General features: G+C 35.2%; 4 protein-coding genes across 9 annotated transcripts; all 4 read left to right on the top strand.

Annotated features, from left to right (window-relative positions):
- The first annotated feature begins 13,739 nt into the window (after positions 1-13,739).
- Positions 13,740-19,744, top strand: LOC105174171 (glucosamine inositolphosphorylceramide transferase 1). Of its 3 annotated transcripts, XM_011096181.3 has the most exons (4): positions 13,742-14,524; positions 15,285-15,407; positions 17,578-17,745; positions 17,867-19,744. In XM_011096181.3, exons 1-4 carry the CDS (start codon positions 14,180-14,182, stop codon positions 19,544-19,546), a joined length of 2,316 nt encoding a protein of 771 aa, XP_011094483.1. In that variant the 5' UTR covers positions 13,742-14,179; the 3' UTR covers positions 19,547-19,744. The 3 variants fall into 3 exon arrangements, with proteins under 3 accessions (XP_088735969.1, XP_011094483.1, XP_088735970.1); XM_088879843.1 differs by lacking the exon at positions 17,578-17,745 and having other exon boundaries at positions 13,740-14,524; XM_088879844.1 differs by lacking the exon at positions 13,742-14,524 and having other exon boundaries at positions 17,564-17,745.
- Positions 19,745-29,821: 10,077 nt separating this feature from the next.
- On the top strand, positions 29,822-37,246 carry LOC105174172 (3-phosphoinositide-dependent protein kinase 2). 3 transcript variants are annotated; one of them, XM_088879858.1, is made up of 12 exons: positions 30,590-30,708; positions 31,451-31,621; positions 32,420-32,600; positions 32,701-32,753; positions 33,185-33,286; positions 33,356-33,464; positions 33,552-33,630; positions 33,828-33,993; positions 35,048-35,182; positions 35,621-35,781; positions 35,969-36,191; positions 36,703-37,246. In XM_088879858.1, exons 3-12 carry the CDS (start codon positions 32,462-32,464, stop codon positions 36,784-36,786), a joined length of 1,251 nt encoding a protein of 416 aa, XP_088735984.1. In that variant the 5' UTR covers positions 30,590-30,708; positions 31,451-31,621; positions 32,420-32,461; the 3' UTR covers positions 36,787-37,246. The 3 variants fall into 3 exon arrangements, with proteins under 3 accessions (XP_011094484.1, XP_088735985.1, XP_088735984.1); XM_011096182.3 differs by lacking the exon at positions 31,451-31,621 and having other exon boundaries at positions 29,822-30,708; XM_088879859.1 differs by lacking the exon at positions 31,451-31,621 and having other exon boundaries at positions 30,576-30,708; positions 32,378-32,600.
- Positions 37,247-41,614: 4,368 nt separating this feature from the next.
- Positions 41,615-45,506, top strand: LOC105174174 (V-type proton ATPase subunit G 1). 2 transcript variants are annotated; one of them, XM_011096183.3, is made up of 4 exons: positions 41,615-41,774; positions 43,662-43,771; positions 44,481-44,581; positions 45,189-45,506. In XM_011096183.3, exons 2-4 carry the CDS (start codon positions 43,684-43,686, stop codon positions 45,330-45,332), a joined length of 333 nt encoding a protein of 110 aa, XP_011094485.1. In that variant the 5' UTR covers positions 41,615-41,774; positions 43,662-43,683; the 3' UTR covers positions 45,333-45,506. The 2 variants fall into 2 exon arrangements, with proteins under 2 accessions (XP_011094485.1, XP_011094486.1); XM_011096184.3 differs by having other exon boundaries at positions 41,627-41,774; positions 43,657-43,771.
- Positions 45,507-50,172: 4,666 nt separating this feature from the next.
- LOC105174176 (uncharacterized) lies at positions 50,173-67,668 on the top strand. The gene is made up of 23 exons (XM_011096185.3): positions 50,173-50,494; positions 52,558-52,671; positions 52,795-52,838; positions 52,928-52,991; positions 54,025-54,139; positions 54,220-54,287; positions 54,524-54,621; positions 55,952-56,123; positions 56,661-56,880; positions 57,323-57,449; positions 60,090-60,199; positions 60,338-60,430; positions 60,884-61,015; positions 61,136-61,269; positions 62,030-62,116; positions 62,191-62,261; positions 63,380-63,455; positions 63,573-63,644; positions 64,280-64,319; positions 65,488-65,765; positions 66,571-66,748; positions 66,832-67,043; positions 67,301-67,668. Exons 2-23 carry the CDS (start codon positions 52,612-52,614, stop codon positions 67,511-67,513), a joined length of 2,664 nt encoding a protein of 887 aa, XP_011094487.1. The 5' UTR covers positions 50,173-50,494; positions 52,558-52,611; the 3' UTR covers positions 67,514-67,668.
- The last annotated feature ends 4,094 nt before the right edge of the window (positions 67,669-71,762 follow it).

Raw genomic sequence — 71,762 nt, 5'->3', positions numbered from 1 at the left:
GGCTGAGAGGTAAGATCAAACGAACCCATCTTTATTGCTATAACAATATTTTCCTACAATTATAAGAGAATCAAGCGATCCAAAGAAGAGGAAGAAGCATAGTAGTGACTCCTACCCTAGGAGTTCTAGAAGAACCTCTTTCAGATGGAGATCATGGTGGTCCAAAACAAAAGTCAGACCATATAAATCTTGACAGAGAACAGGACCAACAAGGGCTTCATCCCAAGGATCTAGAAGAACAGATGTAAGATCCACAGGAAGAATTCCTACAAAAAGAACTTTCAGGTGGGTCCATACCCGAGCCAATGAAAGTTTCAAGGACTGCAACTGCTAGACTTGCAGAGCAAAAGGTCATATCTCTCCAGACTGCCTACAGAAACATGGAGAATTGCGCAAATTTGAAGCCACGGATGACATCATAGATGCAATCTACTATGGCGATTTGTTACCTATTTACCACTTCGGAGACCTTTCTTCAGATGAAAGCGTTTATGAGGAAGAAATAGAAACTGACTCGGATGGATTTACAATCGAGTCAGAATAACTACAACGAGGGAGATAGACTTCAAACCACTGAAAGCCTATAAGGATTCTTTTCAATGATGATGGTATCAAACAAATAAAATAGGGTTGTGATGTTTGTTGGTAAAGGAGCCAAGCGCCTGCGAATCATCTGCTGCGGTAGTATGGTTGGAGGAAGTCCGTAATATTGAGGACTTGAAATACCCAAAAACAAGGCGGTCAAAAAAATATGCATCATTATGTTTGGTTTTGTTTTTAACTTGTTTTTAGGTATTTTGTGGAGATAGAGAGAGAAAAACAAAGATAAATAAAAATAAGTTAGAGATAGTGTGTATGTTTGGATTTGTTTTTGGAGATAATATAAAATAAGTATGTTATGTTTGATGTTGGGTAGTGGGGAGACAAAAAATACTGTTCATTGTCAAATCATGTCTTTTATATATATATTTATAGATATATGTATAAAAATATATATAATTTATTTAGTTGTGAGTGGATTAAAATAAATATTATTTCCTAATTATATATGTATGGAAATGAAAAAAAATAATTTATGTAAATACACTTTTAAAAATAATTAAATGCACTCTAATAATGGATTAACAATATTTTTTGTTAGTTGTTCTATTCGAGGTGATAAATTTAAATACATTATTTAAATAATGTAATATATGAATTAACCGTGTAGAATAATTATATTATTTTATATTTTTTAAAACTTTTAATTATTCCAATGATGTAGAAAATATTACGTATAAAATATTAAGTGGTTAAAATAAAATATATTTGTATTTAAAAATCAAATACTTATAAACAAGACAAAATACTTAGAAACAAGACAAAAACATGGCAAAACAAGCAATGGCAAACATTGCTTCTGTTTTGGGCCATCTCTGAGATGGCCCAAAACCGGAAACAAACATAAGGATGGAGTTTATGAGGATTTAATTTATTTTGAAAGAATGCTGGGCCTAATTCTGAGCATTAGGGGTAGATTATTAAAGAAAAGCAAAAGGATTTAATTAAAGGACCAATACTGATAAAATTTTGAAAACTTTGCGACTATAAGTGTCAACCAAGTAAAGCAAGGGACTAAAAGTGATAATTGCCCTATCTAATAGGACCAAAAAATGCATTAAACCTTTTTTTTTTTATCCCATCTTGGACCCAATACTAACTTGGGCGTTGAAATGCTAATTGTTATTTTGCAAGTCTCTTTTCTCAAGATCATAAGTGCTCCAGTCCAATTCTAAACGATAGTTCAAGCCCATAGGACCCATGTTATTTTTGCAGGCATCAATTGCCGTTCGTTTGTGGGAAACACAGAGTTAAAGACGTGAGTAACAATGGAAACGCCTACTAACGCACCAAACAAGCAGAAAGTTGTGGATGCAGTTGGTAATATCGAGGCCCTGCAGGTCTTGAAAAGGACATCCCTCACTCTCTCCGGTGGAGCACCCATTCCAGCACCCCTCAGACCTACTAATCTATTGGCTAAGCTTCCACACAGCAGCACCTCCTCAGAAACTTCCTCTGGGAAATTATCTCCGGTACTTTAGGGACCATCCAACAAATGTTTACGGTGGCTATCAGGGAACAAATGGTGACACTGGACCCAGCTCGTATAGCAAAGCCTCTGCGTGGTTTCCCCAAAAGAATAAGGCGAGAGGGAACTCCCAATTCCTGTGCTTCCAGCGATGGAAGTTCGAGGACCCCCCTCACAAGTCAAACAGGAGGTACAACCTCAATGATTAGCCTGTATGGAGTGTTTGCAAAAAATCCTCCAAGACGTCCAATACCAGATTGTAGAAACCCCCTCAAAGGAAAAGCAGGGTGTCACCTTCATAGAGGCAGTGATGGCGGACAAACTCCTGGTGAACTATCGTACCCCAGCTATTGTTAAATATGATGGTACTATTGACTCCCAAGAGCATCTCTCACGCTTTGAGAATGAAGCCCTCCTACATCAATACACAGACGGGATCAAATGTCGTGTCTTTGTCATCACCTTTGCCAAGACGACTTAAAAATGGTTCAATCGGCTACCCATAGGGGTGATAGGAAACTTTCAGGAGTTTGGATCCCTTTTTCTGCACCAGTTTGCAAGTAACAGAAAGCTTTGAAAGATTGAATTGAGTCTCTTTATTGTACGTCAGAAGGAAGGCGAGCTTTTGAAGGAATACCTGCAGAGATTCAACTTAGTCGCATTGGAGGTGCCCTCCGCTACTCAGGAGGTTAAAGCTAATGCCTTTTTCCCAAGGACTCTTGGATGGGGATTTCTTCAAGTTCTTGGCCGAGAAGCCCGTTCCTAAGTTCAACGCTATCTTAGCTCGTGCCACAAATATAATAACATGGAGGATGCTCAAGCCTCTGAGAGGAAAATCCATGGAGAGAAGAGGAAGAAGACAAAGGAGGAGGCCCCGCTAAAAAACTCTGAACTGATTTTTGAGATAAAAAATCATCTTTCTAGAAAATAAACATTGTGTACACCCCATTGACTGTCCCCGTCACTCAAGCCTCATGGAAGTGGAAGAAAAAGGCTTGTTGGCGTCCCAAATCATCCAGGGATGTCCCTATCGTCCTAAGTCCAATAAATTCTATCATTTTCATAACGATCACAGTCACACTACGGAAGAATGTTGGTACCTAAAGAAGAGAAGGAATGACTTATTGAAAACGAATATTTGCAAGAGTAAATGTATTGGGACAAGGCTCGAGGGACGGGGCAGTATCAAAAGTAAGAAACAGATAAGTCGAAAACCACGAAGGAACCAGTCCGAAGCCCCTCCCAAAGGAGCCACCCGAGACCATGACTACAGGAGGGGCTGAAACCAGTGACCCCCCGTGCAAGAGAGTTATACAGATGATCGCTGGAGGACCCATTTGAAGCGATTCGCACCATGCTAGAAAAGCACAAGGGAGGCATATGACATAACTATGAAAGAAGTCCTAGATGTGGAAGCAAATGGAGGACAACTCTCTGATTCAATTTGGGTGAGTAAAAAGATCTGGGCCTAAGCCATCTCATAATAATGCTTGGCCATCAAGGCACTATTGGCCAATTATGAAGTGGGACGAATCTTCATAAATTCAGGTAGCTCAGCAGATATACTATTTGGTGAAGCTTATGACCAAATGCAGTTTGGGAACATCCCACTAGAAAAGGTGAATACCTCCCTATACGGTTTCACAAGCAAAGTGGTGCACCCACGTGGCATGATCTCATTTCCTTTAACCCTAGGGACTAGATCCACTCAAAAAACTTGTTTATTGAAATTTATGGGGGTAGATATACCTTTAGCCTACAATGTCATCTTCGGAAGGGCTACCCCCAACGCTTTCCAAGCTGTGAGATCTACTTATTACATGAAGATTAAATTTTCTACACCTGGGGTGTGGGAGAGTTGCAGGGAGATCCCTTGGAGTCGTGCAAGTGTTACATAGAGGTTGTTCGAAAAAGGAGAAAGAGGAGTACGGATGAGGTACCTATGGAGGAGTCCCCAAACAAACGAGGGAAAGACCTGGCGTTGGCGAAAAAGACTAAGAAAGGGGGACGGACACCCAGCAAAGTCTAACCAGTCGAAGAGTTATTGACCATAGAGCTTATACCTAGGAATTTAGAGAAAATTACCCGAATCGGTTCTCAAATGGAAGACACGGTTCGAGAAGAAATAATCCAATGCCTGAGACGTAATATAAATATCTTCGTTTGGACCCCTTAAGATTTGGAGGGGATTGACCCAAGCGTTATTACTCATCACCTCAACATAAACCCCAGTATCAAGCCGCTGAAGTAAAAAACAAGACATTTTGGACCTAAGAAGGACAAAATGATTCAAGCTGAGGTAGACAAATTAGTAACAGCAGGATACATCAGGGAGATACAGTTCTCTGTATGGTTGTCCAACGTGGTCCTGGTACCCAAGCCAGGGGGAACATGGAGGATATGTATTAATTTTAGGGATCTTAACAAAGCATGTACAAAGGACTTTTACTCTTTGCCTCGAATTGATCAACTAGTTGATTCCACATTCGGTTAATCATGATGGACGCCTTGCAAGGATACCACCAAATTATGCAAGCTCCTTATGACCGAAAATGAGTTAGTTTCATCACCTCTGCCAGCACATTAGCCATGCCATTTGGCTTAGGAAACACAAGAGCTACCTATCAATGTCTTGTAAATAAGATATTTCGACCACAATTGAGGAGAAACGTCTGAAGAGTAAAAAGGCTGAAGACCATATTATAGATTTGGAAGAAACATTCTCAGTCTTAAGAAAATATATGCTGAAGCTCTATCCAGAAAAATGCACATTTGGAGTACAGGGAGGGCATTTCTGGAATTTATGGTGACTCAAAGAGACATTAAGGCTAACCCCCTTAAGATCAGGGCTATTCTGGATATGAAGGCACCAGCCAATATTAATGAAGTATAGTGGTTGACAGGAAAGATAGCCGCACTCAGTTGCTTTATCTTTAAAGCTGCAAAGAAAAATTTATCTTTCTTCAAAATATTGAGGAAAGCAAAGAACTTTGAGGGTGATGCTGGTTGTCAACAGGCATTTGAGGAACTCAAGGAGTATCTGGTAGGGCTCTCCTTATTGGTAAAACCTTCACCGAGGGACACCCTCTACCTTTATCTTGCTTCTACTCCTCAAGCAATTAGTTTTATCCTCATTCTGGAGGACAGGAGAAGTAAATGCCTATCTATTATGTAAGAAAAGTACTCAATGCAGAGGGAAGCTATACCCCCATAAAAAAAATGGCCCTGGCATTAGTAATCACAACTAGGAGGCTACGCCCCTACTTCCTCTCATACCCTATCGGGTTAAGGATGAACCTAACATCAAAACAAATTTTAGGTAAGCCAGATACATCAGGATGATTGGTGAAATGGGAGGTGGAATTGAGCGAATACAATATTTCGTACCTAACACGAATGACTATCAAAGCATAGGCTTTGGCGGATTTTGTCTCCAGAATGAGGGGGACACCCCTGGATGGAACTGCCAAGAAAAAGGTATGGCTACTCCATGTGGTCGAAGAAAGTTTACATAGTGGCCATTGACTACTTTACATAGTGGGTGGAGGTGGAACCGCTTCCTCACATTACGAAAGGGGAAGTGATGAAGTTTGTATGGAAGAATATCATATGCCGCTTCGGGCTCCCCAAGAAATAATCTCAAACAACGGTCAACAATTTCAAGGATGAAAAATACAATAGTGGTGCAAAGACTTACATATCAAACAAAGATTCACGTCGGTGGCACACCTCCAGTCCAACGGGTAGGTAGCGGTCACCAACTGTATATTGGTACAAGGAACTAAGAGGATGCTAGAATGAGTTGGCAAAAATTGGGCGGAAGAGCTGACCAGCGTTCTATGGGCTTACAGAGCAGTTCCCTAAGGATCTATAGAGGAGAGTCCTTTCACCCTGGTCTATGGGACAGAAGCCATCATCCCTGTTGAATTAGGGATGCCTTCTCACAGAAACCTGCACTTTTTTGAAGAAACTAATACAAAACTTCTTAAGGAAAATCTGGACCTCATAAAGGAACTGAGGGAGAAGGCTTTTCTCCGCAACGGTACAAGAACACTATGATCGATGCTCACAATAAGAGAGTAAAACTCAGAGTTTTCAGGTTGCAGATTTGGTGTTACGGAGGGTCGACACCCTGAAACTAGTAGGAAAACTAGATACCAATTTGGAGGAACCCTATAAAGTCATAGGGAAGCAAGAATTTAGTGAATTCAGTAAAATTTTGACTAATTAAGGGATTTATTTGTTAGATGAAAACAATTCTCAAGAGTGCTAAATGTTATTTCCCAAACTACAATAAATCTACGTGTAATTACATTAAATCTCAAAGGAGGAGAATGTAATTATCCCTATATTTTATTTAATGAAAATCACTTTTAAGGCACTTTTATTTTTGTGTTTTAATAATTATTAATTTATAGATTCTAGATGATTGACAAGTTGGGAATAATTCAAGAATTGAATGTCACCCCAAGTTCAACCTTTCCCAGGTACAATGTGTATCGCAACTGACATATTCTCATTAATTCGTTTCTGACAACTTGTGGTTATAAATTACATGAAAATACATCAAATCCCTGAGTTGTCAGCCCATCTCCAACTAATTTATTTAATTGTTAATTAGCAATTAGGATAAACTAATTTAGTCTTTTATTTGAATATAATATGCAGGTAATCAAGTGATTACACATAATTAAGATTAATATAATATATGAGATTCCAACACAAAACCTATGTGGATTAAACAGTTTTTAAACTCTATCAACATTCAGACAAGAACCGACTTTGCACTTCAATTTCTTAATTAAATCAAATAAAAACCGTAGCAAGATAATTTCTTCAATTTTAAGGATTTCAAATTCATAATAACAAATTCTGCAACCTTGTTTGGATAAATTCGTATCGTAAAAAATTCTTAAATTTTGTGGTATTAGAATGAATTTCAAATCCATTTAATATTGAGTCATATGAATCCGTACTTTAAATCCATCTCAAGTCCAAAACCTTCCATCCGCATCCTTATATTATATTTCTGAGTAAATTACAATATGTTTGCAAAAGTTTGCATAATTATTAATACTCATCTGTCATTTGAAAAATTACCAATACCTCCTTAATGTTTGATTAAATAATACAACTCTTTCATGGTAATTTTTCTTACTGTATTCTTTTCTTCTTTTGAAAAAAATTAAAAAATAAAAAAATCAAACGAGGTGGATGAAAAAAATTAAAAAAGTAAAAAAAAATTACTTAGTCCATAAAAAATCTAAAAATTATTTAAAAATAAATAACTTTATAATGTATAGTCCAGAAAGGTGTTTTTGTCTGTTTACTACAAAAAAATAATAAAACATAATGGAGACTAACGGTTTGGCCTAGCTAGTTACTGGACAATCTTTAAAATAAAAAATATTGATAATTTTTCAAATAACGAAAAGTATTTGTAATTGATGGGGGAACCCCAATTTTACAGGTGAAATGACAGAAATACCCTTAATGAAGGGTATTTCTGTCCTTTTAGAAGGTAGGATCCGCGCCTTTGAGAAATGGGTCAGGTGGACCGAACCCCAGACCCGATTGGAGAATGAAGATCCCAAAACATGAGGACCGTCCGATTCTCAGATAAGGGCACGTGGCCCTAACAATAATGCCCACCTGGACCCTATAAATACCCCGATACAATTTCATTTGAGGTAATTAGTACTATGTTATCTTCGATCTACTTAATTTTGATCGTACATTTCTTATTCGATTCAACATTTCTAACTAGAACGTCGGAGGGTCGAAGCCGGGGACGAACCCGACGAGCCTCACGTGCTTTCTTATCCTCATGATCCAACACTATCTTGATAGGGTAAGCGGCAACACCCGGTCGCTGTGGGAGGTCGCTGATTCCGATCAAGATCAGTAATTATATCAAAACTCATAAAAGCTCGTTGTAATTTACTCTATTTCTTATATACATTTTCGACATAAGAAGTATGTTTTTAAAAAAATTAATATACATAATCTGTTGTATATAAAATGTAATAGAGTAAATAGTTAGACACATATACTTATTGTCTCGATTACAATTTGAAAAATTAAATTATTACAAAACAAAAACTTCTGTCACTTAATAGATATATCTATATATTATTAACCAGAATTAAATATTATCGTTTAATATTTTATCAATAATATTATTTTTTTCTTGTAGCATCTATGTAGTAGCCTATTATAGGAGGGGCATGTGTTTAAATAAGAAAAAAGCAAAATGTTTTTTAATTTTTCCTGAAATTAAAACAAGTGGCAATCAAAGTTTATTAATTACTATTTATAATATAAAATTAAAATGTGCATGTATATTTAAGTAGCTAGTGTCTATTTCATCTGCCTATTTATATTTGCTTTTTGAAAAATTAAAGTTTATTAATTGCTATTCATCTACAACTCCTCTTTTTCAAAAAATATATATATATATTGGTAATACTTAAATTTAAACACTTATCTTAAAAATTTTAACGAACACCTTCAATTTTAGTCATATTAATTATAATATTATAATCACTAATATTTATAAATTTTATTATTTTATTTTATTTGAAGACTTCAATATAGAGTTTTAAAATAAGATTTTGCATTTTATAAATTCAGAAAATATTATATATATATATATATATAATATGGACTTTTAGATTCTGTCTAAAATAATTTTTTTTTTTTTAATTGAAACCACCCGGAGGTGGGGGGAGCTTTTCAGAGTCCCCGATCATTCTTTATTAAGATTAAAAGGTGAGCAAATTTACAGTAGGGAGTGCTGACTTCCTATCATTTCTAAAAAAGCCGTAAAATCAGGAGTACTATTCTCTTACAAATATTCACTCAAAGTATAAACGAAAAGTATTACTCCCTTACAATAACTCATAAAAGCATAAATAAAGAGTACTACTCCCTTACAAAAGTAAGACTTACTTAGGTGATAGACAAAGTTGGAGATAATAATTCAGTGTGTCAAAAAATTTCTGTCACTACACTCCAATCATCGATACCAAACCACCTACAAATCAAGCTATACAAATAATCCAACTAAAAATAAACTTACAACACCACTTTGGTCCAAACTATACTAAAATATTTTGTAAGGTTTTATGCCAACAATTTGAATTAAAATATTTGAAAATAATTTGAAGTAAGTGGAGGTTTGCACTGAAATATATAATCATATAATGCACATATGACTTTTACATATAATAATGCTTGTCAGCCAAAATTTCAAACCTTGCACCTTGAGTGGATTTACATATAATAATGCTATATTATATTTTATAGGATGTTTAGAGAAAAATTATATTTTCGTCCTATAATTTAAGGATAATATTTTTTTTAGCTTTCATTTGTGTATAGAATTTTCAAAAATAGTTTAATAATTTACAAAAAGTCTTATTTTCTGTTCTCCTATCAATTTTTATTAGAAAATTAACAAAATTTAAAACTACGTGCAAATTATATAGCAGTTATTTTTTCAAAATGGAAGAAAACTATCATATATGACTTGCATAGATAGATTAAAATTTCGTTTCTAGTGCATCTTTCGAGTTAATAAATATTAGAAATATTTTGAAAATATTACATAAAAATTAATGTAAAACTATAAAAAAAACATACATAATAATCGTAAAAATAAAATTTAAAAATATTACCTTTCTATTTTTAATTCAAGGATGTCTGTTTTAATTTTGAAGTATTTATGCCTACCAAATAATTTCTTTACTTGTACATATTAACTATATGTTAGAAAATGTCTTTATTTATTGATATATGCACATCTAACATTACTAATTTAGCGTAATATATTAGATCAATTATCATTAAATAAAGCATTTATGTGAGACACAAGAATTAATATATTTGAGCTAAAAGTATGAAATAAATATTCCACTGATAAAATTAGAAAAAGTAAAAAGTTTCCTAAGAAACTCAAAGACTTCCTAGGAAAATTAAGAAAATAGGAATGTTTTCGAAAGAAAATAGATAATTTTGAAACTATCATCTATTTATGTTTCCATAAATCAAAAATAATTTTTTTTTTCATAGTTTCGATGAAACGTATGAAAATTTTAAGTCATGCTGCATATGAATTTTTCGTCATCAATTTCCTAACATAAGTTGTGTAGGAGGACTGAAAATGAGATTTTTTAAAATTTATGGAATGATTTTCGAGAATATCTTAAATAATAAAACTAAAAATATACAAAATCTAAATTTATTGGACAAAAAACATAATTTTCCCCATTTGTTGTTTTTAAATTTGCTATCTATCTATCTATCTGTATATATAGATGAATAGCAATTTACCCCCATGTGATATTGAAAATGAGCACATTACCCCCTATTAAAAAATATAGCAATTTACCCCCTGTATTTTTTAGAATGAAGCAATTTATCTCCTTATACAGGGAGGTAAATTGCTTCATTTTAAAAATCATAGGGGGTTAAATGTTGTATTTTAAATAATACAGGAAGGTAAATCGCTATTTATTTTTTCATAATAGGGTACTTTGCTCATTTGTAATATCACAAGGGGGCTGCTTGCATTTTTCCCTGTATATATATGTAATCTTATTTTTCCACATTATTAATTAGAATCTAACCTTTAGGCAAATGCAAATTCATCATATAGTATAGTTTGAAAATAAATTACATTAATTCATAATTATGGCACCTAAGGAATAGAGGAGGCATACACAAACCTAAAATGTAATTTTGTGATGGAGAAATTGGTGGTTTGAAGGGGGCTCATTAATTCCTATTTTTATTTTAGGTACTCTGTCTAGATGCTAAATAACAATTAATAATTAATGAAATATTTTTCAATTTATTATTTAAGAAGTATCGAGAACTGCAAAGTATTTATTAGCAAATAGTCCGTTTGGGAGTTTTGATTTTTGATAAACTTATAATGTAGTGCCTCGATGAATATGCTAGAAGAATGAAGGGGTGTTTGTAATAGTTTCTACTCTGTCTCCAGAAATATGCTGTAGAGTAAACTGTAAGATTAATTGTAGTAAAAGTCGGGGGTGTTTGAAAAAATAAAGATGAAAAGTGGAGAAAACGGAGCGTTTCGAAAAAAGTTAATATATACAATTTTCCTAATAAGTTGTAGAAGTTGGTAGAAAAAAACTTATAATTTCTGCCTTAAATGAGCATCTGCCTTTGGAAATTCAAAACTCTCTTTTTTCAACTTATCTGCAGCAAATCATCCTAATTAAACTACTGCAGACACCCTTTAACAAAGTTATTCCTGACGAGATTACGGGTACCGCCATTAACTTTTCATTCTCGTACCCAGAAAAAGAAAAACAAAATTCGTGATACTACCAGTCTACAAAATTATATATACTGCATATATCTATGTAATACTGGTCGAGGAGATTTTAGCCTAATTTTTAAGTTCGATATATCAAAATATTCCGAATGTAAAATTTTAAATTCAAATCCCATCAAATACATAGATATATATCCCCACTCCATCACAAAATTAATTACTAATTGATAAATAAATATTATTTTTCTACTATTGAGGTAAAAACTTTGGAGGGCATAAACAATTTGATGTGTAAAAGATTGTAACCATATATATATTGTTGAAGAAAATGACATCCACATCCAGTGGCATAAAATGGTTGGGTCTGTTACCCATTGTTTTCTTTGCTTTTTTGGGCCAAAATGTCATTATTGAAATGCCCTTTTTGGGTAAAATATGAAGTTCAACAAATTCATGTGTAGTTGGAATTTTCTATGTGTGTTTGCATACCAAAATTTTTTGACTACCCACCACAAATATAATTTTTCTTAAAGAGCTAGTATTTATTTCTTATAAGATCTCTTATCTTTTATGGGAAAAAATGGGTGGTATATTACTATCGATGTGGTAGTTTAAGTAAAATTAATTATATATATATATAATATGAAATTAATTTAAATGAAAATTTATTAGTAATTTTAAAGTCGTGATTCGATTATCAGAAGTGATATTTGTCTGTATTTTGTATTTTTTGTAGTAATGTTGTGATCATTTGATAGAATGTTCTGTAAAAGTGGGTGCGGAGGATTGCTGGTTAAATTCGTGCTACACTTGGTTTTTTTGTGTGTGTGTGTGTGTGTATCGAGACGTAATTTGGTTTGACGGCTGCATAATTGATTATGAGATAATTAATTTCATGATAGAAGCTGATTTTGATGTTCGGATTCATATTTCGTACTTGGTTATGCAAATATTCGTAGATGAATTTCAAACTGACATCGTTCTTGAGGTTAGTGAGGAACTTAAAAAATAATTTAATAGGCGTAATGAATAATTAGATGAAAAAATAATTACGGTGGGATTAAAAGCGAAAATTATAGCTTTTATAATAATGTGATTTTAGTAGAATTCAATATAAAAAGTGATTATTAAAAATGGGGCCAAAAGACACCAAAAAACGCTGGTTTGAGTTTTTCAATCGAAGGATCAAATTTGCATCCAATGTATGAATATTAGACAAATACATTTTATCTTTATAGAATAGGGGTTAATTATCTTTTTATTAATAAAAAATAAATAAATTATATCAATATAATTTATTTAAATAGTATACTAATAATATAAAGAGTCGTGTTTCGGAATAAAAAATAATTGTTTTTTTCAAAAAAAAGCCCAAATTATGTTTTGGAAACACGACTTGGTCATTTTTTATTTTTTAAATTCGTTTAATATAAATGCAGACTCCAGTGGCCACACTTATGTTTCATTTTTTAATAAATTACAATGAGCTCTTCTGTAGTTTAGTATAATTATAAATATTTTTTCATTATTTGAAAAATTTGTAAATATACTTCCTAGATGCTTGATTTAATTATATAATTTTTGGATTGAGGTCTAGAATTATCAACTCTGCTTTTGGTATATATTATTAAAAATATTAAAAAATTAAAAAAAAATCAGATGAGGTGGATGAAAAAATACAAAAGATTATATAAAAAAAAGAATACCCACTTAGTCCATTAAAAAGTTTCAGAAAATAAGTAAAACTATAATTCATAGTTTACGAGGGCATTTTGATCAATTTACCACAAAAATAGGTGAAAACCTGATGGATTGCGCGTTGTTAGACGATCGTTAAAATTAGAGGAATATTGATAATTTTTCAAATAATAAAAAAAATTGTATATATGTTAAATCTAACTCGTTGTAATTCACCCTATTATTTTGACAAATTAAATTCATATTATCATTAAAAATAACTTAAAAAATACATAACTTGGTTTCTCTGATTATTTTTTTTAAATAAATAATAATAAAAACTCGAAACTGATTTCTCAATTTCCACTTTAGAACTCGAACTCATAATCCATCTTTAATTTAGAAATTAAAATTTGATTTCTTCATCAACGTTATCACTTATATTGTTTTCTTTTTTCCTTAAAAAAAACAATTTCCAGTTAATTAAAAAATTAAATGAACCACTTCCTTAATGGAAATCAACCAAACCAAAAATAAAAAATAAAAAAAAATAAAATATTGGAAAAAAGGTATAATAGTGAAGTCAGCAGAGTGGCCCGTATTGTACTAGCTGTATACTATACGTATATATATGTATGCAAAGGCCGTATCTGTGTATATTGGCAAACAGATGTGCACGAAATTGATTACATAGAGAAAGTGCCATCCATTCCCCTACCCTTTTCTACCCCCACCCCACCCACCCCACCCCTTGAACTCGTCCGCGGTTTTCTTGTCAGCTTTCGTCTCTGTGTGTCGCATTACAATTTCAAGAATCCCCAACTTTATACAGGAAAACAAACAGAAACCAGAACGATCCGACAACAACAAAAGAAAACAAACAGGGAAAAAAAGGAAAAAAATAAGGCCCAGAATTTAGATATCTAATTAACGAAACACTCTCTGCCGTTACAACATCTCCTATCTGTTCCCCATTTTGGAAGAGGAAAAGTTATGCAGGGATTTCTAGCTTTTTCGTTACATGCAAGACCGCCACCGCCGCAGCGGCGGTGAGAATTTTCCGTGGCGGAAACCTCCATCTACCGTGCGGCAGCTGCGGAGTAGTTTGATTTGTTTTGTTATTTGAGGAAATGGGTTCGAGCCCGGTCGTGGGCTCTGGGACGTCCGCTGGCTGCGGAGGTGGTGGGTGGCGGTGGCACAGCAGCAATGGTGGTGGGAAGAGCAGTGGCGTTATTAACAAGAATGGGAATGGAAATCTGAACAATGAGTCGTGTGTGTTGTCGTCAACTTTCGCTTATTTCTTGTTTTCGTTTGTTGTTTTGGGTTTGATTGGGAGTTTGTACGGGAGGTACATGCTCACGCCTAAAGTGCTCGCGGGGATCACGGCGCTCGGGTGTCAAGAGGACAATGAGGGTTCCTGGGCTGTGGGCGTTTTCTATGGGGATTCGCCCTTTTCTCTCAAACCCATTGAAGCTGTAAGTTTCTGTCCTTTGGGAAAACATAAATAAAATTCAATAAATTTTTTTGTGTGTGTGCATGTGTGCATGTTAATGAAATTCATTTATGTAATTAAATAAATTTTTGATTTCTTTGAAGTTCTTATTGGTTCTGGGTTTTTCTGGTTTATCTGGTTTCTGAAACATGGGCGATTTCAGGCGAAAAAATAATTTTTTTTGATGGTTTTCAAGAACTAGAGTGATGAACATCACTGTTTGTCACCCTTTCATCTTTGTGTTTAGTTGGTGGAAGATGAGGAGATTAAGAGTTATAGTTTTCTATCTGACCCTCCCAAGATTAGCTTGTGTATTTCAGTCTTTTCTGGGCTGACTTTGAATTTGAAGAGGAGATTGAAGTTTTAATTTTTTCTTTTTCGATGTTTCCAAGATCAGGTTACTTTTGCCTTCATTATGGTGTTACCTGTACTAATTCGACTTTCCTGGGCTGACTGTGAATTTCAAAAACATGTTTCAGCTTTCTAGTTTTCTTTTTATTTCTTAATTATTCTTTTTAGTTTTCCTTTTCCTTTTCTTTTCTTTTAATGATGATTTGACATCGAAAGGTGTTTTACTTACAGATAGTATTGTAAATGCACATGAAGATGGCCAACTGTAAATAACTTTTTGGAGATGTTTGGTGTAGTTTTTAACTTTAGAGGGGGAATTGAAATTCTGTTTTTCTTTGTTTTTTTCTTGGCAAATTTTATAATATTACAACTTCTTGAAAATTGGTTGGCAGATGAATGTATGGAAGGATAAGAGTTCAGCATGGCCCGTAGCCAACCCAGTGATCACTTGTGCCTCTCTTTCTGATGCTGGCTTCGCTAGTAATTTTGTTGCCGACCCTTTTCTTTATGTGCAGGTATTTCTAATCATTCTTTCGCTTTTGTTTTCTATCTAGTTTCTTGTTAGCTTGTTCAATTATCTGTTAAAAAAGCTGTGTTTTATGGATTTTAATCTGTATTTTTATGTATGCATTTGGGTTTTTTTTTTTTTTCTGTTAAACTATTTTTGCAGTTTAATAGGTTGCTGTATGAATAGGTGGTGGAATAGTAATTGGAAGTGATGTCACATTGATCGCTATAATTTCAGTTTCTGATTCTCTAACTCGTGATACTTCCATCGTTTAATCCTTGGAGTGACTTAATGGGACATGTCACCTCCAACAAATGAGATCAAATAGTGATTGGAAATAAGTGATTCATATCATATATTATTGTATTGCTATTGCTATTGCTATTATATTATTAGCTGATGGGGTCATGGGATCTGCTAATAATATGTCCAGCTGGGAAGGAACATCAGAGGGATAAAGCACAGTACTTTTTTAGATTGGGGCAGGTGGATTGAGTTGTAAATTGGATGCGGAGGGAAAATTCAAAGATTCCAGTTTTTAATAGAAAGAGTGTTCTGGTTTTTATTGATAAGTTGCTCTACGTTTCATATATGCTTGCTTTTTGGACGGCACGTAACATCTATGGTAAGTGAAGAAGATGTGGATTCTCATGGGAAAACTTGATGGAAACTAAAACATCCAAATCAAGTCGTTCTTTGGCTGGGAGGGGGTAAGAGAATTTTGTTTCTTTTCGTTTTCTATTATTGGGAGTTGGATAGGGATTCTTTAATATGAGGTAAACACATATCCTCAAGAATTTTAGAACCAAGGCTTTTATAGATTCTAAGAAAATCCGATTTTCTTTTTGGTGGGAGTGGTTTTAATGTAGGATCCTGAGTTTGTTGGTTAAAAACGTGCTCTTTCTGAAATATAAGTAGCCCAAGGCAAAGCTAAGCCGGTTCTGGATTCAAGCTTTAATAACCGCTGGTGCTTGGTACGGAGTCATTGGCTTGTATGCACAACAGACGTGTTGACAATTGAAGTTTTTGTTTAGTCAATCCAGAAACTTTTGTGGAGATCTTTTAACTGATGAACAACTAAAAACATGAACTGTGACATTTCCTGACAGGTTGTATATGGAAATCAGTCTATGTCATTCACGATTCTTAATGTCTGACTGCTTTATTGTTTTGAGGAAGTGAAAAAGAACAAGAAGAATGAGTATCAAACTGTTAAAACTTGCCAGACAGTTGTAATCATCAACCTGTTTATAGGGGCTAGGTTCCGCGGTGTTTGTTATGAGTATCGATTCTGAGCTATTATCAAGCTATTGACCACTTTTTGAAAAAGAGAGTCAACACTTTTAAGCGAGTTAAACTCGTTATACTCTATGCAGTTAGTTTTACATTTTCACTCATGGAACCATGTTTAGAAGGAATTTTTAGGAGCCCATAATCATGGTTACTACTTTCTAGGAAATGGATTCCAGTTGCGCAGATCTTATTCCTAGTTTTTGGCGGTTGCCATACCTCTAATTGGTAGGATCTCATGTGCTTATCAAGCAAGCGACTGCCAAACCCTGCCCCTCCTTTATGATATGCTTCCTGCCTCTTCCTTTTTGCCTGCCTTGTTCTTGTTTATGCATGCTCTCTATGCAGCAGTTCAACTCCCATTTCATGATGCTTTTAAATTCTATGATATTTGCCTTTGCCATACTAATGGGGAAGATTAAAATGCCCCTGATACTTTGAAGGGATGGGAGGGACAAAAAGAATTCCGCAGAGACATGGTAGTGAATCTTAAGTATGATCTAGTCCAAACTGGAAACAATGTATGCATGGAGCTTTAAATTGGTTCCTTCGTGTTGGTTATTACTTAAAGAAACCAGTGTCTCTGTCAGCTGCTAATTTGCTCTCCCAATCTTCTGGTTTCTCAGCTGTAGCTGCTTTTCCATATGTGCACCTCTTTCGTGCCCATGCACCTGTGTGTGTTTATTTCTTGGTTGACGAATTAACAACATACTGAATGGCAATAGTATTAGTAGTGCAGATATAATTGTATTGGATGGTTCTTTCTCGAATAAATACGCAACCTCTGTGTTGAAGAATTACACCAATCACAGTAGCATCTTAGAAGTTGCGTGTTTATTGTCTTTGACTGGGCACATAACTTGATCGTGTTAGCTTCCATGATTCAGGGAGATGTCCTTTACATGTTCTTTGAAACGAAAAATTCAATTACAATGCAAGGAGATATTGCAGTCGCGCAAAGTATAGACAAGGGAGCAACGTGGCAGCAGTTGGGTATTGCTCTTGATGAAGATTGGCATCTTTCCTATCCGTATGTCTTTGACTACAACGGAAATGTAGGACCTCAACTTCCTAGTTGACTACATGCATACTATGTTTCTTTTGCATGGATGTTTACCTAAATAATGTACTCTGTCTATTATGTCACTGATGTATGATTGTCATTGTTTCTTGAAGATATATATGCTGCCGGAGGGCAGTGAGAAAGGCGAGGTTCGTCTTTACCGTGCAGTTGACTTCCCTTTAAAATGGACACTGGATAAGATTATTATGAAAAGGTCGCTTGTTGATTCTTTTATAATTCCTCATGAGGGGAAGTTCTGGCTTTTTGGTTCGGACAACAGTGGGATCGGCGGCAAGAGAAACCGACAGCTAGAGATTTGGCATAGCTCCTCGCCCCTTGGTCCTTGGAAACCTCATAAAAAGAACCCTGTATATAACACTAACGAGAGCATGGGAGCCCGGAATGGAGGCCGGCCGTTTGTGTATAACGGAAATCTTTATCGTATTGGTCAAGACTCTGGCGAGACCTATGGTCGTAGGACACGTATCTTCAAAGTCGAAGTTCTGACCACGGATGAATTCAAAGAAGTTGAGGTTCCCTTCGATGTCGAAGAGTCAGTTAAGGGACGAAATGCTTGGAATGGCGCCCGCCACCACCACATAGACGTACAGCAGCTCAGTTCAGGCGAATGGATTGCCGTTCTTGATGGGGACCGAGTACCCTCAGGAGACACAGTTCATCGATTCATTCTTGGCTTAGCTTCAGTTGTTGCTGTTGCTGCACTGGTCATACTTGGTGGAATTTTACTTGGGCCTGTAAAGTGTATAGTACCCTTAAGTTGGTGCCCCCACAATGTGGGCAAGAGAAGTGATGCGGTCTTGGCTTGGGAGCAGCCAAGTTTGTCATCCAAGCTACGCCTATTTTGTAGTCGACTGAACAGAGGAAGCTCGATTCTCCGTGCTAGAATAAAGGCAAACACTTGCACAGGAACTTTTGTCCTCATTTTTACGATTGTGGTTGCAGTGACGCTAACATGTACTGGGGTCAAGAATATATACGGTGGGAGTGGCGCCCAGGAACCATATCCGTTAAATGGTCAGTACTCCCAGTTCACTTTGTTAACGATGACCTACGATGCTCGACTATGGAATTTGAACATGTACGTAAAGCATTACTCAAGATGCTCCTCTGTGCGTGAGATAGTCGTCGTCTGGAATAAAGGGGTGCCTCCACAACTAAGTGATTTCGACTCAGCCGTGCCAATAAGGATAAGAGTCGAGAAACAAAACTCCCTCAACAACCGATTCAACATGGATCCACTGATAAAGACACGAGCTGTCCTCGAGCTCGACGATGATATCATGATGACTTGTGACGACGTTGAACGAGGGTTCAAGGTATGGCGTGAGCACCCCGACCGGATTGTCGGGTTCTATCCTCGGCTCGTCAATGGCAGCCCGTTGAAGTATAGAGGCGAGAAGCATGCCCGGAAGTACAACGGCTACAACATGATCTTGACTGGGGCTGCTTTCATGGACAGCCAGGTGGCATTCAAGAGGTACTGGAGCAAGGAAGCAGCCGCAGGTCGAGCACTCGTCGATCGTTTCTTCAACTGCGAGGATGTGCTGATGAACTACTTGTACGCGAACTCGAGCTCGTCGACAGTGGTCGAGTACGTGAGGCCTGTGTGGGCGATCGACACATCGAAATTCTCAGGAGTTGCAATCAGTAGAAACACTCAGGCTCACTATGGAGTGAGAAGCAATTGTCTGGCTAAGTTTGCCGAAATATATGGGAGTTTAACTGGGAGGAAATCGGATTTCAGGCGACGGAAGGACGGTTGGGATGTATAGTGAGGAAAAAATTCTAAGTTAAAAATGTAGTTGCTCTCTTTATTTTTCTTCTTTGATTAGTGCAAGTTTTGTTGATAGTGATGAAGAAATTATACCTCCAGCTGTGAATTTTGCTTGGGAGGGACTTTTGACATCAAACTCAATATAATTTAATGTACTAATGGCTTTGAATGGGAATCATCTTCTTCATAGTTGCTACCCTGCTTTTCTCTTCCATCTTCAACTCTACCAATTTTTCAAGATAGTGTGTTATTATATTTTTCCTTTGTGTTTTTTGTTGGTGTGCTCAAGCCGAGTCTAACCGTTTGCAAAAATCTAATCCTACTAGATTATCATTTTCAAGTGTATGCACATAGATGTGGTCTCGAAATGGTTCAAAACAAGTTTTAGGAAGACAACATCATGAAGCATTGTCTCTCAAGACAAGAAAAATTGTAGATTTTCATGAATGTATAGGCTCAAAATCTACATATGTATACATTATTGACACTCTTATAAATAATTGGATAAATAACATCGGGTTTTCTTGAAATTTACATAATTATAAATATTTTTTTAACTGTTTGAAAAGTTATAAATACCATGAAATTATTTTATGGGTTTTTTTGAAATTTATATAACAATAAATATTTTTTTAATTATTTAAAAAATATCCAAATATTAATGGTTGTTTAGATAGCTTGATGTTGGATAAAAAGTAGTTTCCGTGGTTATTGTTTCTTGGCAAAGTACAAAGATCAATTCAATTTGGACTTATGTGTAATTATTATTTATTATTATTATCATTATTATTATTTATTATTATTATTATTATTGTGTGGACCATTTCTTGACAGCATTAATTGTCTTGGTGTATAAGAGTGTTGACATGAATGGGTCCCCACTTTGGATAAGGATATATGTACATTTATTTTCAATATAATGAATTAAATATCATTGTCAAAGTGATAGCCTCAAAATTTTTAAATTTTTTCATTAATTTACACATAAAAGTTCAAAATTTGTAAGAGTGATTTGGTGAAATAAGGCTTATTATTTTGAGTGACTTATATTTATGTGCATTTTGTGGATATTAATTTATTTTTATTTTTCAATAATGATTAGTAAATCTTGATTTTCGTGGAGGGAAGCTAACGGGAAAGCTGAGATTGTGATTGTTCGATTTATCTGAATGGAAAAAAAAAAGAATAAAATTAAAGTAGTTTGTTGAGATGAAAATAATGATAATTGCAAAATGTATTAAGTAAGAGATAAAATATAGTAATCAGAGTTGTTGGGATAAAAGTAGTTATTTTTTTCTTTTAGAATATTAAAATGTATTTTGAGATATATCTGATTGAGAAAATAATTCTTATTAAACAACATAAATTTGCAGAGATATTTTATGAATTGAGATGAAATGGAAGTTTATTTTATATGCAAATCTTCCTAAATAAGTCAACCTTTATTCGTAGAATAAAAGAGTATTTAACTCAACTTATAATATCTTATAAGTTTTTTTTCGAGACAAGATAAAACATACTCAATATTTATTTTTTTGTTTTTTATATCTTATCTGTGTATGTTTTTATATTTCAACTTTTTATATAATATATACATTTATATATATAATATAAAAGAGACATGATTTGATAATGAATAGTAATTTTTATTTCCAAAAATACAATATTAAAATACAATATGTATATGTACATATTTATATATAAAAATATATATAAAAGAGATATGATTTGATAATGAACAGTGATTTTTGTCTCCCAAATTCCAACATCAAACTACACCACTTATTTTAAAATATTTTAAATTACCTCAAAACACAAATCTAAACATATGATTTATTTCCAACATACACTTATTTATCTCTATTTTTCTCTCACTATCACCAAAACAAAACACTCAAAATACAAATCCAAACACTATGATAAAGTTCTAGTAACTATTGACGCGTACAAAACTATCTTCAAATTTATCCATAAAACTTCTTAAAAGTATCATATAAGTTCCAAAATCTTGTAAAATATTTTAGAAATTTTACAATAAGTTTTTTATGTTGTATGTGCTACATGATTATAGGGCTAAATTTATTTTGACCCCCTGTGATATGTAAAAATATAAAAAATCCTCTATAAAATTTTTAATATCAAAATCACCCCTATATTATGAATAAATTATCATATTGCCCTCTGGTCAATAGTTTTATTTCCATCGCTTTCATGAAATTTTCACATTTAGTCCCTATTCATCTCTAATTGTATGCTAATGCCCCGCCTCATAAAAAATGATATTAGAGCCTAGGTTTATTGGAGAAATACATGTTTATATTACATTTAGATATTATTTATCCACTAATGGAGGAAACTTTCAGAGAAGATGGAATCGAATGAAAGTTCAAGTTATGATGAAAACAGGGAATATCCCATATTCTAAAAATACAAAGAAGGGAATTTCTCATAAAAATTCTTGACAAATGTTACAACGTTCCCAAGAGGATTGACCCAAAACTTCTCACGCCAGAAGAAGATCAAGAATGGCTGAGGAATTTTCAAGTTCGACAGATACTACCAGGAAACGCGTGAGGTGTTTACACTCTACTGAAGTCCATGGTAGAATCCCAGCCAAGAGAAGCAGAATGGGTAAATTCCTGCATAATTATAGTTCTAAAAATTATGATTAAGGGAACTGACTGGAAAGAACTCGAACCGGATACCTCAAAGATTTCCCAAGATCAAAGAGGAATACAAAAGACAGTTCAAGACTATGGACATAGGTTAATCATATACCTATGAAAATAGAAATCTTGAGCCAGAAGGTAGATAAGATCCTTAAGATTCTTCCCGATCTACACAAGTATCTTACAGATCTGAAGTTAGAAAGTGCAGATCTAAAGAGAAATCAAAAGGAGAGCCCTATGACATCAAAATCCAGACAGGAGCGAATCAGAGACGCCCTTGGAAAACCAGAGAAGATCTGATCATCGTATCCATTAGATCCATAAAGTAACGGAGGTGACGAGAGCAAATCTATCAAATTTACAAAAATTAGCAGAATCTTTTTCCCAACCGGATTGTGGATTTAGTCAACATCCAAACCAATAAAATTATTCCAGCACTACCACCGCATGAGGAAAGTACATGCTCCATTGATCCTCCACAAGGTCATCCAATGAGAGGGAGTGCAAATTTCCACACCAATGCCACTCCAACGTTCATGGGGATCTAGCTAAAAGAAAATCCAGGAAGAAATCCAAGAAGAGTGCCTGAAAAGACATCTTGGGCGAGAACTAGCTTTAACTCTTGCATCATATGGCGCTATACTTAACTTGGATATTATTGATTTCCGGAATACCAAGAAATTTGATAGATGAATGGGTTGCAGCTATCAAGATAGCAGCAACTACCTTAGAACACGAAAAGGAAAACTTCATAAAACTTGTGGAGTTAAGTTTGGGGGGTTCTGTGCAGATCGAATGGTATAATACCCCAAAAGATACCAAAGCCAGCATCTTTGCCGGAGATTCAAAAGGCGCAATAGCAGATCGGCTAGGAAGGTTTATCAAGATACACTTCATCGGAGATAGTTACTTCAAAGGAAGTAGAGCAGAAAAGGCTAGGGAATATGCACAAGCTGTTACCTTTGGATTGAGAAGTATTTGCGCAATAGATGAATATATCTATTGGTTTCAGAATATTTCTTCCACAGTGGAGTAGTGATGGATGTAGCAGCTCCAATGTTTGTTGCAAAAATATGTAGTCCATGGAGGGAAATGTTCATCCAGTCATACAAAGTACCTGAAGAACAACTAGATTCAGTTGCAAGGAGGATGTCTTTCCTTAAAGACAAACTGAAGGATTGGTGTTATCAAATATCTATCTAGAAAAACATGAAGAGGCTGAGAGATAAGATCAAGCAACCCCTCTCTGTTGCGATAACAATGATTTTCCAACTATTATAGGAGAATCGAGCGAGCCAAGGAAGGGTAGGAAGCAAAATAGTGTCTCCTACCCAAGGATTTTCAAAAGAACCTTTTCCCAACGAAGATCATGGTGGTCCAAGCCAAAAGCCAGATCATACAAATCTGAACAGAAAATAAGACCAACAAGGGCTTCATCCCAAAGATCTAGACAAACAGATGCAAGATCCACAGGAAGAACATCTACAAAGATAACTTTCGGACGGGTCCATACCCAAGCCAATGAAAGTTTCAAAAACTGCAAATGCTGGACTTACGGACCAAGAGGACATAGCTCTCCTGACTGCCTGTAAAATCATGGTGAATTGAGAAAATTTGAAGCCACGGATAACATTCTAGACACAGCCTACTATGGCTCTTTAGTACCCACCTAACAATTCAAAAATATTCCAACAGAAAAAAAATGTCTATGAGGAAGAAATAGAGACTAATTTGGATGGACCTTCAACCGAGTCAGAGTAATTACAACGAGGGAGATAGGCTTCAAACCTCTGAAAGCCTATCAGGATTGTTTTCCAGGATGACGGTGTCAAACAAAACTGTGGAAAGAATCATGCGACAAGACTCCAACCTTACCCCATACGATGGATTTAGAATTAGATGCATCGGGAAAGTCCTGAACTAGATAGGACTGAACCGAAGAGAGCATCACATAACCTACAAAGTAAGTTTAGGTGAGTTTGCTATACCTATGGAACTTACTAGTAATGTGATGGAAATGCAACTGATTCCTCAAGAAGAAATTCTTGAAGAATTGAGTAAGCTTAAAGAAGAAGTAGTTGTTACTATGAAATGGTTCCACATAGGAGCTATTGAAGTAGTAATAAAAGCAACTTTTAAGGAAGGAATTAATTCAGAAATACATTTATCAATAATGGATAGAAGAATCAATAACTTGAAAGATGGTTTCCTTGGGACAATGATAGGTAATCTGTATGCAGAAAAATTAACGTTTGGCATTCATTTTAGGACTACATACTACCTAGCAGACCAGGATTTCAGCAGAGTCTTGACCCTTCATCAGAATTTTAGAAGTAAAGATCTAATGAAAGAAGGTAATCGACCATATTCTATAACTTATAGAATTGCTTATACCCTTTCCAATACACATCATTCAGATTTGTTTTTTAGGAAAGACTACATAGAGATTCCTAGAATTTTTAAGGAATTTTCTAAGGTTATGGCACAAGATCCGATTAGGATACCTAGAATGGGTGGTTTCCATATTGTTATAAAAGATCATCCAGTTTTAGATCAATTAGCTCTAGAACTGAGTTTGATAGCAGAATGTCCTTTTCGGAAGATAGGATCATAAGCTACAAAAGGAAGGACAAAGAGTTATTAAAAGATATAACTCCTCAAGAGATTAGGGTAGATAAAGTAAAACTTAGATGCCCTAAAGAATGGATGACTTATATCATTTGCAGCAACCTGTTGTTGGTAGATATAAAGGCATGTTAGAAATAGCATGCCATGAAATTCTAGTTGCAGGACGAGAAAATGGGAGTTTGACTTTGGGGTTAAGTTTCCTTGATTATCATAAACCATGGGGAGGAAAAAGGTAATGAAATGGAATTCAGTCTTGATGGTGTTACCATAAGGATTAAATGACGAGTCCCTTTTCAATATACATATTTGTTGGTATGTTATATGATCAATATAAGATAGAGCATTTTGCAACTTATATTGATTCAGGATCAGGGATTTGCACGACAAAACTTGATGTTATCCCTAAAGAAGCAAGGGAAACCTTACCCCTTATTGCAGGAAGGGGTTTTTTCACAGAAAATTCTAATACTCAATAAGGAAATACGAGAAACCAAGATCATGATCGAATGAGCATTTAGATCACCCTGGTTTAAGGTTAAAACACCTCTTGTTTACTTCCATGATACAGGTATTGATATCTTGCTAGGTAACAATTTCATTCAAATGTTTGCAAGATATATGCAGGATAATCAAAGAAATCTGTTAATCTTTAGTATTAACTGTGGTAGTGAGATAGAGGTGTTGCAAAGAGAAAAGGCATTTAACAGGATAATGCTTATAGAGTTTCGCAGCAAACATGGTGATTTCGATGCCAGATTAACTCATCCAAAAATGCAGGATTAGCAAAAATTTAGTAAGGTTCTTTTGTCTTTCAGGCAATAGGGCCTCACAATAGTGATGGCTTCTACAAGGAATCCGAGAAAGAAATTAGGAACCTTAAGGAAGCACTATAGGAAATAAAATCGCTAGATATTAGCGGGAAAATCAAGTTTTCTCTTGAGAATGTCAAGAGACTTATCGAGAGGAACTTCAATGAAAGCATGGTGGGATAGGAACAAGATCGAAGCTACTCTGAAAGTCAAGGAAGAATGCAAGTGCGAGTACGTTCGATACAAACCTATCCAGATGAATATGGAGGATAAGAAGGATATGCATATGATTATCAAAGAGTATATCGGTCTTGGACTCATCGACCCTGGAGTATATACCTATAGTAGCCGTGGATTTCTAGTTAGAAATCATGGTGAGATAAAGAGAGGTAAACGCAGGTTGGTAATTAACTATCAAGGTATTAAGAGAGATAAACGCATGTCATAAAGAAGGATAAGTGCTTCTGAGATGAAAGCTACTGTTGCTGTCAATATAATTGAATTTTTAGGAATTCTTATCGACGAAATATGAATTGAGTTACAGGACCATATTGTGGAGAAAGTCCACAATTTTCCATACGTACTCAATCACAAGAAGCATTTGCAGAGCTTCTTGGGAGTTGTTAATTTTGCAGGGATCTTCATTAAAGATCTTGCAAGATACAGGAAGGATTTCTGACCACTTTTGAAGAAAACGAAAAGTTCAAAGTGAAAATGGAAAGAAATCCTCTCGAAGATGGTTCGGGAGCTAAAACAGGTTTGCAGTAACCTGTCAAAGCTTGCTATACCATAAGACGTAGACGAATTGGTAGTCTACACAGATGCCAATGAGTATAGATGGGCAGCAGTGCTCATGAAAAAGACAACTATAGGGGAAGAACCTTATAGATATACAGGAGGGTTGTATAATCAAAATTATCTCTAACTGACCATATCCCGGTTCTTGCTTGTCCGTGGGATTGGATTATAATCCAATAGGACATAAAGGGGAGTAATGTGGGACATCGTTCTAGAATCAATGGCTTGGTGCCTAAGGATTCATTAAGAAGTTCAAACTGAGTTTGAGACTTCACATAACTGGAATATTCGATTTATCAAAGAATTGTATTGGGTATGATTTGATATAATGAGCCCAAGGTTAGTAGGAGTTGGGTTGAGTTTCAATGCGTTTAGTGTGTAAAATTACTCATTTAGAATGAGGTTAAGATGTTTGGGAAACACTAAGGTACTAATATAATTCTACACGAAATTCTCCATAAAAGAAATTAGATTCCTATAAAGGATGAGTTGTTCAAGAATCATTTGAGGGAGACTGATGAGAAAGCACAAGCTATTCGAGGCTTAGTCATGGTTGACTGATGAGAAAGTTTAAGTTGTTCAAAACTCAATTGCGTCTAATGGATGAGAAAGCTCATATGTCTAGGATATACCCTACGTTTTTGCTATAGGCAGCACGAAAGTGTTGGTTCAGTGTGTTGGACCTGATGTTGTGTATGGTTTGTGCATGACACAATATATATTGGAAATACACCGATGTGGCAATAGACAGTTGTCAGGAGCAATCTTTAATACCTGAATAAGGATTAAGAAAGTGTTTTTGACATACGTTTTGTGGAGAGTTGTTTTGGTAAAGGCTAAAGCGATACTAGCTTCCAGATTCATGTAAATAATGGATAAGTCCTCAAAGTATATGCACGTTCTGACTTGATGGTGAGCATGGTCGCTTGAAAGGTTTTCAAGCAGACATCCCATCTTAAAAGTCAAATGTGGGACGACTTTAACAAGTTGGTCTTGGAAAGTGGTTTGGATTGAAAAACTGCAACCATTGGATTGATGTGGTGCCCAGCACAATCGACCCAGTTGTAGCCTTGGAGGCGGCCTGAGATCTCATCAAAACATCCATGAAAATTCTTAAATAACAACCATCTGCAGGCAACAATGGTGAAGAAAATACACGATTGGACCGTGTAGCTCAGTAGAAAATAAAGTACACCCACAAAATGGAGTTGGTATCGTAGATTGCTCATGCTCAGAAGGTTTTGAGTGACATGGGTAATTGGATTAATGGTCAAATGGGAGATTGTTAGAATGGGTGACCAAAAGCCAATTGGATTGGTTGTTTGTCATTTAATTTTTATCAGATAATATTAAATTTATGAATACAGTAAGAATTCATCAAGTTGGTATTGTGTTTTGTTATGCTTGCCACTAATATTGAACTGAGCTTCAATATCGCAATGAAATGCCCACAGACTGAAAAGTTTAACTCGTGGAGTTGGGCTGCACATAGGTTTGGTAGCCATAAAATCAACTCCTGAGGGTCTGTCTGAAACGTTCCAAGTCAAAAACCTTGAGACAAAGAATTGAGGGTCCTATAGACACTTGCACTAAATATTGCAGCCGAGTTTCATCGACAGGAGACGTAGGTCTTCTGTGCAGTTTTAGTAGGTAGTTGGCAAAGTAGACGACTGACTGAACTGACTCGCGGAGTCTTCATATGAAAGTCTCTTAAGGCTTGGTCGGTATGGCTAGGATTCCCGATTCCGATAGTACTAGATTAGTCCTCGGACTTCTAGGAATCATGACAGTCACGTGCATACGAAGACTGTATCTTTGATTTGGTGAGCGGTGGTTGTGTCGTGAGATATGGTCATCATATTGTCTAGTGCAGTCAGAGTATGTAGTGAGGAAGATGGATTCCAAGAGAGGATCTATCCCCTGTTAGTATATGACAGAGAATTCTCCTATGCTCTCTGAGATGGTTTAGACTCTAAAAGTCTTTGGTCAAAGCAATTGATCGATCGAGGATCGATTTCCTAGATCGGATTAGTAGATTCAATACATCTCGAGTATTAAACATTATTGCCTAGTCAAGGAAGGGAACCAACAACCAATTACATACCTTAGACTAAGACCAGGAGACGGTTGATAGTAGGATCATACTTGTCTGGACTTGGAGCCTAAATGTTCACCCATTATTCACCTAGTCTAGTGGTATGGACTGTTGCTAGACGACCACCCATGGTAAAGGGTTATTTTCGGTTATGAGATAATTGAAAATAACTAATTAAATTGAATGTAATTAATTGTGTTGGTCACATACACCTAAGTCTAGCTGAGGGTGAACTTAAAAAATCACACCCTACCACTATAACAGGATGGAACTAATTTGAAATTAATTTCAGAAGAGTTAGATTAATTAAATTAGATTAAATTAATCTTTAGAGAGAATAAATGATTAGATCATTTACTTAGACCAATCCATTGGATGGGTGAATTGAAATTTAATGAATTAGATTAATTAGAAGCCATTAAATTAATTAGATTAATTTTATTGGGTTGGTCCAATTTATAAATTGAAAGAGAGATAATAAAAGACTTAGATCTTTTAATTCGATTAAACGATATTTTAATGTTGGGTTTATAAATCACAATAGGTTTGGTTTAAGTCCATTAGACGTGGGTTTGATTTAATTTTAAGTAATCAAGCTTGGTTTATTAAAATGCAAGCCAAAAACCTTCGTTAGACCATGGTTAGGCCAAGGACGAGTTGCTCCTCCTCCTTGGGTGTGGTGTGGTAGAATTGGTGCTTTAGGATGCACCAGAATCAGCCACAATGTGCCTTAAAGGTCTTAGATGGTTGTCGGAGTCTTGCTAGGTCAAGACTTCTTGGTGTGCTGTGACTAGGTCACATATAAAACACCCAAAATTAACCCTGGCCATCCAATAAGTTGCAAACACACCACACACAATTGAATTCACTCCACATAGCCCTTGAATGACTTTGGTTAAGATCTAGGTCATGTCATATGTTATTACGTGTAGTGCACGTATTTTTTTTATTACTCGTTCATGAAACACAATATTGGCTATATTTCTCTTATATGGAGCTTTTTGAAAATTTTCCAAAATAGGGGGGTTCTTGTGCAATTTTATCTTAATTTCGAAGGAATAGTCCCTTACTTTTAACAGTCAAAATTACCAGTCTCCAGTCAGAACATTTTTGAAGGGGTTCCCCCCAAATCAAGGGTAGGGTTACCATCACCTTCTCTCCTCCCTTTTGGTGTCCCCTAATAACTACAGATAGAGAAAATAATCAATAAAATAGTTGAAAAAGAAAAGAATTATTGCTATACCTATACATACACTTTGATAGCAGCATTGGTTTGATCGGATTAAGTGAAAATACCAATGATTCAACAAAAGAGAAAAGAAAGTGGAAAAACCAAGACATGATGCCCATCATTTAATTTCATGTGCTCTTCAATCCCCATACATGCATACTACATATACATTTCTCCCTTCCATTCCATTCATCCCACCTTCATAGCTTTTCTTTTCTTTAAGGGCCTTGAGAAATTCAGTAAAGGTCTCACCTTTTTCAGATATTGATACACATTTTGCGTACATATACACAAAAAGAAATACAAGAATACGTTGGTTTATACACAAAACTTGTGTATGGAATCATTTGCTTTTTCTGGGCCTCTTTGAAATTGCTTTATCAGATGGCTGTCTCAAAGAGAATATATAAAGAGAATCTTGATCTATGCGTGATGGGCTCTCTTCTCTCAGGTTTCTCAGATTGTTTTCCTGCTGTTCAACGGTCTTCACATACCCTTTTCATTGGGGGCTGCGAAAATTAAATCCAACTCTTGTTCCAAGATTTTCTTTTTCCAAGTGGGAGAAAGCTGAGAGCGCCTGTGTTTAAAGAGAGATATAGAGGAAAAAAACTGTTTATATACAGGTTAGATATAGATACAAATAAATAGAGAATTATTGGTTTTGTTCTCTGCATGTAGTGGGAGTTGGAGAAAAAATTTGGGGGAAAGTAATTTTGGCATTGGTTGGAGAAGGGAGGAGGGCCAGTTGATAAAATGGAGCAGGAATTTGATGCAAAGCTGAGGATTGAGAACAACAGTTCTTCATCCAGTAATATGGATAATAGTAATCCTCAGAGATCTAAGAGCTTTGCGTTTAGAGCACCCCAGGAGAATTTTAGCATTCAAGATTTTGAATTGGGGAAGATTTATGGTGTAGGTTCTTATTCCAAGGTCCGATTTTTTCCCCTTTCTTCATGTTTCCCTTTCACACTCTTTTATCTACTTCTGTTATTTGGATCTTAATCTTTCTGTTTGTGTTGTTTCTCTGTATTTTTTGTGATGGGTTCTGTTCATTTTCTTCTGTCTCTCTGTTCTTTTCCCTACTTTTCCCTTTTCTTTTGTTTAGTTAGTTGGTTGATTCTCTTGAAAGAGTTATTTGCATGTCCTCTCATAGGTGATGAGACTTGGAAACGGAAGAAGCATAAAATTTGATTGGAATTTTGCAAATTTCGATGTTTTTGTATCTTGTTCCATTTAGTAACGTTTGCTTAGGGAGGAGCAGGGAAAATGGTCCGTGTTTGTGACCCTGATAAGGTAGGGATTAGAGCATCTATAGCTGACTATTGAGTACTGAATGTCTATTATCTCCTCACAAGCTGATTAGCAATTAGACCCTTTTGCATTAATTTGCAACGGAAGTTCCCATCTCAGTAAGAATGTATGGTGCAAATCTATTTACTGATCCTATCAAAAGGTTCTGAAGGACTCTCTTGAATACTGAGTTTAGGTGGAGCCTACTGCAACATTTTTAACACAATGGAACAAGTTTTGTTTGAGGTCTTACTGTCATAAGATGGTTCACAATTGGATTTGGATATGAGGAAGTTATGCAGGAATATATAATTTCAAAAGCAGCTTCAGTTGATGTTTGTAACTCGGGAAATTTCTTTTGTAAACTATGGACTTCATCCAGGACAGTTGATGTTTATGGACATGAACATCTTGAATTTGGGCTTGGCTATTGAAAGAAGAGAAACAGTATGGTGCATGAATTGGTGGTATTAGGACAAGCTTTCGAGAGCACAATTGTAAAATAAAGTATGATGCTGGTGATGAATTCTTTGAAATACCGTCTTCTGCCACTGTAAGTTGAAAGCTTTGCAGCTCTGTATACATGGAGAATGTTTCTAACTATTTTTCTATTCTGGCAATATTACTTGTCTGTGGAGCTATCCTTCTTTTAGAAGCTTCCAGATAGCCCTTCTTGGAGTTTGTTTACTGATGGTAGGCATTGGATAGAATCATAGAACCTCAGATGTCAAGAAAAAGTTTCTTTTCGTGGGCGTCCTGTTCTCAGATTTAATGGTAAACCTCTCAAAATAAATGTGATTAGGCATCTATCCTGCTGGTGAACAGGGTTTGCCAAATTGTTACAACCCAATTTGTTTCGCGGCATGACGTGCTACCAAACATTCACAGCCTTTTGGGGAAGATGGATAAAATTTTATTCTTTGGTACTGCATATGTAATTTGCTTATGCTGAAAAGTTCAAAAAAGGAAAATTTGCCTATGCTACCCAGCATACATTCTTTTAGGCATTTCCTATGAACTTTTATCTTAATTTAAGTTGTCATCACTTAAGTTTCCTCAAACATTTTCAAGATTTATGCTGTGGGATCGTATTAACATTTGAATGGTGGTTGGTTATCAACTGCGAATCTTCATTTATCTCCACTTGTGTCAGGATAATTGCTCAGCTTGTTGTTGATGCTAGTTTTTATGCATCATCTATACTAATTTCAGATTGCTCATTCTGTTTTTGATATTAGTTCTTATGAATTGCCTATACTCTCAGGACAGTTGCTCACTTTATCGTTGATATTAGTTCTTATGCATACAGTGCTGTCAAAGCGTCTATTTATTTAATCTGTGATATCAAAAGGTTGTCAGAGCAAAGAAGAAAGACACAGGAATCGTTTATGCTATGAAGATCATGGATAAAAAGTTCATCACAAAGGAAAATAAAACAGCTTATGTAAAGTTGGAGCGCATAGTATTAGACCAGCTAGATCATCCTGGTGTAGTACGGTTGTTTTTTACTTTCCAAGATACTTTCTCGCTCTGTAAGTATTCTTGTCTGATTGCACTATGTTCATTTGCTATGTTGGTTGATTTTTCTGGATTGAAGAGTAATTTGATGTTCCTGCATTTCATATTCTAAAGACATGGCGCTTGAATCCTGTGAAGGCGGAGAACTTTTTGATCAAATAACCAGGGTAAGTAACTGTGTTACTTAGAATCAGGTGTACTTTCATGGTGTCCTTAAATTATAACTTCAATGAAATAATATAGGCCAAGAAAGTGTAGGAGTAAGAGAATAATATGGAGCATGTGGCCTTCTTTTCTTTTGTTTGGTCTGGACAATATTTAGGATGAATGTAGGAGGCAAAATATCAAATTTGTTTGAGATATAACATGAAATCGATTTGTTCCTGCCATTTAGCCTTCACAGATGCATAGGAGTTTTTGTATTCAATTTGCAATATGAAAAACCTTAGTATATGTTAATACTAGAAAAGGGAAAATAAGCACTCTACTCTGAAAGATTTATCTTTTGCTGCTTCTATGTTCTATAACTAATCAATATTATCTATTTCCTGCCGGTTCAAACTCTGCCCTTTTGACATAGTTGGTTTTGTTGGTGCAGAAAGGTCGTTTGTCTGAGGATGAGGCTCGTTTCTATGCAGCTGAAGTTGTGGATGCTCTTGAATATATACACAGTATGGGGTTGATACATCGAGATATTAAGGTACCTTGTGATGTTGATAAAAGCTTTTCCATTATCATACTTGGGATACTAATAGTTTCTAAAATGCAGCCGGAGAACCTGCTGCTTAGTGCAGATGGACATATCAAGATTGCTGATTTTGGTAGTGTAAAGCCTATGCAAGGTAGCCGGATAACTCTTCTTCCAAATGCGGCATCAGGTGGTTATAACGATACTCCTGGGAAAAAGTAATAATTCCTCAAAGAATAGTACGCTGATCTATTGTCGTTTTGGTAAAAATCTGCAGATGACAAAGCATGCACGTTTGTGGGAACCGCTGCTTATGTACCTCCTGAAGTTCTCAATTCCTCTCCGGCAACTTTTGGGTAGTTACCTTGTACTTGAAACTCCTCTTTCTTGTGTAATGATCTTATATTGTTTATGAAATAATCAACTGGCTTAATTTTGGCAAAATATTTCTTCCCAGGCAAATCTCTTTCAATGAAATTTATTTCTAATTTGACCTGTAGTACTATTCTAGCTTCAAAATGACTTATTTAATTTTTCGAACACATTTAACCAGGAATGACCTTTGGGCACTTGGATGCACATTGTATCAAATGCTTTCAGGGACTTCTCCTTTTAAAGACGCTAGCGAATGGTTAACTTTCCAGCGAATTATTGCTAGAGATATCAGATTTCCAAATTACTTTTCAGCAGAAGCACGAGATCTCATTGATCAATTATTGGTAAAATGAACTTGCCAAGCTTTCTTTTTAGTGCTTTATTTATTTAATTTTTTCTTCTTGTGCTCAAGTTGATAGGTCCGTTTAATCTTTTTAAGATGTTGTCTACTCTTTATATTGATATACTTGTGTTGCACGGATATGGACATGATATGATTGAGATATGGCGATGGTATATATAAAGAGTACAAGATATCTTACAATTTGGATAGGGCAGCTGAAAGGAAATAATTTATTGAGATTGAGGAAAAAAGAATATTATAAGATATAATGTTAGTATTTGTGTAAAATTAAAACGATTGTATTACAAGATGAAAATTAAGTCGTTGCATATATGTACACCCAAAAGGCAAAAAGCATAAATAAACAAAATGTAATCAGGATATAAATTATGTGAATAATCAAATTTATGATATTTGTATTTTTTACTTTTTTACTACACGATTTATATTTGTATGTTTTCTTTAATCTTTTGGACACTATGAAGTATGACATATGTCTGGGATTAACATATCAATATATCATATCTGAGTACGTGATACGGGTGCATCTACTTTTTATGAGCATCAATGCATCATATCTTAGATTCTTCGACAAGATTTAGGAATTGGAATGCTACAGTAGGGAGAAAAGGTTCCCAACTCCATTACACTTACTTCTTATTGAACTTCTGTTAATACTTAGTTGTCTTCAAATTCAGAATCTTTCACCTTGACTGTTCGATTAGGTTCACCAAAGTAGAACACGTTCCGAGAGAGGGCATCAGTATTCCACTCAATGTTCCGCCTTATATGAGTGTATATTTTGGTCAATGTCTTTTCGCCACTTGTCTAACTATTCTCATCTAAGCCATAAATTTCGGCATTTCACTCAATTGACTCATAATCCTTCTTCCTTTTTCACCCTTTTTTCAAAAGAGTTCTTTTCGCCACTTGTCTAACTTTTTCATATAACCCATAAATTTTGGCATTTCACTCAATTGGCTCACAATCCTTCTTCCTTTTCACCCTTTTTTCAAAAAGAGTTCCGCGTAACTAATATGCAATATTTGGTCTAGGACATGGATCCCAGCAGGCGACCAGGTACAGGACGTGGCGGTTATGCTACACTCAAGAGCCATCCATTTTTCAAGGGGATTGATTGGACGAATTTGCGGGAAGTAACCCCGCCTACTCTTGCTTTGGAGCCAAGAGTAAGACATTTTCATTTTTAGTTCTTTGGTTTTTCCTTCTAAGAACACACGTAATGCGAACACTAGCAGATCTCCAGGAAGATAAAGTAGCCGTCCACCTCATTGAAAATTTTCACTAATCAAGAACATTGGATTGGAAAAGGAAGTTTTCTTTGATTCAAATATACTTCAAACTTGTAGACTATGTTTCGGATATCTCTATGCCCACCTTAAAAGTCGGTGATATCATGATATGCTATGTTTGGATTCATAAACTTTTCCCAACTTTTCAATCTCAAGATTTGGAGAAGTATGACTTGAATTGGTTTCAATCCAGCCAGCCCACAATGTTTGTTGCCAACTCAATACATTTTAAAATCCATTCCATACAAGTTTACCAAAATCTTTCGGAGAAAGGATTCCAAACAAAGCCTTATTATCTACATCTCCATTATTCAGGCTCCGTCTACCGGAGGTGAAGACCAAGACTCGTCATGGAATCCATCACATATTGGGGATGGTTCACTCAGGTCAAATGATGGGAACGGTGCTGCTGAGTCGGTTTCTGAAGGTGGGAGCATAACTAGGCTTGCTTCAATTGACTCATTTGATTCGAAATGGTAAGGTGTCGAATTCTTATTATTCTGTTTTGGGGTATTGCTTTCAGAATTTAGGAAATCATGGCTTGGGATATTATTAGATCACTCTTTACAGTTTCACTTTATTGTTTAATCTTCATATGAACCATCTATTGCTATCAGTCAACTTTCTTCACTTTATAACTTACTTTTCTGACCGTTTGAACAGGAAACAATTCTTGGAGCCCGGTGAATCCGTTCTTATGATCTCAATGGTCAAGAAACTGCAGAAACTAACAAACAAGAAAGTGCAACTTATCCTTACAAATAAACCAAAGATAATTTATGTGGATCCTGCAAAATTGGTGGCCAAAGGAAATATAACATGGTCCAACAATCCTAACGATCTTAGCGTTCAAGTCACGAGTCCTTCACATTTCAAGATTTGCACAGTAAGCCATGCTTCCTCCTGTCTAATTATTATACTTCTCTGATTGTCAATGTCTTTAAACATTAAAATTGATTGGTCTAACTGGAGAAACTCATTTAACTGTCCATTGAGCATTCTGGCTAATTGCAAAGGCCTTTGAATGACATTGCAATTTTGTAGATCTTTAAGTAAAGGAAAAAAGAAAATTTTATAAGAAAATTCATATAATTTTTCAATTTTCATAAACAGGGGTGAAAGTCACTAGCAGCGCAAATGTGTGATGCTGCATGTACGATATATTTCATTCATAGAATAAAGTTGCTAAATTTAGAAACAATTCTTTCCGCAATATATGCGCTCATCTATAGTTCGGATGATATTATTCTGGTCGTTTCATTGTAATTTCAAGAAACTTGGGATTGAATTCACTGATCAGTGAAAGTAACTAGTCTACTGCTTTGTTTCACTTTCTGCATGCGGATCAACTATTATTCTTTACACACCTCACGCAAGCGAATCTTTTGCTGATACAGCCGAAGAAAGTTCTGTCTTTCGAGGACTCAAAACAAAGAGCAATGCAGTGGAAAAAGGCGATCGAGACCCTTCAAAACCGCTGAATTTTTGTTTATGATTTCGGCCACACATTCTTTTTGGACATAACTAAACACTAGCACAAACGTAAAATGGTAGAAAAACGCAAGCATCCCATTAACAACGAATGGATGCTCCCGAGGACACTTCTCCTGAAGAAAGTCGTTGAAGCTACAATGCTACAGAAGTGGCCTCGTATAAAGCCAGATGTTAAACGTCACAGATATTCTTCTTCTCTGACATGCAGTTCCTATCAGCATCTGCAGAAATGAGGGCTTCGTTCATGTGGCCACCCATCCACCATTTTTGATGTGTAATCTTCTTTCCTGAACCTTTCAAATTGATTGCATTTGTTTATAGCAGGGATTGCTTTATATTATTAGGCCTTCAACATATCCGAACCTTAGACAAACAAAAGATCTATAAACTGAATGAAATGTGTCACAGTGCTGAAACATATATAAATGAAGTGTTTATTGTCCATTATTTATTGCCCATTATTATCTCTATTATATCGCTTAATCCTCTCTAGTTGATCACCTAGTCGTCTTTCTGAGTCGACCTAAGAGTTGTTTGAATCGACCATTCGATATGATAAGGGTAGAATGACATATTTAGACTCGTTTTATTTCCTTTGTTTCGTTGGCGCTTTATGTTTTTGTTGTACGGTAAAAGTAAATACATCATATGTGATGTCTGCGGCTATTCAAAAATGTCCTAGTTGTGAACATACATCATGAATACAGACTAGTCTACTGGTTTTTTAGTTGTTTCTGAACTCTTTGAAGCTCTTGAAAGGGATATTCATCATTGTTCTGCAGACAGATATATAGACATGTGACCATATTTTCTACACTTGAGGATTTTTTGCACTTGTAAATTGAGTTTTCATGTGATACTTCCCATTTCATCCTGAATTTATCCACTTTTTTCACTGTTACCAATTTGCTTGTTTCCACAAACAACCCATTCGTTGAATTGATATCACTCTCTTCAACGAAGGAAAGGATCTTGAATTCAAACCCGGGTTTTCCCCGAACCCACTCCCATTGTACTCAAAAATAAAAAATTTGCGTTTCTCCATTTAACCCTAAAGCATGCATGGCAACGGGTCCAGGTAAATCGAGGCTCCATCGTGGACCAGCCCAAATCGCGATGTTTCGGGTCCAATTAAATGGGTCGTGTGCGGGTTTGGGTTTAATTTTTGTGAATCCGCTAGGGTCGTGGGTTTTTGGGTGGATTGGCTCAGGCGCGACCCGCAATTGAATCCAATTATAATTGTTAATAATTAATTATTTTCTGGGTTTAGAAAATTTTAGCATTAAGTTTTTTGTTCACCGTTTACTTATATGAAAAATCTGGATTGAAACTAAATATGGTTATATTTGTATTTGAATGGTAAATAATGTATTATGTCTATCTTTGAGGTAGATTGTTGAAAATTTATGAAATAATATATCTAAAGATTGGCGTATACTATGAAAGTCATGGGTTCGAACTCCCACCAATATGTGGGATATTATTCAACTATAATAATAGTGTTGTTTGACAAAATATAAATATTTGATATTAAAAATTGTAATTAAAAAAAAAATAAATGTTTACTAAATATAGATATTTAATACTGATGATCGTAATAAAAAAAATAATAATTCATCACTTTTATTTCGAGAAAGATTGCTAATCTTTGTCGAGCCTCATTCACTCTGATTGAAGACATCATCAACTAAAATCTTTTGAAATTTAAGGATTTTTTTTTAAAAAAAAAATTGACAAAAAGAACCAATTTATAGCTAAATCAGACCTGCGTACACAAAAGCATTCTGCAGTATGGCACTAAAAGTTTTCGTACACAAAAGGAACAAATATGAGGAGAGAGGTCGGCTTGTTGGAGCCCTGATCTCGAGGGGGTATCGGAACACCATTCTATTTTATCATACGCCTTACTAATATCTAATTTAATAGCTGCACGACTCTTTCCCCCCATATCCAATTGTAGAAAGTCATTAATTTCGAGAGCTAAAAATACATTATTAGTTATGAGACGATCATACATAAATACAAATTTATTTGGAGATATGATGCGATCCCAAAAAGGTTTTAAGTCTGCTAGCAATGATTTCTTATGCAATTTGTATGTGGTACGAGACTGAGTAAGGGGTTTCACGGGAAAATAACTCTCGGCACACAATTGCATTTCGAGTCTAGTATTGGTATAGAGAGAATGTTTTAAAGAGAGTAGGTTATGAGTTGTCCTGTCAATGAATAGCGAGCTTGTCTTAAAAAATGATATCTTAAGTATTTATAATAGTGTTGAGGTGTTACAGTAGTGTAATAGGGTGTATGTGTTTATTATGTGGCTTATGTGTAAAAATTACTTTCATACCCTTATAAATGAACAAATAAATATTAGTAATATATACATCACGCTTTTATAAATCACATTGCATAGAATTATTTGTCTAAAATGAGGCAACGAAATGGGATTTTTTTTTTATATGGGGACTAAAAAAAATATTTATAGGTACTCTTAAATAACCCTATTAATAATATTGTCGATCTCGTAGATTTTACACTTATAATCAGTAGTGAGTAGTTAAATAGTTGGTATATACCATATTTTCGTGAAAATGAAGAGTATGTGACGATTATCGATATACCCAATACATGAAGTACTGAATGGAAAAATGAATTTAACCAACGTGATCTATTCTCAATCAAACTTTGTTAATTAATGCAAACTAGTGTGTGTGGCACACTCAAATTCTTGTGCATAATTAAATAAAAATTTTAAAAAAATAATTTATATTTTTAAAAATATATTTTAACTAAAGAAATAAAAAAAATATTTAAATTAAAAAAATTATGAAGAGTTAGTGGAAGTTGAAAAGAGCGAGCAATGTGGGGGGTTTAGAAGGATGGTTTGAGGTGTAGAAGAGTGGGAGGGTGGTAAGTTAACAATAAATTAATTAATTAAATTAAATATTAAAAATTATATAAATTAGCAGACCAAAAACGTGATACACCAAAATGGTGCTATCACTTAATAATAAGGTACAGATTTAGACAAATATATATATATATATATACATACGTACTTTATAGGAAAAATTGTATTTTTGGTCCCACATAATAAAAGATGTTTTATTTTTGATCCCATAAAATAAAAAGTTGTAATATTTTTGGTGCACTGAGAAACAAAAAATACAACACCCTTTACTATATGGGATCAAAATTACAATTTTTCCGTACTTTACATGTGGCATTAATAACACAGATCAAATTGCACAAGGGGATTGTATTAATGCAGAATTTTGACATTAATATATATTCAAAAAAGAACCCATAAATCACAATTACATTAGTTTTTCACTCTCTTTGTTTGTTTTATGAAATTCTTGCCGGACAAAATGCATAAAACTCCTTTATATTTTAAAAAGTCAGGCTAAAAACTCCTTTTTATTTGAAAAATTCCTTGCATGTTGCGGTATTTTTTTAATTGGATTTTACCTTTTTCTTAGGTACTTTTTTACTAAAATGTCCTTTTTTATTTTTGTATTTTTTATAATTTAAATTAAAATATTAAATTATATTAAATTTATTTAATATTAAATATTAAATTGAATTATATTTAAATTCAAATAATTTAATAATTGTTAATTGTTAAATCTAAATTTATTTTAATTAATTAAAATATATATTTAATTACAATAATTGTTATTATAATTATTCTTAATTAGTTAAAATATTTAATTATTATAATTATTTAAAACATTCTTAATTAACTAAAATATATATTAATTAATATAACTAAAAATTAATTCAAAAAAATAAAGAAAGAACTGAACAGAAAATGAGTTTTGCGCCTGAAACTTGTCTCTACGTTTTCGGCACCATCCAGATAAGTTTTCGGCCGCTAGTGGTACCATTCAGTCATCTTTTCAAAAGGAACATTTTCATACTTTCAATTTGAGTTTTCGTCAACTGAAGAGATTGGGCTCAAGCCACGACCTCCGAACAATTTGCCGTCGATTCATCACCGTCCGATCAAATCACGGTCGCAGACCACCACCATCAGACTCGTCTCTTCAAGATTATGTTAACAAAATTGGCCTCACATATTTTGGTAAAGCACTTGTGGAGATTCGACAATTTAAAGAATCCTCCATTGATTCTAATGCAACGGAGATAAGGGTGGGGTGGGGTGGGGGGCGAGGGGTGGGGTGAGGGTAGTTAGTTTTCTTATATATAATAATAATAATATATTTTTTTAATTTAAATTATTTATATATAATATAAGTTAAATAATTTATTAAATCGGACCTTTTATTTTTTTAAAATTTAATAGTTGAGATTAATTGATTAAATCAAACGATCATTATTTGATCAAAGAAGATCCAACGGTTATTAAAATAAAAAATAATATATATTAAGTAAGGGTATAACGATTATTTTCTAAAAAAAATAACACCATTAAATTTAACGGAGAGAGGGTGATTGAGCTACGTTTAATAAACACAGAGGGTTTTTAGCCTATTTTTAAAATAGAAAGAGATTTTTAGCCGATTTTTTACTCACACATTTTGGTAAAGCATTTGTGGAGATTCGACGATTTGAAAAATCCTCTATGGATTCTAACATAACGAAGATAGGGGTGGGATGGGGTTGGGGGTGAGGGGGTGGGGTGAAGGTAGTTAATTTTTTTTATATATAATAATAATAATATATTTTTTAATTTTAAATTATTAATATATATAATATAAGTTAAATTATTTGTTAAATCTACACCTTTTATTTTGAAAAGGAGATCAAAACTAGTTTACCAACTCCCCTTGGATTCGAACCGTTATTTTTCTTCCACATGACTTCTAATCACAAGTCAAATAATTTCTCTCGGTTTTAGAGGTAAATTCTGGGCCCAACATATAAACCTCCGTGTCTCTGTCTTAGTCCCCTTCTGTCTTCCTCCAACACGTTCTTGTCCTCTCCCCAACTATCATCTCTTTCTGTTCAGGTAAACTGCACCCATCTCCGGTTTCTTTGAGTTCGCAAAGCAATATCTGTTGAATTTTTTCTATCTTTACTAGTTTGCTGATTCTCTTTAGTTCCAAGTGTTGGTGGACGGCTAGATCTTGATGGGCCGGTCCAATTTCTTGTTTAATTGACTGGCAGTTAGTTGGATTGGGGTAGATCTGTTTAGGAGACAAACCAGCTTTGCTAAGATGTTAGCCTGGGATTAATTCTTGAATTTAGGGGGGAGGGCATAGGGTGGGGGCGGTGATTCGTTGTATGGATACTGAAATCTTGGTCATGGAATATGGTGATCTGATGGGATTTAATGATGATAATGATAGCTAGATGACTTGCTTTGTGTTATGCTTGTTTTGATCTTGTTCTGTGACGGGATGATTTGTTACTTGCCTCTGGAAGAAGTAATATTATTGTGATCAGTTCAGGCTTGAGCAGTTAACTGTATTTGTTTGGGTTGGAAAGGGTACCGTCGTGATTTGTATGGGTTATAATGAAAGGAAACTGGACTATGCGGTTATAAAGATTGTTGCTATGCATAGTACCTATAGATTATTCTGCAATCTGCTTGCGAACTTAGTACTCTTGTTTCCTATCTTGTTAACTCTTTGTTAATTTGGTTGGAAAGGAATTTTCTGTTTGTTTTGCAAGTAGTTCGGTATGATCTAATGTTAACATTATGTAGTTCGTGGGGTTCTCGACTGTACAAGGATATGGCTGGATCCTGGCACATAGGGATTGGTGGTTATTTTGTACTCTTGATTTTCATTTTGATTTCTTCTGTCGTATGTTGGTTAAGTTACCTTCTACAATTGAGGTTTCTGGCCTGAGATCCTGCATTGTGGAAGTTGTAGTGACAATTCATGTGGTGTGATCTTGTCCCATTGGCAGTCTATTCTGATTTTGCTGTTTGGTCGTGATTGTGGGATCGTCCATTGACTCCATTCACATTGTATGACTTTCCATTTAAATTGCTCCTGGGAATACTGACGTTATGGCTCATCTGTCTCTGTTGGTAGTATGGTCAATGTAGTTAACCTTTCCGGGATAAGTCAGAGCTTTGGGCTTTTAGTGCCAGAATAAGCAACCTTTTTCTTGCATTAAGGATGCATGCAACTGGTTGATAAAGTTTTCATCTAAACTATCACCTGAGTCTGACTATTTGCTCCATGAATAAAGGTTTATGTTCTGGATTTAAGTTGTCCTTGGGGCTTCTCTCGGGAAAATAACACCAATCTCTGAGTTTGTTCATACCAAAGAAAATGCATTTGGCACTTTCTATATCCACAGAACTAAACAAGAAATATATGCAACATTCTTTATTATATTTTCAAATAACTGAACTCAAGCCTATTTGGTTTGAAGATAAAAATTCATTTAAAGTGTATTTGAGTCCACTATATTTGCATCAGAGTTCAATTGAAAGTACCCCAATTTTGGTGGAGATGCTGTAGCTTAATTGGAATTTCCTTGTAAAGTAATTATAGCTTCTGACGCTGTGGAACCGCAAACGTTATCAAATTAGGAGGCAGGTGGATTTGAGGCCTTTGATAGTAATAAGCATCTTGAGAAGAATGAGGAACATTCACAGTGCATGCATTGTGAGGAGATTTATCAATTTCTCTAGCATTTTCCAAGTTTGAATGGATTGAAATGCAGAATGATATTTTCTTCTAAGTTTCATGACATTTATATCTGTATTTCCTGTATGATGGAGCTGCTTTCAATGTTTTAATAAAGTTGGAAGGCCTAGGCGATGATGTGCTTGAGTATGATTGAATGGTGTTTTTTTTTTTTTTTTTTTTTTTTTTTTTTATTATTTTATCTCACCCTTGCTATGAGTTTTATTTACTTACATCCTTTCTTAGTGCAGTCTTGCCTCAATATCCTTCAATATGGCAGCTTCCAGTAGCCAGAACGGGATTCAACTCTTATTAGCTGCAGAACAAGAAGCCCAGCACATTGTCAATGCTGCTAAAACCGGTGATAACTCTTTACCCTCAGAATCGATAGTTTAATGTTTCTACAACCCCCTACTCAACTGTAAAAGCTCTAGGAACCCTTTTCTGGAGAAACTGACAATGCAAGATAAAGAAATTGAATTATACAGCTATCATATGTTAGTTGTGGTATGCATGCTATTAAATCCTGGGGTTATGATTTAGAAATCCTGCTAAAGTTTTTGTGTCTTTACGATGTCTACGGCTGGTTAATTTTTTATAATGAACTCAAATATGTAAAGCTCATTACTGAGATCTTGAATGGGTTATCAGACGAGTCAATCTGGATGCTTTTAAGGCCAGCTGATTTGAGCTTGACTTGGCTGGATCTATGTCCATAGTTGATCTTGCACCCAAACAAGTACAAAGAGAAAATTTTATTTCTTAACAGAATATGCAAAAGCAAAGAATGCTGTCTGGTGTATACTATCACTAGGCATAATTTGCTTTACTTTTTAGCATAAATACTTACGAAGAGGTATATTCTACAACTATAGTTAAAGTATCATATATTTTGTGCAAATATACCTCAATCCGTGGCTCTCATTGTCGACCAGCTTATGTATTTGCTTGTCCCGATATTCGTATTGAAACTATTTTCAGTAATTTGTTTGGTTTCTTCACTCTAGTAAGTCTGCATTGAATGACTCCCACAACTACTGATATAAGTTTGCTGTTTCTTGCTTGTGCAGCAAAGCAAGCCAGGCTGAAACAGGCAAAAGAGGAGGCTGAGAGGGAAATTGCTGAATTCCGTGCTCAAATGGAAGCTGAGTTTCAGAGGAAGCTTGCTGAGGTAAGAGTTTAAAGGAATAATGAAAGAGAGATTCTATAGGAATGTGTTATTGCATCATCGATGATATCCAAGAGCACATGGAATTTCATCTTTAACTGTTCACTTGCATATTATTTGGAATATGGATAGTTTCACCGTGTTGTCTGATTTAACACGATCAGAAACAGCTTTTGCCACTCAATGGTAACCACTAGACCGTTGTGCTTGATTCATGGTGCATTTCTTTCCGTGTTCAGACATGCTTATTGACTGTAAAGTTTTGATTACGATATTCAAAAGGGTTGCATAAAATCCCCTGACATTTGGGCATCTTGCATAATGGCCTAGGTTCTGTAAAGTGACATTACACTTATTGCAGTCAATTTCTGCATTACGAATTCATCCCTGATGACGGGATGGCCATGGGAGGAATTTATAATATAAAGTATGACAGCAGGGATGTTAGTGTAATTTGTCAAAATTTGGAGTCTCTTTTTTTGGGTAACATGCTGAACCTCAGGGGCATCTATGTAATTTTCACTTTTCTAGAGTATTCAATTCTTAGTGTATAATTGACAAGAACGCTAGATCTTATTTCTTTTGGTCTCTCTCATGTTGCGCTCTACAGAGTAGTGGAGACTCGGGTGCTAATGTGAAGCGCCTTGAAGTAGAAACAGATGCAAAAATCCAGCACCTCAAGACAGAGGCGTCAAGAATTTCTCCTGATGTTGTCTCCATGCTTCTGAGGCATGTGACTACTGTAAAGAACTGAGTCTTTGTCAAGCAGAATTGACTGAAAACGAGTGATGTCACGTTTTCTCTTGATATGGATATTGGAGAATAGATGCTTGTTCGACTTGTACTATACCATATATTCATTTTGCGTTGGTGGAAATTGTTTTCCCTGTTGTTGAATAAAGAGATACAGTTCTATTTTTGTTGGTCAGCTCTGTTTTATTACAGAGGAAACACAAAAATATGTTGATTTCATCTCCTTACTAGTAGTGTATATTTCTTCTGTTAAAACACCGAGACCGTAATGCACTTGATCTTGTTAGTTATAACATTTTGTGTTGTGTCTGCATCGTTGAGGTGCTGAAACTGGTCGAAGCATCTAAAAATGAGGAAATCTTGTTTGACTTGCCAGGTTCAAGTTGATACTGCATTACTTGGTAGGAATGCAGTGATGTTATAAAGTGAAATGTTGCCGTCATCACTAACAATCTAATTGAATAAAACGCACTTGAGTGGCATGGCATGAGCGAAATGCGACTTTGTCAAGTGTCGTCATCTCTTGGCCAATACATGGTTGTCGTTTGAGCTAGATGTAGCGTAGCATCCTCCGTATCTGCTGTTGTCACGAGTGCTTTCCGTTGATCCTTGTTGGAGCCCTCTTCCAAGATTGTATTTTCCTTTAAGTTGCGTTGTATTTTATTATTGTGTTATTTTTCCTAAAATTATTGTTCAAGAGCGTGACTGTAATAAAATAGTCCTAACTATCAAACATATTAACAGGAAGTAGTCGTTACAAGACTGCTAGCCGCACGGTGTCCTCCTTTCAATCTTCTTAAAGGGCACCCCGTGAAAAGTTGGAGAAAGGACATAAGGTCAAAAAACACAAGGTTCAAATTGTATTAGGGTAAGGCAATTATAATTTCCTTCACTTTTATCCTTTTCTTTTTTTCCTTTTCAGATTTTGTTATTTTAGGGGATGGCAATGGGGTAGGATTTGATGGTACTGGGACCCACCTCTCGTGAAACTTTCGTCTATCTGACCCATCCCGGTATAAAACTCATGAAAGTGAGTTTGACCCGGTAGACTTAGGTTCTTAATATTATTATTATTATTTGGGTAAATTGTATAACATCTTCTATATTTTTAAAATTTAGCTAAAAACTCTATATTTAAAAAAAAAGGGAAAAAGCCCCTATGCTTTATAAAATACAATAAAAAACCCCCTCTTCGTTAGAAATTAACAGAGTGTGTGTAATACTCGCCTATTGTGTGAGTGGACTTCATTTTTTGGCCTTTTTGGAATTATTTTAAATGCATAATATTCATTTTACCCCTTTCTTTCATATTTAAATATATTTAAAAATTAATTTATTTATATTATTATTTTAGTTAAATTTACTTAATTAATTTAAATTATTTATTGAGTCCAAATATATTATAATAAATTATATTTATTTATGAAATATATTAGGTTAATATAAAAATGCCTAAAAAGTATATAATTTTTTTTAAAATTAAAATTTTTTAATTTGAAAAACATAATACAAATTTAATATCACTTTTCAAATTAAAAATTTATATGCAATATAAAAGTCACTTATAGTAATTATATATTATTAACTCAATTAAATTATTATTAATTTAAATATATTTTACTTGTTTATAAATAATACTAATTAAATATCAAAATACTAGAATTATGTTAAATAATATTATTTATCATAAATAATATTTAAATTAAATATTCAAATTATTTAACATTTAAAATTTTAAAAAGTTAGATTATTTTTACTTTACTTTTAAAAAGATCATTTTTTTTAACTTTCTTTTGCGTCGCTGGCACATAGTGGCGGACCAACGACAGCGCTTGAGCGATCATTATCGCCTAGATTTGGTGTCGCCCCTTCCAGAAGGAGGCGATGAAAAGGAGTGATCGCAAGGAGGACAACGTCGCCCAATCTGGTCGGCTACGGCTTCCCCTCTCACATAGACGCCGGCCTTCACCGCCTACAAATACACACACACACACATATATATATATATTGTATTATTTATAGTTTTATTATATAATATATATATATATAAATATATAAATAAAAAATATATTTAAATTACTTAAAATCCGGTTCACTTATTATATTTTACAATTGAAGACCAACAGTTGTTATAAGAAGGGTGTAACGATCAATTCAGCAAAAAAAATTAACGTTGTTAGGGTTTACCTAACGGAAGGGGAGAGTGCAATATTTTGAAAACACAGGTTTACCTATTTTTTTAACACGGAATTTTTAGCTAAACTTTAAAATACAGAGGGATTTTATGCAATTTATCCTTATTTTTTATAGATAAAAATAAAAGAAGGAAGAGAAGCGGCAGTGACATCGAGAAAAAGAGAGGAAAAATAGCATAATATCCCCTGTGTTTTAAAAGCTAAAAACTCCTCCTGTTTTAAAAAGGGTTAAAAGCAAAATACCCCCCCTCCCCCCCGTATTATTAATAAAGAGCAAATTACCCCCCTGTCAATTAAATATTGTAGCACACTGCCTCCCTACATGAATTAAACATTGGTGTGAAGGGTAAAAGATGAAAATACCCCTCCTTATATTTGAAAATGCTGATTGTTAGTCAAACTTAGGGTTTTATTTTGTTTCTAGCGAGAGAAAGAGAGAGACGACAGAGGCGACTGAGAGAACACGAAATCCACTCAAATCCACCACTGCAGCCGGCGAAATCCACTCAAACGTTGTTGCCCGAGGCTGCAACATTGTTTTTTGCTATTTCGAACTCTGATTTTCGCTATTCGGAGCTTCGATTTCCGCCGGCGAACAGTTTCCCTTTCCCTTTATCCCTCGCCAAACGCCGTCGCTCGCAACTGCGACACCGTACAAGGTTAGTCTCGATCTTATTTGATATCTTAAGATGCTAGCAAGGATACTATTCCATAAGGTTGGTAATTTTGCACTTTCAGTGTCCCCTTTCTACACTGTTTGCTCAGTTTCTTTTTGGTAGGCTGTTATATTCCTTTCATTTCTCCATGGAGTTCCCTGATGATATTTCGTGTGTGTGTTTAAATTTTTTTTCTATAGACTTCTGGTACTTGAAGTGTTGGTGGTAACAAAGATGTTTTTTCCTATAGAATTCTGGTACTTGAAAAGTACTTGGTGGTAACAAAGATGAGAAAATTGATGAAAAGGTAGATAGTTTAAAGGGGCCATTGTAGGTGCGGTTTTTGCTCAAGTTGGTTATAGGAGTCTCTGCAGGATGGTCATGTTTGCTTCTTTTTGTATTCTTTAAAAAAATCTGGGAATGGTTCTGTGTGGCAGCAAGTGGTTTCCAGCACTTGTTTTCATATTTGTGTGTATTGTGGTAAAATAGTAATTAAATTTTAATTTTGTCAGTAATTGATCTTGATCTCAGTATCAAGAATACAAATCTATGGGGATTTTGGCAATCATTAATTCAAATTTTCCATAAGGGTTATTACATATGCCTATGCCTGCTCTTTCTGGTCAAGTAGATCATGCATATTCTTCTCTGCAAGTGCTTTTGCTTAAAAGAACCAGTTTAATTGGGACAAAAATTACATAATGTCTAATATTAAGCAATTGGTTCAAAGATCAAGTTGCATTGATACTAGTAACAGAATGTTTGGAGGAAGTACTCCTGAATTGCTTGCACTTGCATATTTGGTATTTATATTTTTGAATTATTTATTATGTTTGTGTAATTTCATTTAGGGAGTGGTGTGGCAACTCCAGCTTAGTAGATCATGTATGTCTGTTGGCTCCTGACAAAAGATTTCTGTTTGTTTCCATGACATGACATAGCTAAGGTAGTATAGGAGGCTTTTTGTGAGGGGAAAAGCTGACAAAGTATCTGATTTGGAAGCAGTTAAGGTAGGCCTTTCGATCTATACTGTTTCTATTCTTATGTGCATGAAAAACACCCTGTGTCAGGGTTTTGCTTCTTGCCGAAGCATTATTGATTGTTTTTTTTAGTTGGGAAGTTACTGTGCTTTTATTGTTATGTGTATTTGTACCCCTTGTGTTATGCTTCTTGTTTTTTTTAGTTGGGAGGTTGCATGTACGAATGATCCTCCACAGGATCATCCAAAGAGAGAAAGTACGAATTTCCACAGCAACGCCACACAGATGTTCATGGAACCAGATTAAGAGAAAATTCAGGACAGAACCTGAGAAGAGTGCCTAAAAATATACCTTGAGCAAAGACAATGCTCCAGTCCTTGCATCCATAATGTTATCGACTTCTGAAACATTGAGAAGCTGATAGATGAATGAATTGCAACCATGAAGATAGCAACAACTACTCTAAAACTCAACAAAGAAAACTTCATAAGATTATTGGAGTTAAGTTTGGAAGGTTTTGTGAACATCTAATGGGATTATACGCTATAAGATACCAAAGGTAGTATCATTGTCAAAGAATCTAAAAGTGCAGTGGGTTAAAGACTAGAAAGGCTTATCAAGAATCAATATACACTTCATTGAAAATGGATACTTGGAAGGAAGTAGAAAAGAAAAGGTTAGAAAATACGCACAAGCTCTCTCTTTAATTAAGAAATATTTGTGCAGTAATGAATACATATCTATTGATTTAGCAAGTATTTCTTTCAAAATGGAATAGCAATAGAAATAGTTGTTCTTATATTCTTTGTAAAAATGTGCGTGTAGTTAGATGAAAAATTAAATATAAAAGGACAAAAAAGAAGATATATAAAAAAGGTAATCTCCCTTAATATTTAGTATAAATTAGTGTCAAAATTCGGATGCAGTATGAATTTTACTCATTTAATTTTATCATATTGGATTGTAAAAATAAATAAAAAAACGTCCATTAAGTAACACGGGTTTTTTTCTTTTGATAAGAAGTAACACGGATTTGATTAACTCAAACGCATAGTTTGAAATAGTAATTGTAGCAATCTCTTGAAGAATTAATGTTTGTTTACTTAAATTAAATCTCATTTTGAAATCCATTAAATTCGATCTCCTACGATCCTAATCACAACGATCATTCAAAGTGAGAAGATAGACAAACCAAGCGATTGCAAGGCTTAGATTGAAGGTAAATGAAAATCTACTAATGGGACCTTTTCTACTTGAATCGAGTAGGAGAAGGTGCAAATAAATGGAAATTCCTCCGGTTCTCCCTCCGGCGATTGCGAAGATTCCGGTGAGGTACAAAGTGATCTACGGTATTAAACTTTTCCTTAATTCGATGATAGCCATGAATTTTTGACATTGTTGATCCAACGCTCTAATTGATGTGCTGTGATTTCACTTCATTTATCTTTTAGTAATTTTCTTTTCTGGGATTAACTTTCATTGGTATTGGGATTGAATGCTGTTTGATGCAGTAGGACGTAAGATTTGGAAGAAATTCGTATTTTCATTATGTTTTTGAGGAGAAAAGTTGTATAGAGGGTTGCAGGAACAGGAGATTGAGGGTTTTGATAACTAACCTGTGTTCAGCCTGGGGATATGCTTTCAGTTGAATTGGGGAAATGCTTTCAGACGTTTCAGATTCTAAGCTTTTTGATTGAATTCATCCTCCTCAAATTAGTGTTTCATTAGGGAAAAAAAAAGGAAAAGAACCAGAATTGATGATCTATCTAAGAAACGTCTTTCTGGAGTGAAAACATGAGAAATATTAGGAATCACGAAGGCCACTTGTCACCGTTGTTAGTTTTCTTTGATGAATGGGTACTGCCGAAAAAGACAACCAACCAAAACAGAAATAATACAAGACATTGTGTATATGATGGTGGCGTCTTTTAAGTGTTTGGTGTATGGCTGGGCCACTAAACCCATCTCTAGTGTACTTCCTCCAAAAGTCATCATTTAGCAAATATTACTAACACTTTTAAAGAGTATAATTATAAGTTGTATCCGAGCTTACTAATTATCTTGCTAGCAGATTAGCTAATCCACGTTTTCATACGTGCACAAAGTAAAGCACCCTCATGTCAAATGGAAAGTCAGAACTTGATTCAAGCTAGAGAATCTATTCAGTGCTCTTTGGGAAAAGTCAGATACCTCTAGGTTCTTTGCTAGCAGAAAGTTAAATTACTGTAATGGAAAGACAGAAGTTTATTGCTTTTCTTCGTGTAAACCATGAATCAATTTTGTCCTTGCATCATTGCAAAGAGATGCATGGAGGAAAAGGTGACATAGCAAAGACGTGATGAGTGCCATTAAACTTACTTGATTCACCATGCATTGCGTCTAAAAAATATGCTCCTGTTTAAAGAGCTATAACTACGGCTTTTCAGACCCATGTATTTCAACCTAATCTAACTAATAACAGATGAAGTTATGGCATAAACCACAACTTCCTTTTTAACGATACCAGATTTTTTTTTTCTTTCTTTTCTTTTATAATTTCTCACATGTGTTTAATCAGGGGTGCATCTGGGACCACTGTTTTAGGGTGTCCAAGTTGTTATAACTAGTGAAAAAAAATCTAGAATGCTCAAAGGAAAAGTAAAACTTAAAATATACTTAGATACTCATTAACTAGGTTGTAGGGCCTTTTGCATAGTCTTTTGTTTAAGGCGATAAATCTACTGCTAAATACAACAAAAATGAAATAGTTGGAAAACAGTAGCCAAGAGACATTATTGTAATGAAGAGTAACACTTCGAGAGGGTAGTAAGGGATGCCTCCAGTATTGTCAGTAATTTCCGGTTGCATTTATTCTTAAATACATGTAACTTGTAACTGTTATCTTCTACTTTAACAAACTAAATAAAGGGTATATCGAAGTGAACATATCCAATGTTTAGTTAATCAAACCTTCAAATATAAAATTCATATCGCAGGCTTACTTCTTCTTCTGCTAACCGATTCAACCTCTGATCAAAAGATATAGGTTGGTTATAGTTCATCTCTTCAACAAGTTTAGTACAAAGCATATTGACCACATCTGCTCAATCAAGAGAAGAACCTATGGGTTGTTTTCTGGGAATTTCTGTACAAACAATTAGGGTATCTTGACATGTAGGCTTATATGAATATAGAAAAATTGCACTTCCAGTTTTGGCAGGAAAAAGGCAAACAGCTTCCTGGACTGTATTAAATCATTCCTTTTAAAGTCACTTTAGCCCCAGTTTTGATCTTTTGGGCATTGTCAAAATCCAACAATAGATTTCTGATGTTTCTTTTCTTTGAAAAATTCATTTTTAGTAATACTAAACAATCACTATAACCCAAAAGCTCTAATAATCACTTTGTCTTGGCAGTTGAAAAATTCAGAGATCTCATTGGTGAGACTTTTGCAATTAGTTTCTTTACGAATGGCATATAATAGCAACTCAAAAAGCAATCTGGACGATGATGATAATGAAGAAGAGGAGGTATCACATAGAACTTTTGCCTTTGGACTTTGTTGCTCATCATATTCTGTTTGAGTGTCAACACACAATCTGATTTGTGCTCTTTCTCATTTTCCTTTCCCCTCTAATTTTTCTTTTTTGCAGTTTGAACATTTTGATGATTTTACAGTGGCCTCCTCATGGGAGAGGTTCAATAGTCCACTTTGGGTACATTTTATTAGGTGATATAACTCAAAAGATGAGGACATCACTTGATAATTCTGTTGCCAATTGTTAGGTTCATTTCCGAAATAGAAGCTGTGTGTCGGCATTGGGTGGCTGATGGACCAAAGAATTTATTGGTAAAGCCATTTTATTGCTTAATTGATTTATAGTATAGTTGGTGCTTTTATGACGGAACTTCTGTGGATTTACATCATTTAACCAATTCAGCTTATAGTCTTATAACCCTGTTGTATTTGATAATCATGATCTATGTCATTTTAAATTTGAGAAGGATGACCTTTCTATTTTAATTTCAGCTACTCAATGCTATATGTGTCTCTGCTAAGGCTCAGGTATCCATGGTAGATAGCCCACACTTGGCAAGGCTACATCACCTAGGCCTCCCTTTTGAGGCATAAAATTTCATCTCTTTTGGTGCCTGCACACTGCCTATTGTTGAAACTTGAACCCAAATTCAGATAGTGGTGTGGGTCAAACTTCTAATATATTTTTGTAGCCCTTTTTATTAAATGTCGTCAGACTTTTTCTTAATTATATTATCACAACTCAGTCTTTGTTATGTAGTGGACATAAAAATCCTAGCTGGCAGAGCCTCGTTTTATATATCATTGTCTTCATGATTAGGTTTCTATGAACCGAAAATAACCATTGCAATGCCAACCTAAAGAATACCAATTTTTGTGCAGTGATTTCATGACAAACATGATGCTGCAGTTGATGGGGGTGGAGGTGGACATGCCTGTTAATATTTGGCAGCCATCGCCTCAAATGTAGACTGGAAAGAGCTGTTATTATTGGAAACTTAACCTTGCCAAATTCTTGAATATAGTTCCATTGCCCACCTACAATTTCTCCATTTTTCTTTTGTCTTCTATTTCTTGCCCTTGTTTTTTCAACCTTGATCATGATCCTTGGAGAAATATGTAAGTTGGTTGTACCATAGTGATACTCAGGGACGAATATTTGTTCGGGATTCTTTGTCGGCAACATGCGACTATAGATATTTAGGTTCTCCGCTTTGGAATAACCAGAAGTGGTTTTGTTTTTGCGCGCAGTATTTTTATTGAGAAATTAATTTGCGTTTGATCATGCCAGATATTTAGTTAGGCTCTAGCTTGAAGCTTCATCTCATGTTCTATTTGGTCACAGGCAAAGGATGCAGTTCAAATGGATCTTCTCTTGGTTTTGCACAAGGTCAAGTCTGAGTTCAAGTATGCTATGAAAAGCTATTGCATGGAGTACTATTTTGAAAAAAGTAGCAATGGTACTGTCAATGGTGCTGCATAACTTAACAAGATTACTTTCTCTAGCTTCCTATCTTAGTTATAATTCTCATTAGCTCAGGTGAAGCGGGTGATTGGAATAAGCTATCTCATGATCTGCAACTCTCTTTCGGGGTGAAGGACTTTTTGGTCTCTCTCTCTCTCTCTCACACACACACACAAAAGAAAAAAAAAGGAAAAAAAACACACACACATGCACTCTCTCTCTCTCTCTCTATATATATATATATGTGTGTGTGTGTGTGTGCGCATGTGTGTATAACTATATATATATATGTTGTGTGTGTGAATCTGATGATCTTTCTGTTCAGATATTTCTTCATGTTTGTCACTTATCTACTCTTATTTTTTTTGCAAACACTTAGGTGATTGCACCACTAAGTGCAAGCGGAGTAGTTCTTGATGCACCAGAGGCTAGCAAACTTTTGAGTGCAGTTGCCATTGCTTTATCCAACTGTTCATGGTATGGCTAGTGTTATTTTGTAACTCCTTTGATTTCTTCCAATTTTTTCCCGTTCCAATTTCTTGATTTGATTATTTATGCTATAGCTTTAAGATCATGCCTTAGGAGTAGTAGGATTGAGCACAAGGATATTTGTGGTTTAGTTTGCAAAAGGAAAAATAAATTGGGGTAAAAACCAGTTGGCCAACTTATTGTTCTTGTTATGAGGCAGATAAGCTAGCTTTCAGAGAAACCCATGATCTGTTGTGGTCCCAGTGACATGGTAGAGCTCTGCTTTGTGGTTTAACTCCAGAAACATCTTGATTTACTAAGTTTGACAGTGTGGCATGATTTCGCTGATTTGTGTCTCTGCATTTCATTGGTTAAATTGCGGAAGATTATGGGTAAAACTAGGTTAAGAAAGAATATTTCCGCATCAGTTGCACCAAACAACATCCGTAGGATTTATACAACTTTTGAATCTGTTCTGTGTGGAAAATGTCATAAAGTATACATATATCTGTTGAAATCTGACATAGCAATAATGCCAACAGAACTCTGAAGATTATTAAAGCTGTCACATAATCAAGCATCACGTGGTTAGTCATGTATGTCTGTCTGTGTACATCAAAGTGCACAGCAATTGCGTATAAACTAGATGACTGCAAGTCTTTGCATCATTCCCCTTTCCCATGTAGAAAGCAGAATATGATGGAGCAAACGACAAACATAAAAGTGAACACAAACAAGGTTTTGTCTTGATTTATCCTTCAGTAATTAATGGTTTTGTTTTTGTCCACTTGCTTTTAAGAACGAACTCTTCAATAACACTAAAAATGGGAGTAAAACCAATGAAATGTCAAATAGGATTGGATCATGAAGTTTCATTGATAATAACCTACATAAACGTATATACAATCACGGATATGCCGATATGATATCCGATAAAATTCCGATGTTACCCCTATCTTCAACTATGTGATGATGCTCTTTGAAACTCCAAATTTTTGTGGGAACTGGTTAGGTTTCTAAGAAAATGGTGGCACTGAGACAATTTTGCTCCTCTGAAGTTAAATGTTGAAGTCTTTGGAACATTTAAATTAGTTATTAGTATGAAATAAGAGACTTTTAGCTCTAGGCTTCAGTTAGCAGAATCTGAAGTTCACACCGGGTACAGAATGTCTCAAAATGTATGCTCTTTGTTGGTCTCAAAAGTTTCTTTTTCTTGCTTTTGTTTCTGTTGATTTGAATTTTGATATAGGTTACTGCTTGTTATGCATAACTAGATTCAGTTTCTTCCTTTAAGTAAGTGCATCTATCAATTCATCTCTTTTGTGCTTGTCCATTGCAGCAACTGGCCTGCATTTGTTCCAGTTCATTATGCCTCTCATAAAGCCTATATTGGTATTCAAAACATGGGAACAGCTTTTACTAGAAGATTTGAAGCTGATTACATTGGTAGCCAGGTTCCAGTAAAGCTTATGCATATGGAAGGATTGTATGAGCTGTTTGTTTCTAAATTTGTATGTTCTACACATTCGCAGTTTCAATTCTAATTTGCATGTTCTTTTCATTCCCAGTGTCAAAGAACACCCTTGTGCAGTTAGAATATGATTGTTTCTCACTTACCAAATTGAGTATTTTGTTATATTCTGAGGCTTTAAAGTTAGGAATTCATGTTACATGACTATGCTTTTTTGTTGCATTCAGATGTCTTGTTTATAGTTTTGCACCTTTTAGTTCTCCTTCAGCTTTTAGCTACTGAGGAATTCATTTCTGTGCTAATGAGCGCTTGCATTGGCATTTGGTCTCTTACGTAATGGTTTAGGTTTATGTGATACTTTTTACTCAATATTGTCTTGTTATGAACTGATCTACAATCTGATAGCAACTGTGTGCATATGCATAGGTTTTTCATCATTAAGCTTGAACCCAATGCTTGTTATGGCTGAAAGACTAACATTTCCCATTGCATTTCTCAATCTTAATAATTTTGTTATGTAATTTTAGAGATTTCTATTAACTGATGTGGTATTCCATCTTTTCAAACATTACCAAAGGCCTATGCTGCAGTGGACTTATCAATGAAGTTCAAAGTCCACTTCAAGACGAAGTTGACCTACAGGACCCTTACCTATGAAGATGAGGACGAAGTAGAAGGAGCTGATGCTGACATTTCTGTGACTGGTGAAATTTTTGAGACTGAAGCCACTGGCAGAATGCAATGGGATGATGATTGTCCCTGGAGTGAGTGGTACTCCGCAGAGGATCCAGTCAAAGGTAAATATGCTGCTTCTTATAATAGCATTGATTTTTTCTTTTTTTTTGTATGTCGCTTATGACCAGGATGGGAAATCACAATGGAGAAAATAGTGTTTTCTAGATTCTCTGCTTTTGTTTAGTAACTAGACTATGGAAGATCATACCATTCCTAATTTTACCAGACTAAATGGGATAACAAACTTGATCCTGGGATCTTGTAGATTTGCACCTTTTCTTTTCTGACATTGGGAAAAGTGAGGAAACTATCTTTGTGAATTGTGAATATGTATGACACCTTGACAGGGAGCATATTGACACAATTGCGTCCCTGACAAAACTTTTTACTGTTTGGTGATGCTTTTCTGGAGTAATAGCAGCATTATCTTAGTTTCCTGAATTTCTTAAATATCACTCAGGTCCTGCAATAGTTTTCTCACATTTATTAAGTTACCTTATGCAGGATTTGAGTTGCTTGCTATATGGTCTGAGAGAGTAGCTGAAAGTTCTCTGGATATGGCTGAATTAGAAAATGCCTCACCTATGGAAGCTGATAGTTGGTTCTTGTATCCAAGTCTTCCACAAAATCTGTAAGAATTCTGTTACTTTGAATGTGCATGAAATGTTCATTCTCCATGTGCATGAAATGTTTTATATGTTCCCATCAAAATGTATCTAGTTTTGGCGTCTGCATTGAAGTCCTTGTGAAGTAGGATGGTGCATGACATGCAATACTAATCAAGAAGAGTTGTGTATGGAGATTACAAGGGACTTTTAGTAGAATTAACTATATGTAGATAGCAGCGGATTTGTTTTCATATCTTAGTTGCTCTTTTCCTCCATTTGAATAGTTAAGACTGGAAACCAACAGTTTTTCACTGTTTCAAACCTAAAGTTCACTTTTGAGAGTCTGTGATGCTAATCCTTATTGTTAGAATATTTAGGATTTGTGAATATCTTTTGTTATTTGTTTTGGATAGGTATCTTTGATTGTTATCCACTGAGGGCCTCCTTTACTTTTATGGATGGGATTAAAGGAGGTTAGATATGTTGGGATATTTGTTAAGATGATAATTTAATAGTTTATTTACTTTGTATGAATTACTGAATGATTATTGTGTGGTAATTTTATGTTGCATTTATTATTATAGTTGTTATAAGAGATAAGATTTGAAATTAGACAAAAACATCAATGTTACATAGTACTATCACAAAATATAAAATAATATTTTTCAATATAAATAATATATCTCATTACAATATTATAAATGTAAAAATAATAAAATAATAACAAATATATATCTAAATTGACAAATTATTATAATTTTTTAGCATCAAAAGAAATTTTTATTTTTAAAATTAATGTATTTATCTCTAATTTAAAATTTATAATAAATACTTATTAAAATTAATAAAGTAAAAATAATTTTTAATTTATAAGTTTTTGGAAATTAAAATTAATTAGTTAATCGTAATTCATTATTTTTATTATACTAAATTATTATAAATAATTCTGAAAAGGAAAAGTTTTTACTGGCACCTCTGTGCATTGTCTTCTTCCATGTGAAAAATTGCAATGCCCCTCGCCGCTTGCTTCTCTTCCCACCGTCCTCACTTTCCTCGCCCCTTTTCAGCCTGCCTCTCCGCCTCCGCCAGCACACCCTCATCTCCCTCGTCTCCCTCCTCGATCCCTCTCTCGTCTTCAACACCGCCGCCGCACACCCCCTGCCATCTTCCTCCACCCAACACCGCTGCCCTTCCTCTCTATCTTCCTCCACAAAACAGCCCTACATCTTATATATATATATATTTTATATCTATATCATTTTCCCTTACAGAAAAATTAGGGCAAATCGGTGCTTGAAATGAAGACAATAATGACCTATTTATTTCAATACAAACTGTTTCACTTGGAGCAAATGACTCAAATTCTTGCTTGGCCATCTTTGAAGCAGGAGCATTCTTGAGAAAACTCCTATAGTAGAGAGAAACACTCTGACATTCTTTAATAACTATGCCGGGTTGTTGGGTTATTTTAACTAGAGAGAGGGGCAAATGAGTGACTAATTGTACTGTTCTGAGTTCATTATTGGTACACAAAAATTAATACCAACTCGATGGGTAATGGGAAAACATAATAACACTATCAACATTGGGATGACAATCCTGCCACAATTCAAATTAGTACTAGGCCCAAGATGCTATTAATGGGATGGGCAAATTGAAAGTAAATGAAATATAGAACATGACTAGGCACGATATCATATTTAATACCAACAAGTAAAGGAGGCCTAAGTTGTAGTTATCTTAATTCCACCACTATATACAGAGGTGGAATGATTAGTAATATACACAACATTCTCTTTTCTTTTCTTACTTTCTACATGTCTTACACTTTTCATGATCAGTCAATATGTTGTTTCACCCGCCTGTTCAAATATTTGAATTTTCTGGTGAAGACATTAAATGGACCTCATCTACAAGAATCCTTCTGGTGATGTTTATCGTTGTCCACAACCCTTCCATTGATGCAAACCAGGCTTCCATGTAGACTCCAATACTGGGTTTGTTGTGTTTCACTCTCTGGCTTTCCCATTAATATTCTTCCAAATTGTTTTCAAACAAAGGCCCTTGTGGAAATAAAAATCCAAATTATTTGGAGTTGGCCCAAACATTTTCCTTTTATGAGTCTCTTCTCTGATTCGAGCTCGCCATGGGCCTATAATTATTGTTTTTGTCCCACTAATTGATGATATTAGATATATTCCTATCCCTTCAGATAGTAAACACGCAATATAGCGGAACTGCATACCAAGGTTGCATATATAGCCATGCTATTACTCTATATATCATGCACTTTTATCTGCTCCGCAAGTTATTCTCTCCTCTTCTCTTTTGCTGTGTAGCTGAGAAACATACCCCTATTTTCTCTCTACTGAACATCCTCTAGAGTCTAGAAACCTGTGAGCTGTTTCCTTCTGCAAACAGATAACTGAACTGTTGCTTTAAAACATCACGGCATGGAAGAACATAAATGCTGGAAATGTTGGTGCTGTAATATTTGGATCAATTTTCATGGGAAAATATTTCTAGCTTGTGTTCTCCAATCAGTTAATGTTGTTTTGAAGGAAGTAGTAGTCTAAAAATAATGGTCTTCAATTTATGGACATTGTAGTGATCTGCTCCTTGTTTGGGAAGTGATAAAATAACGTCTATTAATCCATGTTTAGCAGTGATATTTCTGATGGAAACACAATTGGATTTGCATCACAGTTGCGCCTTTTGGTTAAGGCATTGGAGATGTCACTAGAGGCTCAATATATGGAAGATTTTCTGTCAGGTTTAAAATCTTATATGTGTAATTGATGAATTAAATGAGAATTGTTTAATGCTGCACTGTAGTTTATATTTTGCTCTTTTTCTTATATCATAGTTTTCAATGATTTTGACTATTTCATTCTTTCTCTTAATTGAGCAGTTGAAAAGTCAGCTTCTGAAAATCTGAGCTCTTCAGCAGTCGTACCTCCGCCAACAGTTCTTGATCGCGTCCTAAAAGATCTTTTCCATGAGGGTAGCAAATTGTCTCTTCCTTCAGTTGCCACATCATGTTTTAATCTCATAAAAGACAAGAGCCCTTGTCTGCCTTATGCTTGTGACATTACTGGTGTCTGTTACTTCTCAAAATCCACATAGTGGATTGTTGCTGCTTCTCAAGCATGATATTGCTGTTTTATTTCTTCTAACAATCTAAATTGTTAGTCCAAATGTAAATGAATTTGTATTCTGCTTGCAAGCATGCACAAAGGAAGGCAGAAAGTTTAGGAGGTTAGGACAGCATTCATGTTGTATTATATTCATAATTATGTTGTATTTGCTATAAACTTCAACTGTCTATTTAGATTATAAGTCATTGTTCAGGATTACAATGTATTAAGAGGATTTGTTAATTGCATGATGTGGAGGTTTTGGTTGTAGATGCATGGTGACAATTTGTTGCTTTAGTTAATTTCTTTTCTTCCTGCAGTTACAGAAGCTCAAGTGGGTTCCTCTCTGGATGAAAATAAAAGTTCTCGAGCTATTAAAGGCTCTCCACTTGACTCACTCTTCGGACAGTTCTGTTTACATGCTCTTTGGTTTGGCAACTGCAATATACGTGGTATTTTTCTTGGTTATGAGCTTATGAAGTGACTACCCTCACATGCAGACCTTTTTTTTTTATTTTTTCCCCCTATCTTTTTATGCTTATCTCACCTTTATTATTTTGTTGTTTGATTAGCCATCGCTGTGCTCTGGATAGAGTTTGTGCGGGAGGTTCGTTGGTGTTGGGAAGAATCACATGCATTGCCAAGAATGTCATCAGACGGAGCAATCGATTTGTCGACCTGTTTGATTAATCAGAAACTGCACATGGTTGGTTTTCCTGTACTGTCTATCCATCTGGATCTGTATGCATCCCCTGCGCTGGACTGTCTAGCATTTTGCTATACAACAAATTGTACTGTTGTCGAGTTATACATTCTATGTGTGACTTTGAACAATTTTAAATTGACGGCTGTTGATCCACTTTCCTTCACACGTAGCTTCCTTAATAAAATTGATAATTGATATGGCATGTACCCTAAGCTGAAAAATTATGAAGCTCAAGATTCAAATTGGTAAAACTGCTTCAGATTACCTAAGGGAATCTTCAGTAACTTCTCTTCCAGTGATATCTTGTTGTCAACTCATATCATGGTCTTTTTCTTTCTTACATAAAGTTTTACACTTGTATTTTTGGCATAAATTAATGCAATGAAAACCAGGAAAAATATACAATTATGAATGTGTCTGCAATAAAAAGATTTCTATATGTGAGGTCATATATGTACTATTGTATATAATCAGACTTCCAGAGTTCGGATTCATCATTACTGATGACCCATATGATATGTGTATCAATGATGCTTTGCAACATATTTCTGCAGCAAGGACCTTGAGTAGGTTTCAGTTTATGATCTGGTTGGTTATTCCATAATGTCTTTGGAGTCGGATAGATTCTCATGTTATGAGGATTGCTCTCTCTTCTCCGTTTCTCTTTAAAGAACAAAAACGTGTTCCTATTTCAGTTTTATGTATATAACTAAAATCCTTTGGTGAAAACCATTTGACTGATCCTTTATACTGTTCTCAGCTTGCTATATGCATCAATAAAAAGAGTCTTCAGGGTAAAGGGCATGATATTGGCAGACATGATGATTCTGCTACTGCTGATTTACAGGTAGTCTATTTTGAAGTTCCTTGTGATAGTTGTATTAAATTTGTTAACCTGTAGATATCTGTATTTGACTGCAGCAAAATATGCAGATTCAAACAAAGTTTTCAGCTTCTCTTGGTGCTTGTGAAGGGTTCGGTAACAATGACAGGTGAAAAGCAAGAGCTAATTCTAATATTAATCAGTTCAAGCTAGTCTTTTCCTCACTTTAGAGACGGCACCAAACAAATAGCTTGATCTATTCTTTCTGATGATATTTACTTTACTGCACTAATAATTCAAGAATCTCTAAATAATTGCTATGTATTATCTATTTAACTCCCAGTGGTTGAAGTCTATTTAATCATTTAATAATTGAAGTTGGATATAGTGCCATTTTCTAACTTTACATACAGGCATTCTATATAGATGATAAATTTTGTTAATATGATGCTATGCTCATTGATTAATTGGTGTCCACACTATCAACTCTCTCTGATTGAAATAAGGAGTACAAAACTCAGTCTTCAAGCACACATCCACATTGCCTGGCACTTCTTGAACAACGACTTGTTGACTAAGGGCTTCTATCTATTGCTTGGCCATCCGCTTCATCTCTTGTCTTTCCAATTTTAAATCTATTTTTGTTGTGTGTGCTTCATCTCAGAAATCAGAACCATGTAATATTTGCTAAATTTTAACAGTTTTTTAGCAACATTGTCACTTGCTAGTAGTATTATCAGTTGCAACAGAATCGATGCAAAAGATGCAGAATATAATTGATTTTAGAAAAAATGAAAAAGAAAAAGATAAAAGAGGAAGGAAAAAGGAAAATGGTAAGCAATAAAACAGATGGATCTAATACACCATTATTGGATGTGATGTATGGCTTGGGTTTCTGCACTGGACAGTTGAGTCTGATTAATTGGTTCTAGGGGACATTGGATTCAATATGTGTCACATTTTAGTGTATCAGAGGTCAGTGACTATTGTTAAGGCATGCTATTGGTAAATATTTATTGAAATTTGAGTACTACAGATTATGAGGATGCAAGTCCTTATGCTGCGACATGCTGAGACTTGCTATAATGTTGTAATACTTGTGCTTTCGATAGGAGTAGTGGATGCTAGATACTTGCCAACTTGGTCTACTCGGGAATAGGAATTTGAGTCCTATTCATCCTAGTGGTTAACCAAATTGCTTGTTTGGTTCTGCAATGTAATTTGTACTTATTCCTAGATATTGTTGTATTTCTGCTTCTTTTAGTTTGAGCTTCTTCAAATTGTCAGGAAGAGCTCATCCCGGGTTGCAGGGTCTATGATGCTTTTGAAATCATACAATATTATACAAGCTCCAATTACCCAGGTCAACTGCTAAGCTAGCTATCTTTGGCATCTTCCCTTTCCCTTCTTGCACCATGCACTATTTTGCGTCAAACAACACTTAAGTGAATAATGTGCCGTTCATCTCTTACTACCATAGGATCCTCCTCCTATGACGGAAGACATGCATGAAGAACGACTTCAAGCTGCTGAAGCATTGGGTGATTCATTTGTAAGATTAAACCATTGCAGTATTCAATCTTTTCCTCCTGAAAGATTATTGTTGGCCTGTTCTTTTAGAAACTTTTGCCTGCCTCATCAATGGGAACTGCTTTATGTAATAAAAATGCTGGCATGTTCTAAGTTGAAATTGATAAGATTTTAACACAGTGGTTACATTTTTATTCTTGGTGAAAGGTGTTAACAAGCATCTTATGTCAAGTATTTATCATTCACCATGTTAGCCAAGACCGTGTTTGCATTTAAGGGATAGTTTGGGATTTCGAGTCTATAATAGCAAATCCATTAAGTTTGTTCGGATAATTTGAGTTATTTACGATTCAAATAACAATTTTGAGTTACTTTTTCAAGTATCTTGAGGGATTTAAAATTCGCCTAGTTTCTTTAGTCATTTGAAGTCCTGGAACTCCAAATTCTTGCTTCATATAAGATCCTTCCTTTCAAAAATTCAAGTTATGTAAGTGTTTAGATCATTGGGTATTCATTGAGATAGTAACTTCATTGCTGGTTGAAGTTTAAGAAGCCACTTTCAACTTCTTTCGTGTTTAGCAGTAAGAAGTACAAGCTTGTGAAGACCACTGACTCATTAACTGTTAACTAACGAGTATTGTCCCCATTTTGTTGCAGAGCTTCTCTGCTCAACTTGAAAAGGATATTCTGGCATCAGGTTAGGTTCTTCATGCGAGGGCTTTTTATTTCATACTGCTACTAGCTTTTTTTTTCCTCTATAACTAGTTTCTCGTCATGTTTTGTGTGCATAATGACCTTCTCTCTTTCAGCAGAATCAACAATATACTCTTTTGAATAATGAAGATGAAAGATTATTTTAGCATCTGAGTATTAGTTTTTATGATATGCAAAATTCTTTGAAAAGTTAGTACGTTTGAGGTTGTAAGAAATTAAGGACTCGAAGTCATAATGCTGTCACGGTTGCTTCTTTTGGCAATAAGCCTGATTTCCTGATTTAAGGATGCCTCACCCCTTTGCAATGTTAATATGGTGCTAAGAATTAGTGAGCAATCATGTTTATCCATATCTTGTTGTACTTAATTCATTCTTGACCATTCTTAAATTTCTTTCTTTCACTAGAATGATTTTTAAAGTGATTATTATTCATCGACCATCTAGACAATTTTAAGACCTACTCACATAAATGATAATCAACTTCCACTAATTAAAAGTTCGAATAATCAGATTTTATTTTGTTCGAGTCCGATCATATTTTATCAGTAATTTAGTAATGTAGTTTTGTGATTTTTTCAAGGGAAACATGTTGGAACTGCCTTGTGCATTTTTAAGAAACTTCATTGTTTGATTCTATGTGATTGTGAAAATTGGGGAACTTTGGTTTCTTGAACCAATTCCCAAAAAGAAAAAGAAAGCAAGAAATAAAATGATTGGGTCCAAAATTCTGGACATTTTAGGTACACCCAAGTATGTCAGGGTCTGAGAGTCCAGTGGTTTTTCTATTGGATAGGGGTAGCATAGGGTACCAAAATACCATTGTTGGTATATATTATGTGCCACATGATACGTAGCCATTGACATGCATAAAATTGATTGCATTCTAATACAAATTTATGTTTTATGGAAAGTTAACAATCTCTAATATGCATCATCCATGACTGCATTGTGTAGTTTCTACTTTCATTTGTCAATGTGATTTAGTTTCAAAAAGCAAACACGCAGGGACACCCAATCATCTTTTATGAATTTTTGCCAATATGATATTTTGACCTTTCCTGTTTATTGTTAGAACTTTTCTAGTAAAGTATGTCTTCTCCATCTGCTGAGTATTTTAACTGAGGAAAGACTGTGTCTCAATATGACTACAGACATGTCTGCATTCAAGGCAGCTAATCCGGATGCTGTTTTTGAAGATTTTATCCGATGGCATTCACCAAAAGATTGGGAAAGTGATTGCAGTGAGAAGCTTGAAGAGTCTCGAACTTATTCAGAGGAAGAGTCCGCATACGAGTGGCCTCCTCGAGGAAGACTTTCAGAGAGAATGTCTGATATTGGGAACTCATGGAGAAAGATTTGGAATGAAGCTCTGCCTTTGCCAGCTTCTGAACAAAAGCCACTCCTAGATCCAAACAGAGAAGGAGAAAAGGTATTCATCTTTTTCTTGTTTTTGTAGCTATTTCTCTTCTTGTATTAGTCTAGTGGTTGATCTAGTTCTTTTGCAGTTTCACTTTGGTTGATCTAGAAATAAATACTTACATCATGTGTCTAATTCAGTTGGTGGTCTTTCACATTGATTACCATTAGTGGTTTCTCCTTCCTGCAAATAAGGATTATAATATACCATAAGGTTCTGTGAAAGTAGCACATTGATTGGCTTAAGAGCTTTTAATTTAGGCAAATCTTGCAAGTGGTGTGCTGATTTCAAGCAGACTTTTCAAGTACACAGCGAACTCGTAAAGAAGCTATCAGCAATGGCTTGGCAGAATAACATATCCTCAGATTTGAATAACGAATAATAAGCATAAGATTGAACATGAAAGTCAATAGAACACCACAAGTGATGCAGACTGGTGGTTCATACTAAGGAAAAAGTAGATGATTAAAATTTCAGGAAGAGCAGCATAGAAGAAAACGATTTCATGTTAAGTCATTTTGGATTTTAAAATCATATATGAGAAATGCAGACTAGACTTCATGGAAACTTCCTATAATGTAAGTGGAAAAACTTCCCTGGGTAGAATTTGATGTGTTCTTTGAACAAGGAAATCTATGCAAACTTGCTTTACTTGTTTGGGCGTTCTCCTTATATTGCCATTGTGCCTGTTTGTATGAGTTGACACATTAAAGAAACATGTTTAAGGCATGTAGCTATGTTTTGGACATCGTCTCTACATTGTTCTTTTATTACTATCCTTTGGTCAGCTTTTAATTGTTATGTCATCGGGAGTTAGGTTCTTCACTATTTGGAGACGCTGAGACCACATCAGCTGCTGTCACAAATGGTATCTACTGCCTTCAGAGCAGCAGCTGACATTCTTAATCAAACATCATTTGGTGGGTTAAAGCAGATGACCACAAAAATGGGACAATTATACATCACTATGGCATCTATCCTGAAATATATGCAATGTATGTCGTTTGGTACATTTCACTTTTTAGTTTATTTTGTTGAAGCACTTTTAAGCACTCACAAATGGTTTGTTCGATGACAGCATATAATACGACTAGTGATTCAGAGGTCATCGAAGACCTCAGCCGGCTTTGTGTTACTTTTGAACACATTGAGAAGTTAATACTACTGGCAGCATCCCTTCATTGCAAATTCTTGCAATCACCCCACCTCGTAGAAGCAATTTTCAGTGACTACTATGACTACTATCTGCAGGAAATGGGAACGGGCTCTTCCCAAGGTGATAAGAGAAAGGTAAAATTCTGTATGTGCCAATGTTTCTCTTCGATTGTATTTATCTTAAATTTCATTGATCAAGTAGCAATTTTTAACATCTCATACAACTTTTGGTAAAGCAATGTCAAAAAGCACGAATTATTAGTGCTATGGTTGTTTTGTTTTAAGACAAGTACACCAAAGCTCCCCCTTTTTTGTTTGCAAAGTTAATGTACGTAAGTTCTTGTCTTTTGTATTCATCTTCATTCTTAATCTTGTTATTTTACATGTGCCAGGAGTTTGACAAACCGCAAGAAATACAGTCGCAAGATAGAAAGGTAATTGCTGGCATGTTCACTCCGCCAACTGCTGCACAATCATGGAGGAAAGTTAAGAGCATGGGAAATCTCCTCAACGGCCATGAACCGGTCTCCAGGGAGTTAATATTTTCTAAACATGATCGAGCGAATGGAAGCTATTTTGATTCCTCTACTCCTAAGTTTTGTTAACAAGAGATAGAAACTTACAGAATGTATGTATCTCAAACTTCAAATGACCTCAGAGTAGCTCTTTCAGTTGCCTCATGCGATTGATTTTCGCGTAAATTATAAATTCACTGAATTTTCTTATTATCTTATGGAAATATCTCTTATCAATTTTTCTATATACTTATTTCCAATTTCTTTCTTTGGTTATGTGTGGGATTGGTTCTGTATAGCATGAATATAATTACTCTCAAACATTACAGCACTTAAGGAGATGATTGGTCAACATTGCTTGTATGGGAAAATGAATTTAGGTCTAGAAGTGTTCGATGATTTGAAGTAATATCATTTTTGCAATATTTAAGTGCACAAGAAAGTTGTAAAACTGTAACTTTGGGTTAATTCAATACCATACCACCAATAGGCTTGTCAATGGGTAGGGTATTAGCCTATTCATATTAAAAACATAACTTTCATACCCATACTATCCTACCAAATGGGTAAGAAACCCTACTCTATTCTAGATCCATGAAATTAAATAAGTGGGTATGGATAGAGTCTAATACGCTAAAATACTCATGGGTATGCGTAATGGTTTAATACCCTAAAATACTCATGGGTACCGATATAGTCTAATGCCCAAAGAACGATTCACCTCTAATCTACAAGATACCAAAACCCTCTCCTGTCAGTTCGTCCACAAAGTTGCTTTGATACCATAACAAAACGTGGGTTCTGATAAAATGATGTAATTGACTTGCACACTTCGGGCAGCTCCTACTATACAACATCATTTTGACAACTTCAGCTAAATGGAGTCACTCTAACATTTCAAAAGCACGCACTCCAGAAAAGAATAAACTTTCATCAAACAGTGATTGCTACCACCAATCACATCTTCGTAGTTATGATTCACTAATTATTCTTTATGAGCATCACAAAAAAATTCTAACACCTCCTCCTACTAGCTTCATATATGCCTTTTGTGTGTTCATCTATCACTATTTAATGCAAGTGGCAAGATCTCACAAGAGAAGCCCACAAAATCAAAGTAGTAAAGCAATATATACTTTTTGTTTCATTGTAAGTACTGCAAAAGAAAATTAATTTGAAGTACTAACAATGGAGCAACAGGAATATTCTTATAAGGACCCAAGGGTATTGAGATAGAGATCGCGATAAGGCTGTCCTTCCCAGTATGAAGCTCTCATTCAAAGATCGCAAACAGCATGGGAAGGAGGGGTGAAACAGCTAGATGTGTACACAGACTCCCAACTGGTCACAATGCAAGTACAAGGATCTTATGAGACCAAAGAATGGTCCATGACGCAATATCTGAAGAAGGTTAAGGAAATGATGAAGAAATTTGATAAGTGTCAACTACATCAGATTCTGAGGGACGAGAATGTGAGAGCAAATGCTTTATCTAAATTCGGAGCCATGGTATCATGAGTAAAAGAAAACAAGATTGCAGTGGTGATTAAGACAACCCCAATGATTGAGGAAAGCGCAATCAATATAGTTGAAGAAATGGGATCGTGGAAGACACCCCTTGTGCAATATTTGAAAAATGGGATCCTACCAGACAACCCCATTGCTGCAGGAAGAACATAATTCAAAGCAAACAGATTTACGTTGTTGGGGGAAGAACTGTATAAAAGGACACTTAAGTAATACTAATCAAATACTTAGATTATGAAAGGGCTCAGTACGTGATGAGGGAGATACGTGGAGCGAGCTATGAAAACCACTCAGGAGGACAATCTTTGGCACAAAAAATTCTGAGGCAGTGTTACTTTTGGCCCACCGTAGTCGAAGATGCGAAGGACTAATAAGTGCGAGAGTTGTCAAAAATTTGCAGGACTGTTACACGCGCCAGCGACCCCACTTAAAGCCGTAAGATCGCATGTCCTTTCGATCAGTGGGGAATCAATATTGTACGACCATTTTCTCAAGCAGCAACACCAAGGAAGTTCTTGTCGTGTTTGTCAAATACTTCTCAAAATGGGTGGGGGCAAAAGCACTGACAAGGATCTCTGAGAAAGAGGTGATAAATTTCATTTGGAAATGTATTATTTGCAGGTTTGACATACCCCCAGAGTGTTAATCTCAGAGAACGGAGCACAATTTCAAGGGAAGAAGATCACGGCCTGGTGCAAGGAGCTCACAATCCAGCAAAATTATACTGTGGTCGGGAACCCCCAAGCGAACGGGCAGGTTGAGGTCACAAATAGGATCCTACTTCAGCACTTAAAGAAAAGACTAGAAGGGGCAAAAGGATCTTGGGTTGAAAAATTGCCGAGAGTGCTATGGGTTCACAGACCCACTCCAAGGCTCGCGACTGGAGAGACCCCGTTCTTTCTGGTTTACGAAACTGAGGCGATCATACCAGCGGAGATCGAGGAAGAAACAGTGAGGGTACGCCAATATGATCCACAAGATAATACATAAGGGAGATCTTTCAACCTTAGCGTCTTCGAAGAAACTAGGTATCGCTCGTATGCAAAAATACTGCGATACAAGAGTCTCATAACGAAGGGCTATAATAGAAGGGTGAAGCCCAAGATTTTTTAAGTTGGCGACCTTGTCTTGAAAAAGGTCGAGGTATCTAGGCATGTGGGGAAACTCGATCCAGCCTGGCAAGGTCCCTACAAGGTTGTGGAGGTAAAAAAGAAGGGGACTTACGCCCTTCAAAATATGGAAGGGAAAGACCTACCCAGGCCATGGAACATTCACAATTTGAAAAAATTTTATGCATAAAGCAAAAGGCAGGATGAGTCTGAAAGAGAAAGTGTAGAGTTTCGCACCCTAAGAAAGGTTTGTTTTTTGTTTGTGAAACCTTGCGACCCAGGAAAAACTTTGAGTTTGACACAATGTCTGGAACAGACTAATGAATTGTAGACGACCTAAAAAAGGTCATGTAAATTTGATGATTGAAGCTTGAAAAAGGCTCTCTTTTGTAAAAACGTCTGAGACTGACCTCAATCTTCCTAATTGCTCTTTATAAATAAACCTAAGAAAGGTTATTCTTTATTTAAGTAAATTTTGTTGCTTGTAAGGGGTCTTACCTACTATTCCATTATGCATTGCGATCTGAAAAAGATAATTTTTATCAATGGAGTTATCGCAATCTGAAAAAGATAATTCTTATCAAAGGTGCTGTTCCGATCTGAGAAAGATTATCTTTATCAAGATATTATTACAATCTGAGAAAGATCATCTTTATCCAAGATATCATTACGATTTGAGAAAAATCATCTTTATTCAACGAACTATTATGATCTGGGAAAGATCATCTTTATTCAAGATACTATTACAATCTAAGAAAGATCATCTTTATTCAAGGAATTGTTACAGGCTGAGAAAAGATCAACCTTATTCAAGGCATTATTGCGATCCAAGAAAGATTATCCTTATTAATCAAGGTATTAGTGCGAGCTAAAAAGAGATCAACTTTTATGAAAATTTAAAAGATTTGAAGGATTTTAAGGCAAAATATTTTGTCATTCATGATAGTCAATTCATATAGAAAAGCGACCTATTGAGAGTTTGTCAAAGTCATGTACAAAAATCAGATCGCACATACATCTACTCAAACAAAATGTTACAGAGAAGATGCCTATGCGATCTAAGAAATTGAATGCATCTATTCTGATAAAGTTAATCCTCCTTTGTCTCCTGGTCCATCTCTTCGAGCAGATAAACAAATTCATCCTCGGTTGCAGGGGTTTCAGGGTCATAGGGTAAGGCCCAAGTTGCCATCTAAAGCATGGTTGAGTTGGGCACGATCAAACCCTTCAACGTACCCGTTAAGCTTCTGAATCTGTGATTGACACTTCTCGAAGCCCATGATCATGAAGTCTGCAGCCTTGGTCTCCACTGCATCATTGAAAGCAGGAGTCTTCATGAAGTCTCGAGCTCCATGCAGACGAGCTTGGGTGAGGGCATCTTTGTATTCACTCGACTGCAGGAAGGTCAGGCGACTTTCTTCTATTCCAGCCTCGCTACCAACCATGAAGGCCTCTTGCTTGCCCGCTTCCAAATCCATCTGATGATCTCTTTTAGCAGCAGACGTGGCCTTCTGAAATTTCTGAGTAATATCTGCCAACTTCTGCTCTAGCTGAGATCGCAGCTTTGAGCTCAGCAATCTTGGCATGACCCTGCACCTTTACATGATTCCACATCTAGCATTGTAATGAGAGATTGTGGCCAAAAGCGATCACCTGCAAAACAACTAAGTTAGATAACTAAAGAAAATATGATCAAGTATAAG

Source organism: Sesamum indicum, linkage group LG4 (genome assembly GCF_026168435.1).
Source record: "Sesamum indicum cultivar Baizhima isolate 11 linkage group LG4, ASM2616843v1, whole genome shotgun sequence".
NCBI classification, from domain to species: domain Eukaryota; kingdom Viridiplantae; phylum Streptophyta; class Magnoliopsida; order Lamiales; family Pedaliaceae; genus Sesamum; species Sesamum indicum.
Note: the sequence above shows the minus strand (reverse complement) of the source record. Positions and strands in the feature narration are given on the sequence as shown.

Excerpts from the sequence above, each read along its gene's own strand:
- LOC105174172 (XM_011096182.3), top strand. The coding sequence starts at position 30,532 with ATGGAGCAGGAATTTGATGCAAAGCTGAGGATTGAGAACAACAGTTCT. Across the intron at positions 32,754-33,184 it reads TTTTTGATCAAATAACCAGG|AAAGGTCGTTTGTCTGAGGA; the intron begins GTAAGTAACTGT and ends TTGTTGGTGCAG. Across the intron at positions 33,994-35,047 it reads ATCTCATTGATCAATTATTG|GACATGGATCCCAGCAGGCG; the intron begins GTAAAATGAACT and ends TATTTGGTCTAG.
- LOC105174174 (XM_011096183.3), top strand. The coding sequence starts at position 43,684 with ATGGCAGCTTCCAGTAGCCAGAACGGGATTCAACTCTTATTAGCTGCA. Across the intron at positions 43,772-44,480 it reads TGTCAATGCTGCTAAAACCG|CAAAGCAAGCCAGGCTGAAA; the intron begins GTGATAACTCTT and ends TTGCTTGTGCAG. Across the intron at positions 44,582-45,188 it reads TTCAGAGGAAGCTTGCTGAG|AGTAGTGGAGACTCGGGTGC; the intron begins GTAAGAGTTTAA and ends TGCGCTCTACAG.
- LOC105174176 (XM_011096185.3), top strand. The coding sequence starts at position 52,612 with ATGGCATATAATAGCAACTCAAAAAGCAATCTGGACGATGATGATAAT. Across the intron at positions 63,456-63,572 it reads TACAAGCTCCAATTACCCAG|GATCCTCCTCCTATGACGGA; the intron begins GTCAACTGCTAA and ends TTACTACCATAG. Across the intron at positions 64,320-65,487 it reads AAAGGATATTCTGGCATCAG|ACATGTCTGCATTCAAGGCA; the intron begins GTTAGGTTCTTC and ends ATATGACTACAG.
- LOC105174171 (XM_011096181.3), top strand. The coding sequence starts at position 14,180 with ATGGGTTCGAGCCCGGTCGTGGGCTCTGGGACGTCCGCTGGCTGCGGA. Across the intron at positions 14,525-15,284 it reads CTCTCAAACCCATTGAAGCT|ATGAATGTATGGAAGGATAA; the intron begins GTAAGTTTCTGT and ends ATTGGTTGGCAG. Across the intron at positions 17,746-17,866 it reads TCTTTGACTACAACGGAAAT|ATATATATGCTGCCGGAGGG; the intron begins GTAGGACCTCAA and ends TGTTTCTTGAAG.